Source organism: Staurois parvus, unplaced genomic scaffold, assembly GCF_062004578.1.
Source record: "Staurois parvus isolate SC_StPar_1 unplaced genomic scaffold, SC_StPar_1.0 ptg000769l, whole genome shotgun sequence".
NCBI lineage: Eukaryota > Metazoa > Chordata > Amphibia > Anura > Ranidae > Staurois > Staurois parvus.
In genome coordinates this window covers 971076-1043164 of record NW_028318565.1, presented here as the reverse complement: position 1 = coordinate 1043164, position 72089 = coordinate 971076, and the positions used below count along the sequence as shown (strand labels likewise).

Here is a 72089-nt window from a genome sequence, read left to right as displayed (position 1 = left end):
TTCTTCTTTTCATTCTTCTTCTTCTTTTCAATCTTCTTTTCATTCTTCTTCTTCTTCTTTTCATTCTTCTTTTCATTCTTCTCATTCTTCTTTTCATTCTTCTCATTCTTCTCATTCTTCTTCTCATTCTTCTTCTCATTCTTCTTCTCATTCTTCTTTTCATTCTACTCATTCTTCTTTTCATTCTTCTTCTCATTCTTCTTTTCATGAAGAAGAAAAGAAGAATGAGAAGAATGAAAAGAAGAATGAAAAGAAGAAGAAGAATGAAAAGAAGAATGAGAAGAAGAATGAAATGATGAATTAAAAGAAGAATGAGAAGAATGAAAAAAAGAATGAAAAGAAGAAGTATTCCAGTACAGCAAAAAGTGTATCTGCAGAGAGCTCCGCTATTTCTGACAGTTCTGACAGTTCCTTCACATTTACAGCGGTTGAAACATTGTATCTATTTCCGAATAAAAACATCTGTATCCTAAATGGAAATAAATAGATACAATGTTTCAACCGCTGTACATGTGAAGGAACTGTCAGAGAACTGTCAGAAATAGCGGAGCTCTCTGCAGGGACACTTTTGCCGGCTGATCGGGAAAAATCCGATTTGCGCACCCAAAGTATGCTAATATTCGGATTCGCCGCAAATCAAATTTTCCCTGAAATTCGAAACAAATTCCACTTCGCCTGGTTCGATTCGCTCATCTCTAATCACTGCGATTCTCAGCAAAATAGGAGAAAACAGCCAAATGCATCGAGTCTTGAAAGAAGAGACGGATAGAGAGGTAGGTGTAGGGAGGATGTGAAAGGTGCTCAGTGGGGATAGAAGCAAACCAACTCCACCACCTTTGCAACCACTGGGTCTGGGTGAGTGGATCCAGAGAAAGCCTCCATAGGAAAGTGTTGCGGGAGAAGCAGAATCTGCTGCTTGAAGCCAGGTTTCTGTAATTGCTTGTAGGTTAAGGGAGTGGGAGACTAAAAGGTCATGGACAGAGATGAGCTTATTACAGACAGAGCGGGCATTTCAGAGTGCACATGATAAAGAAAGGGTGGTTTTTAGGAGCACAGGGATAGAGATTAAATTGAGCGGATTGCAGCTATTCCTGGAGGAAGGAGGGTGCCTGGTGTGGGAGTGAGATACTGGAAGCCCATGGTTTGGGGAGATATCCCCAGAGGTTAGGAGAAGGAGGGTGAGGAAAGTAAGGTGGGAGAAGGATGTATATGAGTGCACATGCCTTCCTGTCCTGGTGTTTGGGTCAGCAGGAGAGTGAAGCATCAGCAGGAGGTGATGAGAGCAGTAGTAGGGAGATGGTAGGGGTGAGGGTGAGATGTATAAGCTTTGAGGTGGAGCAGAGGGGTAAATAAATGAGATTTTGAGAACACAGGATAGTAATATGAAAAGGAGGAGTAGAGGGGCATATTAAAAGGTACATGGAGTGGGACTAAGACTTGTAAGAGATGTTTCCCAAGGTGTTTGCTTGCAGTCTATCCAGTGTGCAGTAGAGTTCTTTGTTGTTTCTTCCTGCTGCTTGAGTTATACTGCTTTAGCTAAACTGCTGTGTTCAACTGCTGCTTCACACTCTAGCATAAAACGCACTGCTGTGTTCAACTGCTTCTTCACACTCCAGCATAAAACACACTCAGACAGAAACCTGCACCCCTGTCTGCAACTGTGCCCCCCATCTGTGACCTCCCCTATGAGCTGTTCTAAATTTATAGGGAGATGATCAAATTAGCATCTCTTCTGTGCCCCAATTTGGAACTGATAAGGATCACATTAAATGGGGGGAGGTGTTGGTCAAAGACAGACCAGCCACACAGACACAGGCCAAAGTCATAAAAGATGATTCATTCTCTGATCACAAAAGGTCAAAAGGAGGTAAGAATCAATCACCACAAACAGACCAAAAGATATAGAGTAATTGTCCTGCATTTTGCAAATAATCAATGCATTGCAGAAAGGCAGTTTAAGGTGGAGATGAGACAGAAGCATTTACTCCAGGTTAGCAGAAAATCAATGCATTGCAGAAAGGCAGTTTAAGGTGGAGATGGAGAGTTCCGGAGACTTGTTTGAGTCCGCTGTGTGGGTGCATGGGCAAAGGCAAGCAGGTGGTGAAAAGCCTGCCTACCAGGAAGGTACTTGCGTAACAAAAGTATAGTGCGCAGAGGAGGGGAAGAGGGAGAGGAGAAAAAAAAAAGAAAAGACAAAACACACACGCAAGGATAATTGGGGGGTAGAGAGACTAAAGGTGGGAATAGAAAATCGGTCATCCGGCAACCGAGAAACGTTTGTTCGTCGGTCGAAATCGTAGCCTACATTAACCAACCTAAAAAAAATTGCTAGTCAGACAATACGTAGTGTTGACGTCTTCCGTACAAGTGGAAGTGATGTGGTGTGCGTGTGACCTTGTAGCCACGCCCTTCCGGCCAGAACAAGCGATATACACAACAATGAGTATAATGCAGTTTATTACATGACCTATATACATAAATAGTGATACATAAAATATAATCTGCAGAATTCTGGTTTCATTATCTCATTAGGCCAATTGACTTTTAACATTTGGATTTTTCATTCGTGTTTACGAAGATTCCTTGGACATAAACATCCAGGTCATCTTCTGTTTCCACTCATGCGTGATAGCGCTTGATAGATTTTTTTTGTATGACCGTCATACCACCGCATAGAAAATCGGTAATTCGTATGCAAAACAACATTTTTTCACTGTTGTTCACCCAGATTTTTTCATTCACAATAACGTTATCGGTTGAAACATCCTGCTCATCAATGAAGAGAAAATAGTTTGATCAGTGCTTCCGCAAAATGTTTTGTACGATTTTCTTATTGTGTAGTACGGGGCATTAGGGGGGCAGGGAGGAGACATGGGAGCGTGCATACGGCAGCAGGGAACCAAAAGGGGCCGGATATAAGACACATCAAGTTGATGAGTAGGGGGATCCAAGGAAATATAGGCCCACCTGTCAGGGTGCTGATTGGATATTGATGTATGTAGGATAAGGATTGTCAGAGAATCACATAAACGCCAAGGCCTAGATTGGGAGGCTTACCCGCCTGAACCCCCGCTAAGCTACATACATATGGTTTGCAGAGTAGATACCATACCAGCTATACAACAAGCCCAACATATCATATTCAGCGACATAAACTGTACCACTGCAGGATCATTTTTAATTATTAATAATTTATAAAATAGAAATGAATAAAAAAATCTGTAGGAAAATAATTAAATGGAGAAAGAGAAAAAGGAGTTAATTAGGGCTGATTACAGTAAATTAAGGGTTAATAAGGGATTAAACAGAGGAACATTCAATTAAAAAAAAACATATGTGACAGGTTGCTTATAACTGACTTCATCTGCAGATTGAAGTTCATCCCTTTGATCTGTACATGAATAAACAGAAGGATACAAAATTAAACATTTATTTTTATCCTTCTGTTTTAGGGCTGAGCAATGCTGTGTATACATATTCTCAGGCTGCTTTTTTGTCAGCTCCAATTGCTGGGACATTTCTTTTGTTTACACTTTGGCTGTCAGCAGGGGAACCCTGGGGGAACCCTGCTGACAGCTGAATGAGTCATTAGTTGTTAAGACATGGTGGCCCAGCTCCTTAACAACCGGAAATTGCTGGATTTTTTGGTTTTGACAGCCTTTTTAAAATTTACATTTTAGCTGTCAGTGGAGAAATCCCACTGAAAGAACCGATCCTTGAAGGTATTGGTTTCAAATATTGGAGGATTTGCATGAGTACCGACACTCGTGCAAATGCTTAGTATCAGCATGGATACCCATATCTGTATCGGTGCAACCTTAGTTTATAAACATAAAGTTACAAAGTAAATAAATTAAAATAATTATCTCCTATCTCCACTCTTAACTAGAACAACACATTGACTCCTGTTAATTTTGGAACAAATAGTGTATATATATTTTTGTAAATGTTGACTAGCTCTCACCTCTAGCTGCACCCAGTTTATGACTGTAGTCTGTTGTCTGGTCTGTTTGAGAAACATCCCCCCCTATTCATGTGATCCTTATCAGTTTCTAATTGGGGCGGAGATAAGTGCTCATTTGACCATCTCCCTATAAATTTAGAACAGCTCATGGGGGGAGATCACTGATGGGGGGCACAGTCACTGATGGGGTGCTGCTTTAGTTAGAGTGCTGCGTTGATGGAGTGCTAAGAAGCAGTTAAACACAGCAGTTTAACTAAAGCAGGAGAACTCAAGCAGCAGGAAGATACAACAACAGCAAGAAACTCTACTGCACGCTGGACAGACTGCAAGCAAACAGCCTGGGAAACATCTCTTACAAGTCTGAGTCCCACTCCATGTACCTTTTAATATGTCCCCTCTGTAACAAGCGTACACACAGAGATGGATGCGGCCCTCCATTTTGTTAAGAATTCTCCATGTCTCCCCTCATTCTCCCCCTCCCTCTCTGAAAGCCACAGTGACATCTGGTCGGTGTGGGTGTTGGAAGTGTCACAGGCAGGCCAGAGCCCGGCAGGGTGCCCAAAGCTATACCACCTCTCTGAGCTGAGCACCTGGCTGTCTAAGAAAGCTGTGCAATCTAGCACATCGTAAAAGATAATGCAAGCCTTCCCAGGAGTTCAAAGACCTTCCAGAGGAGCACGAACCAGATAACACTTTTAAAATCCATTTTTCCCCTATGTCTCATATCTTGGAATATGAGAGACCTACATAAAAAACAGGCCTATCTTCGAGAAGTTGCCCACGAGAAGACAAACAGTTTGATAGGTCACACTCCCTGACTGGAATACCTAGGAAAGCAGAAAATTACATCTCTGGAACCCTTAAATATGTATTTCATATCTACCCGTTCCTCAGATGCGTCTGCATAGTAATCTACCTGCGGATGGAGTGTCACTTGTGCATAGGGAAAGTTATGAGCAAAAATATGAACTATAAGAGATTTTAGCTCTAGTTTAGGTCTACGCCGAGACCTTCCCTCCCTAAACGGGGTATTGGTCCTTGACTTCAAGGTCACCCCCTGCTATGGAACTACAAAATGGGCTGTCAGGCCTAAGAGAGTTAAGTTGAAGAATTCTCCCGTTTAACATCAGAACCAACTTGGGAGACAGCCCTTTCGCTCTGAAACTTGATCTGCAAACCTAATGATTGGCAAGTACTTTAACCCTTTAACCTCCTTTCTGTTACCTCTTTGCTGTGCTGTTGTTCTCTGTATATTTATATATATATTGGTTACATCTTTTTTCTGTAAATATTTTTATTGCACCCTTTTGACCTTTTAGTAATAAATCTTACTTCCTGAAAGTATTGAACTGTTTCTATAGTTCGTTAATGCAATTTACGAATTCCTGCCTCTGAAAGAGCGCTACTGTGCTTGTTTAACCCTCTGTATAACCGGTCTGCGGTGACAGTGTTATACAGACGATTATTTCAATCATCATAGTGTTATTGCTGATATCGCTAAGTTTCCTCTTTCTCTGTACAAAAAGGAGGTGGTGGCAGTGTGAAGGGTTAATTGCGTAATTAACCTGACCCAGTAACAAACGCTCCCAGGCTGCAGATACATCGATTGTGGTCCAATTAGCTGAAAAATCGTTGTGCAGGGTGCAGCTGGGTGTGGTATTGCTACGCACGTGACATCACGGTTTTCGATTGGCCAGTCCTTTGGTCACGAGTTTGTTGAGAAGGTCAGGGGTCTGACGCCGCGTTCGTCACACCCTCTACTCCTCCTTTTCATATTATTTTCCTGCATTCCCAAAATCTCACTTCTTTATCCCTCTGCTCCTCCCCAAAACGTGTACATCTCACCCTCACTGCTACCATCTCCCTACTACTGCTCTCATCACTTCCTGCTGATACTTCACTCTCCTGCTGACCCAAACACCAGGACTGGAAGGCATGTGCACTCGTGTACATCCCACTCCCATGTTACTTTCCTCACCCTCCTTCTACTCCTAACCTCTGGGGATATCTCCCCAAACCCTGGTCCTCCACTATCTCACCCCCACACCAGGAATCCTCTTTCTTCCAGGAATAGCCGAAATCTTCTCAATTTAATATTGGTCCCCGTGCTCCCAAAAACCACCCTTCCATTTTCATGTGCACTCTGGAATGCCCACTCTGTCTGTAATAAGCCCACCTCTGTCCAGTACCTTTTTTTTTTTTTTACATCCCTGTTGACAAAGTCCAGATGTGACGAAACGCGTCCTGGGCACGTGACGTGGTGACGTAGTGACGCTCTTCCGGAAGTGCGGTGGCGGCCATCTTTGATCCTGATACACGCGGTTGTGCCCTCCTGGAATCCTCATGGGGTTTTGAGGTATTGGAAACCTACTAGAGGCGATCTGTTCCCCCTCGGGAGTGGGATGGTGTGGATACCTACATACTTTTGAGGAGAGGCAGGATTGTGGATAAAGTGTCTTGGTGTGGAAGCTGATTTCATCTTATTTGAATGTAAGTTGCTATAATAAAGTGCTATGAGTTTTTATGACACATACTGATCCCTGGTCTGTTTATGAGGTCTGTGGGAAGTGGCTGGAAAGGCTGAAGGAATATAAAAGGTTGGAAATAAGTACTCAGATCCTTGATACTATTCTGAGGGTATATGAAGATTTGGTTTGAAGTATATCACAAAGATGTTTTGAAGATATGAAGAATTGATAAATTACAGATAAAGATTGTTTTTTATGAAGTAATAATTTTGGGGCTTTATTTTGGACTTTGGTTTTTTTGATTTTTTGATTTTTTTGGTTTTGGATTTTATTTGTATACACTAATATTTATTAGAGGGTAAATCAAGTTTACTGAAAAATGTATTTGGTAATAACATATAAAGCCATTTATAACTCTGCCCCAAATTACATCACCAATCTTGTCTCTAAATATCACCCAAACCATACTCTCCACTCCTCGCAAGACCTCCTACTCTCTAGCTCCCTTGTCTCCTCCTCCCATGCTCATCTCCAGGATTTCTCCAGAGCTTCCCCCATTCTCTGGAACTCTCTGTTTTCTTAGGCATGTTTCTTAGGGGTCAGCGCATGCTGAAGCGCACAGTACTCAGAAGTCGTCAACTGTCTGCAGAGTCATTAGCCAAAGACCTCCAAACTTTTTGTGGCCTTCAGATTAGCACAACAACTGTGCATAGAGAGCTTCATGGAATGGGTTTCCATGGCCGATAAAAGCTGCATCCAAGCCTTACATCACCAAGTGCAATGCAAAATGTCAGACAAAGTTGTGTAAAGCACGCCACCACTGGACTCTAGAGCAGTGGAGATGTGTTCTCTGGAGTGACCAATCATGCTTCTCTGTGTGGTAATCTGATAGACGTCTCTGGGTCTGGAAGTTGCCAGGAGAACGGTACTTTCCTGACTGCATTGTGACAAGTTTAATGTTGGTGGAGGGGGGATTATGGTGGGGGGTTGTTTTTCAGGGGTTGGGCGTGGCCCCCTAGTTCCAGTGAAGGGAACTTTTAAGACGTCAGCATACCAAGTCAGTTTGGACAATTTCATGAAGCTGCAGGCATCATCCTGGTATAACCAAAGTCTAATGATGTACCAGTACGTCGCTGGTCCAAGATTGTACAAATGTCTAAATAGTGGCACGTTTGAATACAAATTGTCCATTTATCAGTTGTTCCCCACATGGAAAAAGGATGACACCAAGTCCCAAACTATCTTGCCATTGCTCTCCATGTATCTGGGCATTGGGGGGGGGGGGGGTGCCCCGCGTGATCTTTCCCTCGTAAATCCAAAACTTATAGGTATAGAGGTATAGCCTGTTGCCCTCTCACAGGTCTTCTACATCTTGACCCCTTATCTGGCACGCTTGCTGGGGAGAAATTGTTTGAATGCAAGGCGGCCAGAAAAATTAATGAGGGACTCATCAATGCAGATGTTTTGCTGGGGAGTATAGACATCTGCAAATGTTTAGTTAAGGTGATTACTAGATATTTCTACTATAGGGTGGCGCAGATGCAGTTCAACATGTACAGTACAAAAATAAATAAATAAATAAATTTTGTCATAAATTTAGGTCAAAATGTATGCTGCAACATGTCTTTGTTAAAAAAAAAAATCCCAATACATGTAAATTAATTGTTTTACGTGAAAGAGGGGGGGGTGCTTCACTGTAAAAGCACACTTCTCTGGATGGCTCTGCTCAGCCATCCAGTGAAGTGTGCCCAAGCTGACAGGGAGGAGGGATGTTGGTAAACAAAGCAGCACTCCTCCCCATCGGTGATCCTCGGCAATCACCATGCACTGGAAGGTAATCACCGGCCGGGACCAGGTGATTGACACCCGGGGCTGCGATCTGCGGAGCGGGTAGGGCGGTCACACGCCTCATGCGCCCCCTCCCACCCAGAAATGCAAAAAAGTAAATATACATAATTTTCCGCACCTGTACCGCCATGTAGCAGTATATCTGTTATACGGCGGTGGGTATTAAAAGGTTTGTCAAAAACTGTTGTTTTGTGTTCAATTAAAGATGCTAATGAGCCTGTCTGCCAGCAAACCCCCATAACCACCAGGCCAGGGTTGTGTGGAAGAGGCCCTTGTTCCCCCCAAAGCTGATGGCACATGGCCTGGTAAGGTGCAGGGGAGGTCGCTCAATTCCACCCCCCCCTTTCCTGCCCTTCCAGACCTGTGCTCGGATCAAGGGTCCAGTTGGAATTTAGGAGGGAGTAGGGGTGGACTGACAACTCATGGGGCCTCCGGGCAATAGAGGATCATGGGGCCCCTGTGTCCTTGCCCAAGCTCAAAAAAGCCTATGAAAAAGATACCAGGGGCATCTCAAGGGGCCCCATACTGACCCCGGGCCCTCGGGCAGTGTCCGAGTTTCCAAATGGTCAGTCCGCCCCTGGGAGAGACTTCACACGTTTTCCCCCATTTGTTTTTTTTGGTTTTTTTTTCAGGAATAGTATTCTCCCCTCTGTCTTTGGCTGTGTCAAGCAACACCCTGCATAAGGCATAAATGTGATACAGATGAGAACTTACATATTCAGAAGACGTGAGTCTCCCAGGATTCTGGTGACAACCCAAAACTGGGCAAATTCCTTCACTTTCACTCTACCTGATAACAGTAAACAGGGAAAAAAGAGAAGGTGAATCTATCTAATGGGGCACAGGGAGCAGGAAAAACTGTTTACCCTTTCTCCTCTTAATCCATTATTGATTTTTATTTTTTTTACAATAGTTTGCCGATTGTTCCTATTATTCTGTTTATTTCTTACAAAGGCCGAGTGTGCAGAGGGAGGGGGGGGGGGGGGGTAGTGGGAAGGGGGGGGGGTAGAGGGAAAGGGGGGGGGGGTTGTCTTGGTGTCTGTGAGCTTATGAAAATGTAAAACTAGCTGAGGTACATCTTAAAAGATCTGGGAATGGGGAGTGGGGGAAAATATGCTGAAGCAATTTCCAGGTAAAGTTTTTGATGTATTCTTTATTTTCTCCAATCAGTTTATTCCTCGCAGTTATTACCTTTTGTCCCACCAGCCCCTCTGTACTAGATTGTAAGCTCCCTGGAGCAGGGCCTCCTAACCCTCTTGTATTGAATTGTATTGTTGCTGTATTGTCTCCATTTATATTTTTTACAGCACTGCACAAAGTGTTGGCGCTATATAAATCCTGAATAATAATAATAATAATAATAATGATCATCATCATCAGATAATATTAATAATACGATTCCCTTCTTGCTCTGAGCAAAAGGGGGAAACCCCGATCCACCACATGGTAGATAATAAAGGTCTCATCCTGAAATGATCTCTTGGGGAAGCGAATGTTGCTGGATTGCAACAATGTATCAAGAAGAGAAGAGAAACATTTTAAGCAACAACAAAATCCTTCCCGTCTATGTGTGTAAAATATAGTGACACCTAATGGGAGTGTTGAGCATTGCAGCCAATCCTCCCATCCCCCCAATGTGCAGGATAGTCCGTCAGGATAGAGAGGAGCCGTGCTTTGTGGATAGAGAGGAGCGGTGCTCTTGGGGGGAGAGAGGAGCGCTGCATGACAGCTGACATATTCATCAAAGGGGTGAAGTCTCCCAGGTGATGTATTTAACTCTTTATGGTCATATTCTGGTGACAACTCAACATTTGGCAATATTCCTTTACTTTCCCTCTACCTGATAACACTAAACAGGACAAAGACCGAAAATGGAGCGCAGAGAGCAGAAAAAACGCTGCAATCCTCATTGTCCAACATGGGAAACCTTTATTGTTTGTTTTGTGTTTTTTGTATTTATTTTTCTGTACTTTAAAAAGTGTGCATTTTCAATCTTGCCCTCAATGCCACATGAAAACAAACACAACAAAACAATCTTATAGGTATGTTTGGGGGTGGGAGGTGTGTGTGTATGGGGGGGGGGGTACATGTCTCCCTGTGACTTCTAGGGCACTAGGCCATGGCTTATCTGGGGAGGGAATTGTATCCGGATTAGAATCATTGTAACAAGTGAATCCTGTCGGCGATACTTTGTTGTTTTCAGGTCCATCGTTTGGTGTTTTCCCTTCTTGTCGGTGCAATTCTTTCTCCTTGGACTGAGGAGAAGGGAACACCCTGGAGGCTTTTACATGTTAGTACAAAGAAAAGAAGTGTCAGGGTCAGTAGACATGTGTTGGTCTTAGAGGAACCCCACCGCTCATTCCCCTCCAAATAGCCGACATTTCCTCTCCACATTCCCCACATGATAGACAAGAATGGGATTTGCAGCAAACTTCTTATTCCTGAAATGATCTCTCAGGGAATCCAAATGTGATGGACTGACTTCCATCACTGAAAGCATCAAATCCTATTGTAGATCCGAGGATTCCGAGCAAACCTCCCCCTGAGCAGTCTATGGAGCTGTGGAGTGAAATGCGGCAATCAAGTCATTGGCAGGATTTGGCTGTCTATGTCCATTTGTGATGATGAGCCAATAATGACCCCTAGGCCATGACATGTGACACCCTGTAATGGGCGGAGCCCTTTGTATCTGTCCCAATGTCTGCCATGACAGGACACAAGGATCTCCTGTGATCGGCCGATGTTTTTGTTCCCGGCTCCTTGTAGTCAGCTAGAGATGAGCCGAGTTGTGTATTAGAGGGAAATGTTTGGCGATCTCCCCTCTTCCCTCGTGTAATGTGAAGCGGATTGTAGTGGGGGATGGGAGCAGATTGTTTTGTGGGTAGAATGTGTCCCCCCAAGCAGGTAGAAGGCAGAATGGGCCCCCCACTCCGGAGGATGGTTGTGTTTGCAGCCTCTGTGTTCAGCCTCGTGAGCAGCTCCTGACAGCTGGAAGTGACCCCCGATAAGTGACAGTCCAGGGAGCAGATCGGCTCCCCGGTGCACATCGGACATCGTTCTGTTTCTGAATAAAATCGGTTTTATATCTACCGGGAAACACATGAAGGGAGAGAATATACTCCAACACTGGGATGACAGCCAGTGGGCGTGTCTGATGTGTAACCAATAGCAGTGCAGGCAGCTTGCTGTGTACCGACCAATAGCAGCGCAGGACGTTTAGCATATAACCTCCGGCCAGCACAGGATTTGTTCGATAGACTTTGTGGAGTCATGACGGAGACTGAGAGCGCCCCAGCCGCCGCTCCTCCAGCGGAGGCCGCCGCCAAGAAGAAGCCGGCTAAGAAGGCGTCAGCCGGAGGAGGAGCCAAGAAAGGCATCAAGAAGGCGTCCGGTCCCGGCGTGTCCGAGCTCCTCGTCCAAGCCGTGTCCGCTTCCAAGGAGCGCAGCGGGGTGTCCCTGGCCGCCCTGAAGAAGGTCCTGTCCGCTGGAGGATACGATGTGGACAAGAACAAGAGCCGCCTGAAGATCGCCCTCAAGGCGCTGGTGACTAAGGGGAGCCTCGTCCAGGTCAAAGGCCATGGGGCCTCCGGATCGTTCAAGATCAACAAGAAGCAGCCCGACGGCGCCAAGGCGAAGCCCAAGAAACCGGCCGCCAAGAAGAGCAACAAGAAGCCATCGGCTGCGTCCAAGCCCAAGAAACCGGCCGCCAAGTCCCCCAAGAAGAAGGCGGCCGGCAAAGCTCCCACCGCAGCCAAGAGCCCCAAGAAGAAGCCGGCCGCCAAGAGACCGGCAAAGGCTGCAGCCAAGAAGGTGACCAAGAGCCCCAAGAAGAGCAAAGCTGCAGCCAAGCCGAAAAAAGGCGCCAAGAGTCCCGCTAAGGCCAAGCCGGCAGCTAAGAAGGCGGCTAAGCCCAAGAAGGCCGCTCCGAAGAAGAAATAATGGGCGGCGACCTCCTTCATCTCCACCCCCCAAAGGCTCTTCTCAGAGCCCCCCACCTCCCCCCAACAGAGCTCTCCATACATACACCGACCACGAGCAGCATCCTCCAGTCTCCATCCTCCTCACATTGTACACTTGTCCCTTATAGGTCATCCAATGATTCCTCCAATCCTACAAATGATTCCTGGTTGGCCAACGGAGAGATCCCTCCCGATACATTTCACAGGCCTGACCCCCCTCCACACACACAGACATCGGTCTTGCGCATTGGAGATGTCATTTCCCGCACACTATCTGAGATGGGGGGAGGGGTAACAGTGAACATTTCCCGATCGTTCTACAAGGAATTCCCAGCCTTCATTATTATTGCGGCCATTGTGGAAGTTGTACGGAAACGCCATGTAATGATCGGGGACACATCATCCTCTGGACGGGATCTAATGATCGCACCGAGAACATCGTGTTGTGCGGACAATGGACTCCTTCCTATGGATGGATCGCCTCTACAACACAATACAACACGGGGAGCGGCTTCCAGGTGCCATTTGGAGGAAAACAACCGATCACCGGGCTCTGCGAGTCTCCGGGGAAGATCCGCTACAGTCTGCTATTGGCTGACAGATAAAACGTCGGATGTTCTGATTGGTGGAAAGGAACATTTCTAATGTCCCGCCAAAATGTCACCTGTTCTAGTTGTAGCAATGATTACCCCCCAGATGATCGATAGGGAATCGTGAGACAGAAAAGGTTTCAGGGAGTTTCCAGATTCTCCAGAATGATGAATTGTATTTTCCATAGAAAACCAGCCGGGGCGGCACACGGAGAGCAGAAGAATCCTCCCGGTGTGTCCGTGTGTGCCGCCCCGGCGGAGCGATGTGATCTGTGATGACCCCGATGTAGTATCGGAGGAGGTAATAGAGGACATGACTGACCCCCCCCCCCCCATAGTGACATCTCCGTGTGGAAGGGGCCCATTCGGATGGATCTCATTGTATGTCTCACATTCCATGTCTAGTTATGAGTTGTAGAAACGAATAAAACCAGTAAAGGAATGGCGGTCCCGGGGCGCCGAGAGGAGGAATTGCCTGATAACTTGTATTATAGATTCCTGTCTATCCTATTCATTGTAGTTCGGTAGTGTAGAGCTCTGTGTGGGGGGAGGTGGGGGCTCTGAGAAGAGCCGTTGGTTGGCGGGATGTGTGGAATGTCTGTTGCGGGGGGGTCTAGGCCCTCTCTCCGCGGATGCGGCGTGCCAGCTGGATGTCTTTGGGCATGATGGTGACCCTCTTGGCGTGGATGGCGCAGAGGTTGGTGTCCTCGAAGAGTCCGACGAGATAAGCCTCTGCGGCCTCCTGCAGAGCCATGACGGCGGAGCTCTGGAAGCGCAGGTCGGTCTTGAAGTCCTGGGCGATCTCTCGGACGAGGCGCTGGAAGGGCAGCTTGCGGATGAGCAGCTCGGTGGATTTCTGGTAGCGGCGGATCTCTCGGAGAGCCACGGTGCCGGGCCTGTAGCGGTGAGGCTTCTTCACTCCGCCGGTGGCCGGGGCGCTCTTGCGGGCGGCTTTGGTGGCCAGCTGCTTGCGGGGAGCTTTCCCTCCGGTGGACTTACGGGCGGTCTGCTTGGTACGAGCCATCTCTACTCCTCTCTTGCCGGGAACTGCGACTGTAATTCGCCTTCGCTCTGCAGAGCTTTTTATACACATCCCTGCCCTCTGATTGGACAGTGAACGCACACCTCTTCCTCCTCAATGGTTAACTTAAAAAGCGCCATTTTGAAATATCCCGCCTAGATCTGCTCGTTCCATTGTTAGAAGAGCCCGCGCATTGTTCTCACATGCACAGTGAAGTCTCCGCCCATCACACAATGCTCGGAGATCGCCGATGTCCTTCGATGGGGAGAAATCAGATGATACAGTGTGGGCGGGGCTTCCACACTGACCAGCTGTTGTCTGTTCTCCAAATAGACAGCCCGGCGATCAGTCTCAATGTGAGCCGCGCATGCTCACTTCCTATTGATCTCGGTATAGATCTGACTTATAAAGAACACTTTCTAGAAGCCCCGAATGTCATCATCTATATTGGGGATCGGGGGGATTGTGGGGGTCCTCCTAGTAATCAATGAATCCCTCACTGTTCTCTGTGGATGAAGGTCCCATCTCCATTATACAGCCCATAGGATCACTGCCACTGCAATCTTCTCCATGTTATGGGGACTCAATGACACCATACACGTGATTGAGGAAGTCTGGCAGGATGTGTTCTCCCACCTTCTACATCATGAATGAGGTGCTTGTGGCAGAACTAATAGAGGACATCGCTGTCTTAGTCTGCTACACCAATCATTCTAAATCAGGGTGCCCCGGCATCCTGGGGTGCCTTGAGGCTTCTTCACGGGTGACTTGGCAAAATGTCTGCAAATGATCAAAAACTTGTATACAAGCCAGCGGGTGGAACTAGCCTGCCTTTTAGTTACAGAAATCCGCAGATTTTCATTGTGCTCCATTATGGCCTTGCAGTCCGGACAACCAATAACATCAATTTTTTTTTTATAACATCATTGATTGATAAGGAGGATGTCAGCTGCCTGCACATCATCCTAGTTTGACCCTCCCCCGCCTCTCTCCATCAGTGCTGGGGTCACATTAGCTCAGTGATGGCGAAAAACTGAGGGAGAAGAGAAACATTGGAATACTAGTCGGTACCAGTGTGCACAAGTGTATTTGCTTTGGAAGAATAAATCACCTCTAAGGTGTGGGTGTTGCTGTGTTATATAAAACTGATTGAATAGTTTTTCACATTTTAGAATGGGGTGCCTCGGGACTGTCCATAATTTTGAAGGGGTCTTTGACTGAAAAAGGTTGAGAAACATTGTGCTAGACATAAAGGGATCCGGCAGTTCTGTGTACAATCAGTGAATTTATATGTCATACCAGGGGCGGACTGACAACTCATAGGGCCCCCGGGCAATGAGAGATCATGGGGCAACTGTGTCCTCGCCAACACCCAAAAAAGCCTATGAAAAAGCCAATGAAAGGTACCAGGGGCATCTCATGGGGCCCCCTACTGACCCCGGGCCCTCGGGCAGTGCCTGGATGTTCGGATGGTCAGTCCGTCCCTTTGTCATACACAATTGGTCACAAACTGCAGAGATCTTCTACCTGTGATAGGAATGGGAGGATGGATGGGGGGGGGGTGTCTTAGAAGAGCCTGTAGGAGAATACTGTATATTAGGATGGAGAGGCTGTCAGGGTTACTTGGGTACCCCAGCAGTCACCTCCTCAGTGGGCCGGGATCTGATGGTTTTGTGTAGAGATGAGCGAAGTATTCAAAAATTCGATTCGACTGATTCGGCGAATTCGTGGAAAAATTTCGATTCGAGTCGAAAATATTCGCTGTGAATTTAACTTAAAAAAGGGTGTTTCTAGGCTTCAGAGAGACTTAATATTAGTGCAGAACACTGTACCTTTAATTTAAATGCCCTTGGAGTCTGCTGGGGAAGAGAAATAATACTGTCAGTCAGTATGACATGCAGATGAGTGCCGTCGATCTTAGAATCACCGCACACTTCACTCATTTGGGCAGTCACGGGGCCAAAACCAGAGTGTGGAGCCACAGTGTGGCGGTGGAGGCAGCAGCAATGGGAGGCCATACAGCACCCTATGACAAAAATGGAAACCACCAGCAGTGTGAGGAGACCTGAAAGTGGCACATGGCAGAGTGTGGCGATAGAGACAGCAGCAATGGGAGGCCGTACAGGGACCCATGACACACTCTGGACCTGGCAGCAGCATGAGGAGGCGGTACAGGGGCCCATGGCAGATTACGGGCCTGGCAGCAGCATGAGGAATCGGTACGGGGGCCCATGGCAGATTACGGGCCTGGCAGCAGCAATGGGAGGCCCATAATCTGCCAGCACCCTATGACAAAAAATGTAACACACCAGCAGTGTGAGGAGACCTGAAAGTGGCACATGTTTGGGGCATGATTCATGGCGGATTTAGTCAGTTGTGTCAGGAACTGGTGGTTTGAAATCCAGACTAATCCACGCCTGATTCATTTTCACAAACGTGAGTCTCTCCACACTTTGGGTGGACAGTCGTGTCCTCCGCGGAGTTACAATACCTCCTGCCGCACTAAACACGCGCTCCGATGCCACGCTACTGGCCGGGCATGACAGCCTTTCAAGGGCAAATTCAGCTAGTTGGGGCCAAAGGTCAAGTTTCGTTGCCCAGTAGTCAAGGGGATTGTCTACCTCGGTTGGCAGGGTGCTGTCCAAGTAGGCCTAAGCCTGTTGTTTGAGGTCCTGCTCCAGGTCCACCTGATGCTGCTGCTGCTGCTGCTGCTGCTGCGGCTGGTTAGTAGTTTCCTCACTGCGCTGGTGAAGAAAGCTACTCATCATCGACTGCAGACTGAGGCAGCCGCTGCTGGTGGAGCTGCCACTGCTCCTACCACCCCACCCCTCCCCTGCTGCCATGGCAGCGGAACGCGAGCGCACAGGGCCCACAGTGTCTGAGGATGGACGTTGGCGCAGACAGGCAGAGACCAGCTGACTACATAGGTGGTTTTTATAGTACGTTATTTTGGCCTCCCTCTCAGCAGGTGTGAAAAAGGCCACCATTTTTGAACGGTAGCGAGGGTCCAACAAGGTGGACAGCCAAAAGTCATCCCTCTGTCTGATGGTTATTATTCGGCTGTCGCTACGCAAGCAAGCGAGCATGCTATGGGCCATTTGTGCCAAGGAATGCGAGGGACTCCCTGCCTCCATCTCCACAGCATACTGCCACGGTGCGTCTGGGTCCTCTGTCTCCTCCTCCTCCTCTACCAGATGCTCCTGCTCCTCCACTCCTGTCCGCTGAGTGGAAAAACCACCCATTTCACTCAATAATTCCTGAGCACCAATGTCCTCCTCTACCTCCTCCTCTTCTTCCTGTCCTGCCCCCACAGGGGTCATGTGGCGTTGAGATCTGTGCGCCACGTCTACCGCACCCTGACCAGCCATTGTTAACAGCATTTGTTCCAGGACGTGCAACAGAGGAATGACGTCGTTCATCCCATAGTCCTGGCGACTCACGAATAGCGTGGCCTCCTCAAAGGGCCTGAGCAAGCGCAGGTGTCACGCATGAGCTGCCAATGGCTGACATCTAAGTTACACAGGGAGTACCTTTATCCGCTTTTAACATCAGGAAATCTGTGATGGCCTTTCGCTGTTCGTAAAGGCGGTCTAACATATGTAGGGTTGAATTCCACCTTGTTGCAACGTCACAGCATGAGGAGTCGGTACGGGGGCCCATGGCAGATTACGTGCCTGGCAGCAGCAATGGGAGGCTCGTAATCTGCCAGCACCCTATGTCAAAAAATTCAACACACCAGCAGTGTGAGGAGACCTGAAAGTGGCACATGGCAGAGTGTGGCGATGGAGACAGCAGCAATGGGAGGCCGTACAGGGACCCATGAGAGACTCTGGACTTGGCAGCAGCATGAGGAGGCGGTATAGGGGCCCATGGCAGATTAGGGGCCTGGCAGCAGCAATGGGAGGCCCGTAATCTGCCAGCACCCTATGTCAAAAAATTCTACACACCAGCAGTGTGTGAGGAGACCTGAAAGTGGCACATGGCAGAGTGTGGCGATGGAGACAGCAGCAATGGGAGGCCGTACAGGGACCCATGAGAGACTCTGGACCTGGCAGCAGCATGAGGAGGCGGTATATAGGGGCCTATGGCAGATTAGGGGCCTGGCAGCAGCTATAGGAGGCCCATAATCTGCCAGCACCCTATGTCAAAAAATTCAACACACCAGCAGTGTGAGGAGACCTGAAAGTGGCACATGGCATGAGACACTGTGGACCTGGCAGCAGCATGAGGAGGCGGTATATAGGGGCCTATGGCAGATTAGGGGCCTGGCAGCAGCTATAGGAGGCCCATAATCTGCCAGCACCCTATGTCAAAAAATTCAATACACCAGCAGTGTGAGGAGACCTGAAAGTGGCACATGGCAGAGTGTGGCGATGGAGACAGCAGCAATGGGAGGCCGTACAGGGACCCATGAGAGACTCTGGACCTGGCAGCAGCATGAGGAGGCGGTATATAGGGGCCTATGGCAGATTAGGGGCCTGGCAGCAGCTATGGGAGGCCCGTAATCTGCCAGCACCCTATGTCAAAAAATTCTACACACCAGCAGTGTGTGAGGAGACCTGAAAGTGGCACATGGCAGAGTGTGGCGATGGAGACAGCAGCAATGGGAGGCCGTACAGGGACCCATGAGAGACTCTGGACCTGGCAGCAGCATGAGGAGGCGGTATATAGGGGCCTATGGCAGATTAGGGGCCTGGCAGCAGCTATGGGAGGCCCGTAATCTGCCAGCACCCTATGTCAAAAAATTCTACACACCAGCAGTGTGTGAGGAGACCTGAAAGTGGCACATGGCAGAGTGTGGCGATGGAGACAGCAGCAATGGGAGGCCGTACAGGGACCCATGAGAGACTCTGGACCTGGCAGCAGCATGAGGAGGCGGTATATAGGGGCCTATGGCAGATTAGGGGCCTGGCAGCAGCTATGGGAGGCCCGTAATCTGCCAGCACCCTATGTCAAAAAATTCTACACACCAGCAGTGTGTGAGGAGACCTGAAAGTGGCACATGGCAGAGTGTGGCGATGGAGACAGCAGCAATGGGAGGCCGTACAGGGACCCATGAGAGACTCTGGACTTGGCAGCAGCATGAGGAGGCGGTATAGGGGCCCATGGCAGATTAGGGGCCTGGCAGCAGCAATGGGAGGCCCGTAATCTGCCAGCACCCTATGTCAAAAAATTCTACACACCAGCAGTGTGTGAGGAGACCTGAAAGTGGCACATGGCAGAGTGTGGCGATGGAGACAGCAGCAATGGGAGGCCGTACAGGGACCCATGAGAGACTCTGGACCTGGCAGCAGCATGAGGAGGCGGTATATAGGGGCCTATGGCAGATTAGGGGCCTGGCAGCAGCTATGGGAGGCCCGTAATCTGCCAGCACCCTATGTCAAAAAATTCTACACACCAGCAGTGTGTGAGGAGACCTGAAAGTGGCACATGGCAGAGTGTGGCGATGGAGACAGCAGCAATGGGAGGCCGTACAGGGACCCATGAGAGACTCTGGACTTGGCAGCAGCATGAGGAGGCGGTATATAGGGGCCCATGGCAGATTAGGGGCCTGGCAGCAGCTATGGGAGGCCCGTAATCTGCCAGCACCCTATGTCAAAAAATTCTACACACCAGCAGTGTGTGAGGAGACCTGAAAGTGGCACATGGCAGAGTGTGGCGATGGAGACAGCAGCAATGGGAGGCCGTACAGGGACCCATGAGAGACTCTGGACTTGGCAGCAGCATGAGGAGGCGGTATAGGGGCCCATGGCAGATTAGGGGCCTGGCAGCAGCAATGGGAGGCCCGTAATCTGCCAGCACCCTATGTCAAAAAATTCTACACACCAGCAGTGTGTGAGGAGACCTGAAAGTGGCACATGGCAGAGTGTGGCGATGGAGACAGCAGCAATGGGAGGCCGTACAGGGACCCATGAGAGACTCTGGACCTGGCAGCAGCATGAGGAGGCGGTATATAGGGGCCTATGGCAGATTAGGGGCCTGGCAGCAGCTATGGGAGGCCCGTAATCTGCCAGCACCCTATGTCAAAAAATTCTACACACCAGCAGTGTGTGAGGAGACCTGAAAGTGGCACATGGCAGAGTGTGGCGATGGAGACAGCAGCAATGGGAGGCCGTACAGGGACCCATGAGAGACTCTGGACTTGGCAGCAGCATGAGGAGGCGGTATATAGGGGCCCATGGCAGATTAGGGGCCTGGCAGCAGCTATGGGAGGCCCGTAATCTGCCGGCACCCTATGTCAAAAAATTCTACACACCAGCAGTGTGTGAGGAGACCTGAAAGTGGCACATGGCAGAGTGTGGCGATGGAGACAGCAGCAATGGGAGGCCGTACAGGGACCCATGAGAGACTCTGGACTTGGCAGCAGCATGAGGAGGCGGTATAGGGGCCCATGGCAGATTAGGGGCCTGGCAGCAGCAATGGGAGGCCCGTAATCTGCCAGCACCCTATGTCAAAAAATTCTACACACCAGCAGTGTGTGAGGAGACCTGAAAGTGGCACATGGCAGAGTGTGGCGATGGAGACAGCAGCAATGGGAGGCCGTACAGGGACCCATGAGAGACTCTGGACTTGGCAGCAGCATGAGGAGGCGGTATATAGGGGCCCATGGCAGATTAGGGGCCTGGCAGCAGCTATGGGAGGCCCGTAATCTGCCAGCACCCAATGTCAAAAAATTCTACACACCAGCAGTGTGTGAGGAGACCTGAAAGTGGCACATGGCAGAGTGTGGCGATGGAGACAGCAGCAATGGGAGGCCGTACAGGGACCCATGAGAGACTCTGGACCTGGCAGCAGCATGAGGAGGCGGTATATAGGGGCCTATGGCAGATTAGGGGCCTGGCAGCAGCTATGGGAGGCCCGTAATCTGCCAGCACCCTATGTCAAAAAATTCTACACACCAGCAGTGTGTGAGGAGACCTGAAAGTGGCACATGGCAGAGTGTGGCGATGGAGACAGCAGCAATGGGAGGCCGTACAGGGACCCATGAGAGACTCTGGACTTGGCAGCAGCATGAGGAGGCGGTATATAGGGGCCCATGGCAGATTAGGGGCCTGGCAGCAGCTATGGGAGGCCCGTAATCTGCCAGCACCCTATGTCAAAAAATTCTACACACCAGCAGTGTGTGAGGAGACTTGAAAGTGGCACATGGCAGAGTGTGGCGATGGAGACAGCAGCAATGGGAGGCCGTACAGGGACCCATGAGAGACTCTGGACCTGGCAGCAGCATGAGGAGGCGGTATATAGGGGCCTATGGCAGATTAGGGGCCTGGCAGCAGCTATAGGAGGCCCATAATCTGCCAGCACCCTATGTCAAAAAATTCAACACACCAGCAGTGTGAGGAGACCTGAAAGTGGCACATGGCATGAATACGCTGTAGTCCCAACATGGGCCCCCTGGCCACGCTTGACTTTCTGGCCACATAGTCGACATACGGCTACGTTTACTTCCTCGGGCGGCTTGACGAAAAATTGCCACACCACCGAGTAGGAAACTTTGCCCCCGATACTCCTCACTGGCTGACTGCTGCTTCCTCCGTGCACACCGGCACCACTACTGGCCGTGGTGGTAGGCTGCAGTGGAGCTGGTGCTCTACTCCGTGGCCGTTTGGCTCCACTGACACTGCTTCCACTGACACTGCTGCGACCCTGCTGCTGTCTCCTGGGCAACCCACCGACTGTTTCGCTCACTGCCAAGCTGCCACCCTCTTCTCCTGATGATGCGGAAGAAATTGCCTGATGACGACGAGGCTGCCAAGTGCGATCAACCTCCTCATCATCAAGTAGGGTCTCCGCCTCACTACTAGCCCCCTCGGCTGCGTCTGGGTCAGGAGACAGACCTGTCTCTAGACCGGCTACCGGGCCACTCTCCTCGCCACTACTTCTTCGCCTGGCTGCTGAAAAGGCGGATGTCTCCCCCCGTTCCTGACCGCCCTCTGTTAGCTCTTCCTCACTGTACAGTGGGGCTGAGCCCACAGCATGCGATACTTCGCTTGGTGAGGGAACACCAAAGGACAGGGGCAGGTAGAGGACACGTGATTTCAGTGGGCTTGGTCCCGGGCCATGCCAACTAACGGTTGTGTCTGACGTACCCACCGACCGTTGGCTGTAGGTGTCAGAGGTGACCTGGGAAGAGGAAGACGACCGAGCCAACCAATCGATGACGGCAGGGTTGTCGGTGGAGACACGACCGCTGGATGACACCGGGAGCACTGGCCTCTGGCTGCGAATAGTGCTGCCTCGACCCCTTCCTCTGCTGCCACGTCTGCTCGCTCCTAAAACATTGCCTCCTCTGCCACTCCTCTGCATGTTGTCTGACATACTCTTTAATTAAACGATTCTGTGTCCCTGAGTAACAATTCTGTGTCCCTGAGTAACAATTCTGTGTCTGTGCGAGTAACAATTCTATGGCCCTAAGTAACAGTTCTGTGGCCCTCAGTAACAATTCTGTGTCCCTGATTAACGTTTCTGTGGCCCCAAGTAACAGTTCTGTGGCCCTCAGTAACAATTCTGTGTCTGTGCGAGTAACAATTCTGTGTCTGTGCGAGTAACAATTCTGTGGCCCTAAGTAACAGTTCTGTGGCCCTCAGTAACAATTCTGTGTTCCTGATTAACGTTTCTGTGGCCCCAAGTAACAGTTCTGTGGCCCTCAGTAACAATTCTGTGTCTGTGCGAGTAAGAATTCTGTGTCTGTGCGAGTAACAATTATGTGGCCCTAAGTAACAGTTCTGTGGCCCTCAGTAACAGTTCTGTGTCCCTGAGTAACAATTCTGTGTCTGTGCGAGTAAGAATTCTGTGTCTGTGCGAGTAACAATTCTGTGGCCCTAAGTAACAGTTCTGTGGCCCTCAGTAACAGTTCTGTGTCCCTGAGTAACAATTCTGTGTCCGTTCGAGTAACAATTCTGTGTCTGTGCGAGTAACAATTCTGTGTCTGTGCGAGTAACAATTCTGTGGCCCTAAGTAACGGTTCTGTGGCCCTCAGTAACAGTTCTGTGTCCCTGTGTAACAATTCTGTGTCTGTGCGAGTAACAATTCTGTGGCCCTAAGTAACAGTTCTGTGGCCCTCAGTAACAATTCTGTGTCCCTGATTAACGTTTCTGTGGCCCCAAGTAACAGTTCTGTGGCCCTCAGTAACAATTATGTGTCTGTGCGAGTAACAATTCTGTGTCTGTGCGAGTAACAATTCTGTGGCCCTAAGTAACGGTTCTGTGGCCCTCAGTAACAGTTCTGTGTCCCTGTGTAACAATTCTGTGTCTGTGCGAGTAACAATTCTGTTGCCCTAAGTAACAGTTCTGTGGCCCTCAGTAACAATTCTGTGTCTGTGCGAGTAACAATTCTGTGTCTGTGCGAGTAACAATTATGTGGCCCTAAGTAACAGTTCTGTGGCCCTCAGTAACAATTCTGTGTCTGTCCCTGAGTAACAATTCTGTGGCCCTAACTAAAGATTCTGTGGCCCTAAGTAACAATTCTCTGGCACACAGTAACAATTCTGTCTGTCCCTGAGTAACAATTCTGTGGCCCTAATAACGTTTCTGTGGCCCTAAGTAACAATTATCTGGCACTCAGTAACAATTCTGTCTGTCCCTGAGTAACAATTCTGTGGCCCTAATAACGTTTCTGTGGCCCTAAGTAACAGTTCTGTGGCCCTCAGTAACAGTTCTGTGTCCCTGAGTAACAATTCTGTGTCTGTGCGAGTAACAATTCTGTGGCCCTAAGTAACAGTTCTGTGGCCCTCAGTAACAATTCTGTGTCCCTGATTAACGTTTCTGTGGCCCCAAGTAACAGTTCTGTGGCCCTGAGTAACAATTATGTGTCTGTGCGAGTAACAATTCTGTGGCCCTAAGTAACAGTTCTGTAGCCCTCAGTAACAATTCTGTGTCCCTGATTAACGTTTCTGTGGCCCCAAGTAACAGTTCTGTGGCCCTCAGTAACAATTCTGTGTCTGTGCGAGTAACAATTCTGTGTCTGTGCGAGTAACAATTCTGTGGCCCTAAGTAACGGTTCTGTGGCCCTCAGTAACAGTTCTGTGGCCCTGTGTAACAATTCTGTGTCTGTGCGAGTAACAATTCTGTGGCCCTAAGTAACAGTTCTGTGGCCCTCAGTAACAATTTTGTGTCCCTGATTAACGTTTCTGTGGCCCCAAGTAACAGTTCTGTGGCCCTGAGTAACAATTCTGTGTCTGTGCGAGTAACAATTCTGTGTCTGTGCGAGTAACAATTCTGTGGCCCTAAGTAACGGTTCTGTGGCCCTCAGTAACAGTTCTGTGTCCCTGTGTAACAATTCTGTGTCTGTGCGAGTAACAATTCTGTTGCCCTAAGTAACAGTTCTGTGGCCCTCAGTAACAATTCTGTGTCTGTGCGAGTAACAATTCTGTGTCTGTGCGAGTAACAATTATGTGGCCCTAAGTAACAGTTCTGTGGCCCTCAGTAACAATTCTGTGTCTGTCCCTGAGTAACAATTCTGTGGCCCTAACTAAAGATTCTGTGGCCCTAAGTAACAATTCTCTGGCACACAGTAACAATTCTGTCTGTCCCTGAGTAACAATTCTGTGGCCCTAATAACGTTTCTGTGGCCCTAAGTAACAATTATCTGGCACTCAGTAACAATTCTGTCTGTCCCTGAGTAACAATTCTGTGGCCCTAATAACGTTTCTGTGGCCCTAAGTAACAATTCTCTGGCACTCAGTAACAATTCTGTCTGTCCCTGAGTATGAATTCTGTGGCCCTAACTAGCGTTTCTTTGTCCCTAAGTAACGATTCTGTGGCCCTAATTAACAATTCTGTGTCCCTGAGTAATAGTTCTCTGTCCCTAAGTATCGTTTCTCTGTCCCCAAGTATCGTTTCTGTGGCCCTAACTCTGTCCCTAATACAGAGCGGTCTGCCTCTGTTCAATGACTGCAGGCAAATGAAGAATTCCAAAATGGCCGCTATTTATAGCTCGACCATTACACAGTGCTAGCTGGCTGGCTGCTGATTGGCTGATGCGATCACATGTCGTTGAGGAATGCATTATGGGTCAGCGCGCCTTGTCTGCGCGCCTTCCCAGACATTCCCGCTCCGTCGCCGCACATGTCAGCCGCCATTTTCGGAAAAATTTCGATTCGCGCGTCCGAATTAGGCTATTTTTCGGATTCGGCGCGAATCAAAATTTTTCCGATATTCGACTCGAATTCCACTTCGGCTACTTCGATTCGCTCATCTCTAGTTTTGTGTGTTCAGGGTTCCTTACGTTGGGTGTTTGATTGTTCCCATCTGCTCCTGGAAGAAGTTTCTTTCCACAATATAATGCACGGAGATTCCAGTGACCAGGATGAATATTTATCTTACTCCAGCCAATGTCTGGGAGGAGGCGCCCAGCCCCCACATCTCCATACACAGAGCCTGACATACATTGTTGGGGGGAGGATTGTATGTTATCATTTATTGATGTGACTTTATCTCCTAGATTGTAAGCTCCAAAGAGCAGGGCCCTAGAGCCCCTCATGTATTGTATTGTTACTGTATTGTCTCATGTTCTGTCCCCCACTATACTGTACAGCGCTGAGCAAACCTTTTGGCGCTATATAAATACTGTATAATAATAATAGAACAATGTGACCTGATGACAGGGAGGGATCTTCATTGTCCTCCATCCTTTACTTCTGATACATTTCTTCTGGAGATCAATATATACCAAACAATCATCTTCCCGACTCTCGGAGGAACGCGGATCTCATCATCACCTTCTTCAGTCATCAGAAGAAATCAGAAATGTTACAATTTGAAGGAATCTCCCGGATCTGTGATTGGCTCAACATTCAAATTCCTGAATTCAAATTTCCCGCCGGAATTCTATGAAATCTTCTCCGATCCTCCGACCCGACATTGAAAATACCGACATTAACCCCCCTTCTTCCGGAGAACATCGATCATCGGCCCCTTCATCTCGGGCAGTTTAATGGACCAAGAATAGGAAATCCGTTGGACATCTTCATGTCAGATCGGTTCCGGCTTCGATTTGTAATTCAGAATACAGAATCCGCCCCGCTATAGAGATCAATGGAGAGTCTACGGAACAAATATTTTCTGGGCTGAAGACGGAGACAGATCTCAGGATACATTTATTTGGACTACAAATCAGGTTGTTATTATTGGCTGGTGAAGGGAACGCCCACAACTGTGATTGGCTCAGATTTCAAATATCTGCTTTCAAATTTGCCCGCCAGAATGGTGTAGATCGTTACAGTTAAACGTTCATAATTATTATACCGCCAAATCCGACCCGGAGAACAAAGGAGATCATCAGATGAGACGTTTCTGCGAGAAATATCAACACTTTAATTCCAAGCAGATTCATCGATCATTCCGGAATGACTACGAATGGATTCTGATGATTACTGAATCATGTAAACACTTCTGTAGGTTCTATTTATTCCAAGTCCTCAAGTCCAGGATCCCCACTGCTATATATAGAACATGATAGGGAGATGATTTATATTGTAGATCTCCTCCTCTCTATATGATGGGAAATAAAGTATTGTACATTTCATGATCAGATCTGTACATGTTCATGTCACTGGCCGATAGTAATCCTGACACTGCCAGATAAATACAATACATTCATACAGCAAATATTTCATGTCTGGACAATAATAGAGATAGATAAAGCAAATAAACAGTCCTTTTACCTCTTTGTATCTGGAAATCAACAAAATGTTTACAAGGTTCAAAGTCAAGGAAATTCTCTGCAGAATATTAAATTGCTGTGACCCGCCCCGTTCTGCTAGGACTTATAAACAGGAAAATAGGATATCGTTTTTTTCTCCTTTTCACAGAACTATTTAAAAAACATGAAATTAATAAACACAGTAATTAGTGATTGTAGTCTCAGTTATGAAATGTGAAAGATGAATGTTTTCGGTGTCATTTTCGAGGACTAAATAGAAGACCATTGAGAAGGAGGAATAGAATTGCTTTCTAGAGATGTATTGTTTTTGACTCAAAGTTTCTGACACCATATACACGAAGAACATTGTATTGTGTGTAAAGAATGGGTGTGACTCCGCCTCTTCCCAGGAAGGTTCCCATCAGGTCCGCTCATACTCTATAAAAAGAAGGCGGGCCCAGCCCAGAGCTCAGTCGGTGTTTGCAGCAGAGAAGAATCGTCATGTCTGGTCGCGGTAAAGGAGGGAAGGGTCTGGGGAAAGGCGGCGCCAAGCGCCACAGGAAGGTGCTCCGGGACAACATCCAGGGCATCACCAAACCCGCCATCCGACGTTTGGCCCGCAGAGGGGGAGTCAAGCGCATCTCCGGCCTCATCTATGAGGAGACCCGCGGAGTGCTGAAAGTCTTCCTGGAGAATGTCATCCGCGATGCCGTCACCTACACAGAGCACGCCAAGAGGAAGACCGTCACCGCCATGGATGTCGTCTATGCTCTCAAACGGCAGGGACGCACTCTACGGATTCGGAGGATAAATCCTCACAACCCCCCCCCCCCCTTCATCGTCACAAAGGCCCTTCTCAGGGCCGCCCACCTTCTCGTACAAAGGGCTATCGATAGAAACATCGAGATCATCAATCTCTCGGGGAATATTTAGAAGCTCAAACATTCTTTTCATTGTACATATTTATTTGGCAGTGTTAGGAGTTATTTCTACCAATCATTTCATCAATATTCTAGATGTGAGATCTGTAATAGCTGCAAGTCTTTAATAGATCTGATATTGAAAGGATTCAGTAACCAGAATCCAGTTGTAGACTTTCATTCCAAGCAGGTTTATCGATTAGTCAGGAAAGTGGTTGTTGATTGTTCGCTGATAAATGTCTCATAGTTCTCCGGCGCGGATTTGGCGGTATAATCGGGCTTAATATTTCTCTAACGATTTACACAATTCCGGCGGCATAATTTGAAATCTGAGCCAATCACAGATGTGGGCGTTTTCTCCGTCGGCCAGTAATGCTTTTCTGACGAGTAAAAAAAAATATCTTGCAGGGAATTCACCAAAATCAGTAAACTAAGAACTCCATCTTGTCGGGTTTTGAGTACAAATAAGACATTTCAAATGAATATCTGCAATGCTCGGAATGAATGGAAGGATTGATCGATCTTCCCAGATACAATCTGCATCCATTGACCGTTTTAACGGCCCATAGAACTCCGGCGGGAAAGTGGAATTTAGACAATTGAAGCAATGAAAGGTTATTCATTCAGATAAGACAGAAAAACATTGGTAGGAAACTATTTGATCGGAAATTTTTAGAAAAAAAGTTTTGAAAACCGGTTATCAGCTACAAATAACCCGCCCAATCCCGGGGCGCCGAGAGATCACTTTCTCCCCAGAAAGTTCAACATAGAAATCCTTCCCGGCGTCCAAACCTCTTCCTATGGAGAAGCAGAGATGACACCCGGATGTAGAGGAGACTTACTGTCCGGACGGCGGGAAGGATTTCCACCGTTTAGAATTGTCATTACAAACACGTGACAGCTTCCATCCCAGAACGTCCTTTACTAATCCGAGATCTACAGAGCAGGACGGAGGGAAGAAGCCGCCGACTTTCCTCCTCCTCCCCCCATCACAACTAAAGGAAGGCGGATAAGATCAGTCCCTGGAATAAGATGTCATTTCCCCAGAGTCTCACACTGAAAGCATTTTCTATTACTCTTTAGAATTATAAAATCAATTACTTTACATCTTGCGTCATTGTAAGTAAAAGGATCTCCGACTTCTCCTCCCCGAGACTCCATCCCATAGAAGCGGGAGATAGAGAGGAGTGTGGGATTGGTGTCCATAGAAGCCGTATGTCCGCCCTTTGTATGGAGATGTGGGGGGCTCTGAGAAGAGCCGTTGTGTTGGCGGATAGAAGGGAATCCTGTGGGGGGATTACTTGCTCTTGGCGGCCTTGTGGCTCTCGGTCTTCTTGGGCAGCAGCACGGCCTGGATGTTGGGCAGGACTCCTCCCTGGGCGATGGTGACGCCGCCCAGCAGCTTGTTGAGCTCCTCGTCGTTGCGGACAGCCAGCTGGAGGTGTCGGGGGATGATGCGGGTCTTCTTGTTGTCTCGGGCGGCGTTGCCGGCCAGCTCCAGGATCTCAGCCGTCAGATACTCCAGGACGGCGGCCAGATAGACGGGAGCTCCGGCCCCGACCCGCTCGGCATAGTTGCCCTTCCGGAGCAGACGGTGAACACGACCGACGGGGAACTGCAGACCGGCCCGGGACGATCGGGTCTTGGCCTTAGCCCGAGTCTTGCCTCCTTGTTTGCCGCGACCAGACATGATTGGATGACTGACGAATCACACACAGATAGGCCCAGCAGCCGCTTCCTCTCCTTTATACACTCCATGCTCTGACGTCACACGCTGGGATTGGTTGCATTTCAGTACAGCCAATAGCGGTCAGACTTGTTTCTACACCAATCTGGGCTAGAGGAAAGAAAGTATGACGTCTCTTTCCATCACATGACTGAGTCCTCCAATAGAAGAGTGAGGAGGGATGAGGCTCCTTTGCATAGGCCGCCTATAAAAGCAGCACATGAGGGCGGCTCCAGCACACTTTCCCCGCAGCCAGCCAAGCAGTGGTGAACCCTGATCATGCCTGAACCAGCCAAGTCTGCGCCGGCGCCCAAGAAGGGCTCCAAGAAAGCCGTGACTAAGACCCAGAAGAAGGACGGCAAGAAGCGGAGGAAGACTAGGAAGGAGAGTTATGCCATCTACGTGTACAAGGTGCTCAAGCAGGTCCACCCCGACACCGGCATCTCGTCCAAGGCCATGAGCATCATGAACTCCTTCGTCAATGATATCTTCGAGCGCATCGCCGGCGAAGCTTCCCGCCTGGCTCATTACAACAAGCGCTCCACCATCACCTCCCGGGAGATCCAGACCGCCGTCCGCCTCCTCCTGCCCGGAGAGCTGGCCAAGCACGCCGTCTCCGAGGGCACCAAGGCCGTCACCAAGTACACCAGCGCCAAGTAATCCCCCCGCCGGGGCCCCATCATCCCAACAAGGACACAAAGGCTCTTCTAAGAGCCGCCCACCATTCCAATCACTGAGCTGTCATCACATTGTATTGCCGCTAGAGGTCCCACACACGTCACTTACACGGGGTTTCTAGATTTCTTCTCGCTGTCAGAATACCAGCCAGCCTTCCAGATCCCATTTGGAGGATTTCATTTGTACAGAATATTGTCTTCTAGTGGATCCGAAAACAACCCGCATTGTAGATCTTCCCCGATCCCCGGACAGAAGGCAGAGATTTGTCCCCATTAGCTATCAGCGTTCCGTTCTTTCACAAATGTTCGTGAAGCGGTCTGCATGCCTCGGGGCTTGATGGGAACACCTGAACCCAATGATATGGAGGGCCGGCCCAATACTACTGGTAATATAGTGTGTAGCTATATGTATCTATATTTCTTTTTCATTGGAGTATTAGATGAATTTCAGATGCATCAGATTAATACACAGATTGGAGAATCACAAATTGTAATACGGATATCATAAGGGGAGGGGAGGTGTAATTGGGCCGATTAATCCCCCCCCCCTTTCTTTGTCATCAAATTTACTGAATTATGGACAGAAATAGTTCTCTCTCGGAGATTGCAATTCTTACATTGAGAAGAAATTCGAATCTTGAATTGTAAACATCTTTCTTAATGTTTTCTCATCTGGCAGTAAGGAGAGCTCCCAGAGAGATCGGGATATTCTACTAACAGAGATCTTGGCGGGAATTTACAAACAATATTCCGATCAGATGAAAATATAAGAGATATCAATACAATGTTTGTTACAAATAAACTCGTAAATGTAAAATGAATGGGATGAATTGCTGCAGACTAGATGTCCGCCTCCTCACATCCTCAGCGATAGATTGTCATTGTGCCATCAAAGTCCACACTGTCACTGTTCTAGTAGGTTGGGGTAAATGCTGCTGTCTCATCTACACCTTAAGCTGTCTCCCTGCAATGCATCGACTTTCTGCAAATCTCAGGATAATAACACTGTTCAACAGGTAAAAAGTTTTGGGCATAAAATTAGCTAATCTTACATAATTTTGGGGTGCTGAAAACGAAAATGACCCTAAAAAATGTTGATTGGCTCTAGTTTCCATAATATATTCACCCATCTAATGACGTAAGCCATTCAAAATTATGATGCAACTTCAGCTGCATATTGCGCAATTGATACTGGTGACCAATAGAAAATTGCATGTATACTGAGATGATGCAATATTAGCCTTTAATTGCATCACTTCACTGCATAAAAGCTGCAGTATCTGTAGCTGATTGTAGTTCGACAGCGTCTTTACATTTCGTTTTATGCTTATATAGGCTACTCAGTAATGCCTCGAACTTGTGTGAATAAAGCAGATAATTTCTGCTATATCTGCTGTGAAATAACTTTTATCTCACAAAAAAGGAGGATAACAGGAATGATTAAGAAAGCCTACAACTTGTATTTTGGCTGCAAGATAGGAGACCAGGACAAGAGCTGGGCACCACATATATGCTGCAATTCTTGTGGGACGGCACTGGAGCAATGGTTGAATGGAAAAAAGGCATCTATGCCTTTCGCTGTGCCAATGATTTGGAGAGAGCCAACAGATCATGTTAGTAATTGTTACTTTTGTATGGTGCCTCCAATTGTAAAAGGGCTAAATAAGAAGAAAAAGTTATCTGTGCACTATCCAAATATTCCATCGGCAATACGTCCAGTTCCTCATGGAGAGGGGCTACCAATTCCTAAAGCACCAGAATCCTTCGTGGTTGAGTCAAGTGAGGAAGAACCTAAAGCGTGTAGTCACGTGCAGTTGTAAGAGATAGCCCTTTCCTCGAATACAAGAGAAAAGCCAAGAGAAGCAAAACCGATACAAACTGAAGACAAAACTAGTGAGAATCCTAAGTATTAAAATGATTCAACTTAGCTTATGGCTATAATTTTTCTTGGTAATCCTATGCAATATATTATGCCATTTAGGCTTTGTTATGTAGTCAATATCACTTGCTTTATATTTGTGGAAAGACATCTATCTATATAATTATTGTGCATTATGTAGTCTTTACGCCTATAGTAGAAAACTTTCCGTTTACAGAAAAACTAGAGCCAATTGACAAATTTCATTGTTATATTTGAACTCAGAATGTGAAATTCATTAAGAAATGGATCCTTTTGTTTCCAAAACTGGCAAAAAATAAAAATTTGTTGAACAGTGTAATTAGTCTATATCTATTTGTGGTGATTGATTCTCACCACCTTGTGCCTTTCTGTGATCAGAGAATCCATCATAGTTTGACTTTGGCCTGTTTGGTTTATATAAGCCCCTCCCAAAAAAATTAATGTGATCCTTATTAATTCCTAATTGGGGCGGGGAAGAGTTGTTCCCTCCCTCCTAGATTGTAAACTCGAAAGAGCAGGGCCCTCGATCCCCTCATGTTTTGCATTGTATTGGTATTGTTCTGTCACATGTTCTGTCCCCCTTTGTAATGTAAAGCGCTGAGCGAACTATTGGCGCTTTATAAATACTGGATAATAATAATTTGATCATCTCCCTATAAATGTAGACCAGTTTATGGGGGAAGTCACAGATGGCTCTGTCCTGTGAGGGCATTTTCGGTTGAACACAACAGGATAATTAAAGCAGCAGGAAGAACTCTACTGCACACTGGATGGGCTGCAGGCATACACCCTGAGAAACGTCTACAAGTCTGATTCCCACTCCATGTACCTGTTTAATATGCCACCTCTTCTCATATTACTATCCTTTGCTCTCAAAATCTCCTTTTTTTCCCCCTCTGCTCCACTTCAATTTATACATCTCACTGCTACCATCTCCCTACTCCTGCTAATCAGCTCCTGATACTTTACTCACCAGCTGACCCAGGACAGGAAGGCATGTGCACTCATACATCCTGCTCCCAACTTACTTTCCTCACCCTGCTTCTCCTAACTTCTGAGGATATCTCCCCAAACCCTGGTCCTCCAGTATCTCACCCCCAACACCAGGCACCCTCCTTCCTCCAGGAATAGCTGCAATCCACTCAATTTAATCTCAATCCCCATGCTCCTAGAAACCACCCTATTTCCATGTGCACTCTGGAATGCCCGCTCTGTCTGTAATAAGCTCACCTCTGTCCATGACCTTTGTGTCTCCCACTCACTTAACCTACTAGCAATTACAGAAACCTGACTTCAAGCAGAAGATTCTGCTTCTCCAGCGGCACTTTCCTATGGAGACCTTCTCTGGACCCACTCACCCAGACCCAGTGGTAGGAAAGGAGGTGGAGATGGTTTGCTTCTATCCCCACTGAGCACCTTTCAAGTCCTCCCTATCCCTCCCCCTCTATCCTCTTTCGAGACTCACTGCTTTTGGCTGTTTTCTCCCATTTCTCTGAGGATTGCAGCGATCCATCGGCCTCCAAAATTGGTGTTCCGCTTTCTTGATGACTTCTCTGCCTGGTTAGTTTCTCCCCTCTGAAATACCCACTATCATTCTTAGGGATTTTAACATCCTCATTAATGTGAACAACCCGGCTACATCCCAACCTCATCTTTTACCTTAACACAATGGACACAGTCCTCCACTCACTCTGATGGGAATACATTAGACCGTTTTCTCCCATCTTTGCACTCCCTACAACCTCACAAACACCCCCTTTCCTCTCTCTGATCACAATCTCATCACCTTCCGTGTCCTCATCTTCAAACACCTATCCCTCTGAACAGCAAACAATTACCCGCAGAAACCTTCACAACTTAAACCCTTCTCTTTTCCACTCTGCAACTTACTGCCTCTGACAATTTCTCTCCCGTCCTGCCCTGACCTGGCCACGGCTGTCTTCAACAGTTCGCTTTCATCTGCACTAGACTCACTTGTTCCTCTAACAACACAAAGTATCAGGACCCAACCATTACAACCTTGGCAGACTGACCACACCAGAAATCTTAAGCGACATAGTTGAGCACTGGAGCGATTGTGGTGTAAAACCAAATCCTAGAAAGCATTCACCCTATATAAATCTGCTTTAACATACAATTCATCCCTCCATGCTGCCAATCAAACCTACTTTGTCACTCTTATTAATACCTTGTCCATCCAGTCCTCGTCTCTTCTCTACTTTTAACTCTCTACTTTCTCCACCCAGTACCTCACTCACTGCTTACAAGATTGCAAATCATTTCAAAAACAAGAATGATGCAATTTGTAGGGGCATCTCCACTACACAGACATCCATCCCACTTAGTATACCGTATACTAAACTTCCCTCAACACTTTCCTCTAGTGACCTCTTCAGTAGTAGCCAGGTCAAAAAGTTTTTCTCAGAAGCCCTTCTTACCACCTGCCCTCAGGATCCTGTCCCTTCACAACTGCTACGTTCACCCTCTTCCATGCTATGCTCTCTCACATCTTCAATCTCTATTCCTAACCAATGGTGCCTTCCCCTCCCCTCTAAAGCATGCACACATCACTCCCATATTTAAAAAGTCCTCCCTGGACCCCACCAACCTGAATAACTTAAGACCCATCTCCCTGCTGCCATTTACCCCTAAACTCTTATAACACTTAGTGTGAGGTAGGAGCTCAGGCAATTGTACACTGACATCAACCTTCTTGACCCTTTAGTCTGGCTTTCACTCACTACACTCCACTGAAACTGCCCTACTAAAACTCACTACTACTAAAACTAACTGCTAAAACCAATGGCCACTACTCCGTACTCTTACTACTTAAAATCTCTGCGGCCTTTGATACTGTTGACCATCTCCTCCTCCTCCTCAAAAAACTGCACTCTCTTGGCCTCTGAGACTCTGCTCTCTCCTGGTTCTCCTCCTACCTATTGCAGCGCTCCTTCAGCGTTACCTATAACTCTGGCTCCTCCATTCCCTCAAGCAGGGGCGGACTGGCAATTCATGGGGCCCCCGGGCAATAGGGGATCATGGGGGCCATGTGTCCTTGCCCAAACTCAAAAAGCCTATGAAAAAGGTACCAGGGGCATCTCACGGGGCCCTCTACTGACCCTGGGCCCTCAGGCAGTGCCTGAGTTTCCAAATGGTCAGTCCGCCCCTGCCTTCAAGATGCTGTCCTTGGACCCTTTCTCTTCTCCATCTACACCTCCTCCCTTGGTCACTTGATAAACTCCCATGGCTTTAAGTACCATCTCTATGCTGATGACACACAAATCTATCTTTCCACCCCTCACCCCTTCAGTCTCCTCTGGCATTACTATCATACTTAGTGACATATCGGCATGGATGTCACTCCACTTTCTCAAACTCAATCTTTATTTCTATCAAATCTTCTATATCGGGGAAAGATGACATGCGGAGCAGTGTGCGCACCCAGCAATGCCGGTGTATGTATGGAGAGCTCTGTTGGGGGGAGGTGGGGGGCTCTGAGAAGAGCCTTTGGGGGGTGGAGATGAAGGAGGTCGCCGCCCATTATTTCTTCTTCGGAGCGGCCTTCTTGGGCTTAGCCGCCTTCTTAGCTGCCGGCTTGGCCTTAGCGGGACTCTTGGCGGCTTTTTTCGGCTTGGCTGCAGTTTTGCTCTTCTTGGGGCTCTTGGTCACCTTCTTGGCTGCAGCCTTTGCTGGTCTCTTGGCGGCCGGCTTCTTGGGGCTCTTGGCTGCGGTGGATGATTTGCTGGCCGCCTTCTTCTTGGGAGACTTGGCGACCTTCTTGGGGCTCTTGGTTGCGGTGGTTGTTTTTCTGGTCGCCTTCTTTTTGGGGGACTTTGCAGCCTTATTAGCAGCCAGTTTCTTGGGCTTGGCCTTGTCTTTGGGGCCCTCGGGCTGCTTCTTGTTGATCTTGAACGATCCGGAGGCCCCATGGCCTTTGACCTGGACGAGGCTCCCCTTAGTCACCAGCGCCTTGAGGGCGATCTTCAGGCGGCTCTTTTTCTTGTCCACATCGTATCCACCGGCAGACAGGATCTTCTTCAGGGCGGCCAGGGACACCCCGCTGCGCTCCTTGGAAGCGGACACGGCTTGGAGGAGGAGCTCGGACACAGCGGGACCGGACGCCTTCTTGCTGCCTTGCTTGGCTCCTCCTCCGGCTGCCGCCTTCTTAGCCGGCTTCTTCTTGGCAGCGGTCTCCGCTGGAGGAGCGGCGGCTGGGGCGCTCTCAGTCTCCGTCATGACTAGGGAAATGTTTCCACAATAGTTCATTACAAATCACAGGGCGCTCCGCCTTATATACAGACGTTCTAACACTGTGATTGGTTAACACAAAACTCGACTCTGTCCTGCTATTGGTTACACAGCGGACACGCCCACTGGCTTTCATTTCAGTGTTGGAGAATCTTCATTCTCTCATTGTGTTTCCCGGGCTGAGAGAAAAATTATTTTATTCCGAAATAGAACGATGTCCGATGTGCACCGGGGAGCCGATCTGCTCCCTGGACTGTCACTTATCGGGCGTCACTTCAAATTGTCAGGAGCTGCTCAGGAGGCTGAACACAGAGGCTGCAAACACAACCATCCTCCGGAGTGGGGGGCCCATTCTTCCTTCTACCTGCTTGGGGACACACCTACCCACAAAACAATCTTCTCCCATCCCCCACTACAATCCGCTTCATATTACAGGAGGGAAGAACCCTTGTCCCTCCCTCCCTTCCTAGCCCTTCCAGGCCTGTGCTCGGATCAAGGGTCTGGTAAGAACTTTGGGGAGACCCCACATTTTCGTCACCCATTTTTTGAGAAGAGGGGTTCCACTTAAAAGTCCTTTTAGGCCTAGTAGGGCTCTTAGGGGGAACCCCACACACTTTTTTATTTCTTACTTTGGGGTGCCTACTAACCTTCCTACCAGACCTAGAGGGGACCCCATGCTGTTAATTTTTTTAATGTAATTTAAAAAAAAAAAGTCAGTCCTTCTGCAGCTGGTTCTATTTATTGCACAGATGTGTAGCTTGCATGTAGTTTAAAGGGACCCCCCAGACATGATATTTAAAGGAATTATTGTTTACAATTTTCACTGATTCATGTCTCCATACCCCTTTTATGGCCAAAAACTTGCATATAAGCCTTCAAAATGGGCATGTTTGAATTTACAAATGAGTCCCATAGACTTTCATTGAGCTTGAAGTTCGTCGTCGAACATCTATTAGGTTCGAAAGTTCGACCGCAAACCAAACACAGGGGTGTTCGGCCCATCACAATTAACTTCTATTACCCAACACAACAGTTCTTCTCAGAACCACCCACATCTCCATACACAATTCTATAAACCTCTTTATCAACCAATTCTGTCTCAGGGAGGAAAATCAGGAGATAGGAAAAAGGAGGAAAGCAGTAACTGACCATTGTAGATGTATGGCGTGGCGCCTCCCCCAAGTCCATTATCCTCAAGTTATGTTGATGCAAAATCTAAAATAACTAACTTTTTGTATGTGTTATAATTTAAATAAAATGGTATAAATCTTGAGTAATAATATATTATACATGTTAATTATGACAATTATACATTCATAGAAAATGCTTTCAGTGTGAGACTCTGGGGAAATGACATCTTATTCCAGGGACTGATCTTATCCGCCTTCCTTTAGTTGTGATGAGTTTCTCCTGAAGATCAGAGATCGTTCAATATATACCGAATAACGATCCTCCCGACTGAGGGAACAGATCTCATCACCTCCTTCACACTCCACGTAGAAAAAAAAGATGTTTTACTATCTGAAGAAAACGTCTATAACTGTCATTGGATCAACTTTCTAATTGCTTCATTCAAATCTCCCGCCGGAATTCTATGTGACGTCACAGACAATCCGCCCTCTTCCCGCCAAATCCGATACGGAGAACCGACCGCATCCATTTACCGGTTTATCTGGGAAGATCGATCAACCCTTCCATTCATTCCAGGCTCTGCGATCAGCTAAACATCATTATAAGGACATTGCAAATATTCATATGAAATGTTTTATTTTCCCTCCAATCCTTCATAATACAAAACCCGACAAGATCTAGTTATTAGTTTATTGATTTGTAGAGAAGAGATCAATCAAAAGTCTACAGAACAAGGTGCCTGGAGTTTGCATGTTCTCCCTGTGCCTGCGTGGGTTTCCTCTGGGTGTTCCGATTTCCTCCCACACTCCAAAGACATGCTGGTAGGTGAATTGGCTCCTGTCTAAATTGGCCCTAATATGTGTATATATGAATGTGAGTTAGGGGCCTTAGATTGTACGCCCCTTGAGGGTTAGGGACTGATGTGATGTACAATATATATGTAAAGTTCGCAATAAATTGACGGCGCTATATAAGTACCTGAAATAAATAACAGCTTTGCTAACATTGTGATCACATGATCACCGGGTCCTGATTACCCTGATTGCACAGCGGGAGGATGAGAAGTGCTTAAAGGTGTGAAAATAATAAAACAAAAAATATATATTTTTTAATTAATACAGTAATTTATAAAATAGAAAAAAATCAGGAAGATACTTAAATGGAGAAAGATAAAAGGAGTTAATATGACCGATTACAGTAGTTTAAGGTTAATAAGGGGTTAAACAAAGGAACATTTAATAAAAATAAATAAATAAACACATATTTGACAGATTGTTTTTAACTGACTTCAACTATAGTTTGAAGTTCATCCCTTTGATCTGTAGATGAATAAACAGAAAGATACAATATTAGCAATGTTTCTTCTTATCCTTCTGTTTTAGGGCTGAGCAATGCTGTTTATAAACATCGTTAGGCAGTTTAATTTTTTTTATTGAGCTGAAGGATTAACGTTTTGGGAGGTAGAAAACTAATATAATGATTTATCAAAAAACTTCCTGATCAGATAATTTCCTCCAAAACTATTTATTTTGTTTTTTTTTTATATGAAACAACTGTCAATGCCGAGGGCTGAATATTTGTCTGGAACGATCTACACCAGCGGTTCTCAACCTGGGGGTCGCGACCCCTTTGGGGGTTGAACGACGCTTCCACAGGGGTCGCCTAAGACCATCGGAAAACACATATTTCCGATGGTCTTAGGAACCGAGACACCGCTCCTCGCCGCCTCCGCCGCCGCCACCGCCGTCTCCAGGTGTGGGCGGGATGACATGCCGCCCCTGTCATCTGGACACACCTCGAGATCAATCCTCGCCTGTGATTGGCCGCCGGCACTGTAGCTCAGGAGAGGCACACAGGCGGCCAATCACCGGCAAGGAGGTGGAGCTTGGAGAGGAGGAGCCGAGCGGCACCGCGAAGATCGAGCGAGTGAAGAGGAGGAGAGCGGCCGGAGAAGGAAGACATCTGACAGGTAAGTGTCGGTACCATGGGAGAGGGAGGGAGCGAGCGAGCCCAGGCTGGAGCAGGGGTCTGCAAGGCAAGTATCATTGGTGTCAGTGGGAATAGTGCCCCATCATTGGTGTCACTAATACCAATGATGAGGCACTATTCCTCCCACTGACACCAACGATGGGACACTATTCCTCCCACTGACACCAATGATGGGGCACTATTCCTCCCCCACTGACAGCAAGGATGGGGCACTATTCCTCCCCCCACTGACACCAACGATGGGGCACAATTCCTCCCCCCACTGACACCAAGGATGGGGCACTATTCCTCCCCCCACTGACACCAAGGATGGGGCACTATTCCTCCCCCCACTGACACCAAGGATGGGGCACTATTCCTCCCCCCACTGACACCAAGGATGGGGCACTATTCCTCCCCCTACTGACACCTATGATGGGGCAATATTCCTCCCCCCACTGACACCTATGATGGGGCACTATTCCTCCCCCCACTGACACCTATGATGGGGCACTATTCCCCCCACTGACACCTATGATGGGGCACTATTCCCCCCACTGACACCTATGATGGGGCACTATTCCCCCCACTGACACCTATGATGGGGCACTATTCCCCCCACTGACACCTATGATGGGGCACTATTCCCCCCACTGACACCTATGATGGGGCACTATTCCTCCCCCCACTGACACCAATGATGGGGCACTATTCCTCCTCCCACTGACACCAATGATGGGGCACTATTCCTCCTCCCACTGACAGCAATGATGGGGCACTATTCCTCCCACTGATACCAATGATGGGGGACTATTCCTCCCACTGACACCAATGATGGGGCACTATTCCTCCCACTGACACCAATGACGGGGCACTATTCCTCCCACTGACACCAATGACAGGGCACTATTCCTCCCACTGACACCAATGAAGGGGGCACTATTCCTCCCACTGACACCAAGGAAGGGGGCACTATTCCTCCCACTGACACCAATGAAGGGGGCACTATTCCTCCCACTGATACCAATGACGGGGCACTATTCCTCCCTCTGATACCAATGATGGGGCACTATTCCTCCCAATGACATCATTGATGGGGCACTATTCCTCCCAATGACGTGGCACTATTCCTCCTACTGCAAAATTACAGTTATGAAGTAGCAACGAAAATAATTTTATGGTTGGGGGTCACCACAACATGAGGAACTGTATTAAGGGGTCGCGGCGCTAGAAAGGTTGAGAACCACTGATCTACACAATCCCGGCGGGCAGAATGTGATGACAGCGATTTGAAATCTGAGCCAATCACAGTTGTGGGCGTTGTCTCCATCAGCCAGTAATGTTTGTCTTACAAGAACTCCATAGAAATGTATCCGGAGATCTCGGTGTCGATGTTTCTAGTGCAGGAAGTGTTTTCTTGTTCTGTAGACTTTTCATTGATCTCTTCTCTACAACTAAATCAACAAACTAATAACTAGATCTTGTCGGGTTTTGTATTCTGAGGGATTGGAGGGAAAACATAAATCTTAATAAACGATCTTTATATGAATATTTGCAATGTCCTTATAATGATGTTTGGCTGATCGCAGAGCCTGGAATGAATGGAAGGGTTGATCGATCTTCCCAGATAAAACGGTAAATGGATGCGGTCGGTTCTCCGTATCGGTTTTGGCGGGAAGAGGGCGGATTGTCTGTGACGTCACATAGAATTCCGGCGGGAGATTTGAATGAAGCAATTAGAAAGTTGATCCAATAACAGTTATAGACGTTTCCTTCAGATAGTAAAACATCTTTTTTTTCTACGTGGAGTGTGAAGGAGGTGATGAGATCTGTTCCCTCAGTCGGGAGGATCGTTGTTCGGTATATATTGAACGATCTCTGATCTTCAGGAGAAACTCATCACAACTAAAGGAAGGCGGATAAGATCAGTCCCTGGAATAAGATGTCATTTCCCCAGAGTCTCACACTGAAAGCATTTTCTATTATTAATGTATAATTGTCATCATAATTAACATGTATAATATATTATTATAAAATAATTATAACATTTTATCATTTAAATGATAACAAATACAAAACTGTTAGTTATTTTAGATTTTGCAGCAAGGTAGCTTGATAATCGACTCGGGGGAGGAGCCACGCCATATATCTACAAATCCTAGATTGTAAGCTCCCAGGATCAGGCCCCCCTATCCCTCTTGTATTGAACTGTATTGTTGCTGTATTGTCTCCCGTTATATTGTAAAGTGCTAAGCAAAGTGTTGGCTCCATAAATCCTGTATAATCACCACAATCACCAGCCGCAACCTCTGCAACCTGGACCCGGCCCCTCTCCACTCTGCAGCTGATCGTCTCTACGACAGCATCCTTCCACTGTCATGCCCTGACCTGGCCACTACTGCGTATAACAACCTGCTATCAGCTGCCTTAGACTCGTTGGCACCCCCAACCACACGCTGCACCAGACCCCGAACGCTCCAACCCTGGCAGAATGACCACACAAAAGATCTTAAACAACGTAGTAGCGCACTGGAGCGCCTTTGGCGCAAAACTATATCTCCCCAAGCTTTCTCCCTCTACAAATCCGTCTTTCTCACCTACACCTCCTCCCTCCACGCAGCCAAACAAGCCTACTTCGTAACCCTCAATAACACCCTCTCCTCCAATCCCCGTCGGCTCTTCTCCACCTTCAAATCCCTACTCTCCCCCCCCCCACCCCCACCCAGTACCTCACTCACCGCCCACAAGATTGCCGAACACTTCCAGAATAAAATCGATGCAATCCGTAAGGACATCACCAATGCTCAACCCACCTCCCCACCTGGCCTCCCTCCCACCATAGCCCCATCAACTCTCCCCTCTTCTGACCTCGCTCCCACCCACCACACCGAACATCCCGCACAGCTTCACCTCTCCTACACACCACTCCTTCAGCCCTTCTACCTTTGAGGAGGTCACTAAGGTCTTCTCAAAAGCCTTTCTCACCACTTGCCCCCTTGACCCTGTCCCCTCGCAACTCCTCCGGTCACCCTCCTCCTCTATCCTACGCTCCCTCACCCACATCTTTAATCTCTCCCTCTCTACTGGCACATTCCCCTTCCCCCTAAAGCACACGCACATCAACCCCATACTCAAAAAACCCTTCTTGGACCCCACTGACCTGAACAACGTCAGACCCATCTCACTGCTGCCATTCACTTACAAGTTCCTTGAGCACTTAGTTTACAATCGCCTAAGCGCCCACCTCACCGACAACAACCTCCTCGATCCACTACAATCCGGCTTCCGCCCCCTACACTCCATCGAAACCGCCCTACTCAAAATCACTAACGACCTGCTATCCGCCAAAGCTAATGGACACTACTCTGTCCTCCTACTCCTCGACCTCTCCGCAGCCTTTGACACAGTTGACCACCCCCTCCTCCTTAACAAATTACACTTCCTTGGCATCAGAGACTCCGCTCTCTCCTGGCTCTCCTCCTATCTCTCCAAACGCTCTTTCAGTGTTACCTATAACGCTGCCACCTCCCCCTCTCTCCCCCTCTCTGTTGGGGTCCCCCAAGGTTCTGTCCTCGGGCCCCTTCTCTTCTCCATCTACACCTCCTCCCTTAGCAAACTGATACACTCCCATGGCTTCAACTATCACCTCTACGCCGATGAAACGCAAATTTACCTCTCCACCCCTCACCTCACCCCTTCATTCTCCGCCCGTATCACCCACCTACTGAACAACATATTGGACTGGATGTCGCTCCACTTCCTCAAACTGAACCTTTCCAAAACTGAAATCTTAATTTTCCCCCCAGCCCGCACCCCCCCTCCCTTCCCACCCTCTCCAACACGACCAACAATGCTACCATCAGTCCCACCAGGCAAACCAAGGTCCTAGGTGTCATCCTAGACTCTAACCTGTCCTTCCAACCCCATGCCCAATCGCTGACTACCGCATGCAGGTTCCACCTCCGCAACATCTCCAAAATACGCTTGTTCCTAACCCCAGATACTACTAAACAACTCGTTCACTCCCTTATTATCTCACTCCTGGACTACTGCAACTCCCTTCTCACCGGCCTACCCCAACACAGGCTATCCCCGCTTCAGTCTATACTCAGCGGCCAGACTCATGCACCTTACCAGCCGCTCCACTTCTGCCACCCCCCTCTGTTATTCCCTCCACTGGCTCCCGATTGCCCAATGCATAAAATTCAAACTACTAACACTGACATACAAGGCCATTCATGGCGCTGCCCCAGGCTACCTCACCAACCTGATACCCAGTGTCATGGAAATTTTGTATTATTGGTCGAACTTTAAATGTGTCATATATTCGTGTTATTCATATGTCTCTCGTGTGGCTTAATTAAAGCTCTGAAGGCTGCAATTGGGCCATGCGCATGTACAATGTATGTATTACAGTACTCAGCTTGGTAATGGATGAGATGGCAGATCTGCGCTTATAGACCGGCGTGTATACCACCACGGCATTCCATGCGAATGCTGCTGTCAGTAGACCGTGGGCCTGTATCCACATATCAGCAGCATGGTACCACGTGGGCTTCATAACGCAATGCGCAAGCGGTGTGAACTCCGTGTGTAGGCTTATGCATATCTTACAACCCATTACTAATCTGAACTGTATCTCGGATGGATGTGTTTTAATAAAGATCGTATCGGGCCCATCCAGGTACAGACTGGTATTTTTAGGGAGTGCTTGTGCAGAGAATTTTACATACCAATAGAAGCTAGTAGGACAGGAAATATGACCTCAGATGGCTCATAGGGGGGAAGGGGAGGAAGTCTGCTGACCTCAGAAGACTCATGGGGGAGGACCAGTGATAGATAATAGTAAAGGCTATGCTCCAATTGGAATGTACATCCTGTGTATAGGCATTCCCCATTGCATTGTTCGGTGGGAGGGGATTGACTTTATTCATGTGGGGGGCATGTGTGTATTTTTAATAAAACAGAGAGCTGGGTCTAAAATCAGCCCTTATGTGGATTGCAACCAGCCTTAGAGTGTCGTGTGATCATTCTAGGGTAACAGAGCTCCAATCACCTACATTTCAACAGAACCAAAGTATTTGGATGGGCAGGAATCGTGTAGTTTAGCTGCAGTCGTGGTAAGCGAGATTCGCACAGCTTTATGGGGGATTTCTGCGCATCCAACTGCGAGTACTCACGGTAAGGAGAAATTCGTTAAAGCGAATTTCCAAGACAGTTTGGCGAGCCTGGTGGATACTAACGCGTATTCTTGCGTAGCTAACCAAGAACGAGGGGGGGAATGAACTATCATGAACTAGCAAAAAGTATGCCGGCACATTTCAGGTCTCTCTGCCATTAAGAGGATCGCTTTTTGCGTGTTTGTGTGGCTGATTTCGCTCTCTGTTAGCTAACAAGAAATACCGCTTGGCAAGGACCTCATTTTTTGTCCTAAACTCTTGATTTGTGGGTGAAAGACGAGGGTTTGTCTCTGCTGAGAGCAGCAGGGGGGTGGGTTTGGTTGGCTGGATTTGGTCAAGTTTAAAAATCTTCCAACCAAAAATTAAACGGGTATATGTTTTAGTGGGTAAAAGTTGTTGCATAGTGTTAGGTAAGTATTTGTGGGCTGTAGGTACTGTGGTAATTGCTCTACCCCCCTCCACGTGAGGTAATTATTACAGTGCTGAAAGGCTTAGGTTAATTGTTAACTGTTGTAAGATCTGTGTTATGTGGTCTGTACAATGTTTTGTGGTACTACTGCTCCCAGCAAGCATGCAGCAGGGGGTCCTTTCTGTTTGGTACTACTGCTCCCAGCAAGCATGCAGCAGGGGGTCCTTTCTGTTACATGTGCATGTTAGTGTGATATGTTGGTGTTTTATGTCCGTTCTGTGATTGTGCCCAAATTGTGTTGTATGTGTACTTCATATTGTTGTGTAATTGTCCAGTGTATGTTCTGTCTAAAAGTCTGTTTTATGTAAGAGGCAATTTTGAGGCTAGAGTCTGCCGTGTGTTTCCCTGTGGGGGGCCATTCTAGTGTTACCATGTGCTTCCCTGTGGGGGGTCATTCTAGTATCTACCATGTGCTTCCCTGTGGGGGGTCATTTTCTTGACTAAACCACATGGACTCCTTTTGTTTGGTGGCCATTTTGTTGACTACCATATGTGCAGTAATCTCTATGCAATGTGCATGAAGTTTCCTATATGCATTTGACCCATATTGTGTTTTTAATCCAAATTTTTTACAGTTTCATTTGTTTGCTTTTAGCTTTAAATTTGCGTATTGCCAGCCAATTTAAAGTGTATTAAGCGAGTTTTCCCTTCACGTGTTCCACATTTAATGAGCGCGGTGTAGTCTGGGTTTTTGCACATAGATTTCTTGTATAGTGATTATGTTTTTTTTGTGTTTTTCCTGTTAAAAGTAGTTCCTTATTGTAAAGCGGGTTTGTTTTAAGCTGCTGTGTCGCGTGTTTCACGTCCAGCAGACTTTTTGTGTAAACGGTTCTAGGTGGTTGCAGTAAAGATTGCGTGTATAACGTGGATCGTTTAGCGGTGCTGATAGGAGTGATTTTTGCGTCAGCAACAAGGTTACTTTTGGCGCAGTTTTTCGGTTTACCTCTGTGTAATTGTTTTACTGTGAAACGTCCCGTGTTTTTCATAAGGATCCACTTTGTCCTTTTTAACAGTTTTTCAGGTTGAAAAAGGGTTTTTCTGTGTGTATTAGGAAAGTTTTTTTCTTTACACAAATTTCCTAAAGGTCAGTTAGCAGGTTTCTGCCCAACCAGTGACCCCTAAGTAACATCCAAGAACCCCTCTTTTTGTTTTGACTTGTGTTAGCTACTGTGTGCAGGGAGAGAAAAGCCACTTTCATCATTGTGCGGTGTGGCCTGCCAAACACAGTGGGTGATGAGAGCCACATAAATTACGCTGTGTGAGTGGGCGGTCCAGGTAAGTATAACACTTAGCCTGGTTACCACAAACACTTCGGGTGGTCCGGATCACATAAATTGCGCTGTGGGAGTGGGAGGTGTGCTCTCAGTCTGACCGCCACTTGATGCGCTTCGGGTGATCGATAAGTATCACATAAATTACGCTGTGCTGGGAAAGTGGTGGAATCAGGCCTCTTGGTAGGATCCCACCGAGTGCTCCAGGGGGTAAACAGGTACCCGGACGCGGGATATATACCAGTGACTAGTCACGATGGGCAGTAGTCAGTCCATGAAGAGAGAGGGGGAACCAGCCCTCTTCAGGGTAAGGACAGCTGCACAACTGATGAAGGTGAGTTTGGGGGGGAAGTCTACAGAACCCCTCAAAAGGTGGAATAAATGGTCGAAGGGTACCAGATGGGAAATTCCCCGGGAAGGTACATTTGACGCATGGAGGTGGGAAAAATTCATCTCTGAATTTGAACCACGGATGCAGGCGTCAGAACTAGAGATCGCACAGCTATGGCTTCACAGGTCAATCCGATTAGGGAAGCAGGGCATACATAAACTGGTGTCTGTCCGGAAGAACCAGGTGATGTATACCTGGCCTCCAGAGGGAATAAAACAGGAAGATCCGGTGTCAGAGGTGGAGGAAGCTCTTTCAGGGCTGACTCTACTAAGGCAGGCAGGATCAGGGTCTGCTGGGGTTCCCCAACAACCAACAGTGGCTGAGATAAGTATAACTGCACCTGTCTCTTCTGTTAGTGACGTCACTCTTGACATACCTTCTGTGTCTTCTGTCTCTATGCCTCAGCCTCTGCCTCTACCTCTCCCTTCTCCCTGCTTCACCCCAGCTCCTTCTGTTTCCAACTATGAAGCCTACTCAACAACCGATTTGCAGACTATCTGTGAATCAAGGGGAATAGACACCCAGTTAAAAAACAGGGCGGATTGCATCAAAGCGCTACGAACCACTGATCAGACCCCTGCCCCCCAGCTATACCCTGATCTGAGGGACCTCAAACCTGAAGGTGCAGTAAGCGAGGTGGTTAATCTAAGCCCACCGATGATGCTGGGTCAGCCCTTGCACTCTTCCCGGACCGAGGCCTATCCAGTCAGGGTGCAGCAATTTGAAGGTCCTCCCAATGCACGGGGGGAACGGACTTTTAGGGGAACGGGTAGTTTGGCATGTCCCCTTCACCCCGGCAGAGATCCGCACTATTCTGGCTGAGCTCCCGGACTATCGAGTCAATCCGAGAGGATTTGCTCGAATGTTTGGACAAAACCAGTTCAGCTATGGTATGAGCGGGTCAGATTGTGCACAGATCCTACGGGCAAAGGTGGGCATGGAAGTGGCCAGTACAGTGATTGCAGGGTGCTCTATAACCACGCATGAGGAGATGACTTCAGGGGGCAAAGAGTTCTGTACACAGCTAAAGGCAAAGCTTCCAGAAATGTATGGTGCTACCTCTACTATGGACATGATGAAGCTCACCCAGGGTCCTAATGAGGAAAGCGCCTGCTTCTGGCGCCGTCTCAAGCAGACGGCACTGGATGCGGATCTGGAAGTTGGACCTGATGCTCCAACTGAAGGGGTAAAGGTGACCGCGACGCACATTCTGTTGCGGGCCAAATTTTTGGAAGGCATCAATATTAAAATTCGGGAAAGGCTGGTTCTGGCCCGACCCGAATATAATGAGATGTCTATCCCTGCTATCCTTTCCACTCTTGCGGCAATAGAGAGGGAAATGGATAGAAGAAAACAAGACAAGGCCAAAGTTCTTATGTCCCAGACCCCACACGAAAAACCAAGGGATCTGGGTCACAGGAAGGATAGGCCCCCACCCAGGTGCTTCCAGTGCCACCAAACGGGGCACATGAGGAGGAGCTGTCCCCAATTACCTAAAGGTCGGTGGCAGTTCATTCCTGATGAGTCCTCCGCCCCTATGACCACCATGGTAAGTAACTCCTATGAATTCTCATAGGAAGTTGACAAATCGGTGTCGGCCCAGATCCATCTTTTTCTAGAGGAATTAAAATATCCCCTCCCTTGCCTCACTGACACCGGTGCAGCAAGAACGGTCCTGCGAAAACAGGACATCCAAGGCAAGGTACCCCTCTCAGGGGAAAACCCTCCTAACCCCTACTAACCTCACTATCAAACGATGCACTATTCTTAACCCAGCTTCTCTTCTTCCTGTGTCGGAAGATGAGAAGGGGGGGGAGGACAACAATGACAGTGCTGAATTTTGCAACACGACTAACAATACTAACACCTCTTCTGCTAACATGTCTTCTTTGTCCACTACTAATCTCTCTTCCAAAGGACACGACTACATCTCTTTGGTGGAACTGGAGTCAGCGGCGACACACCCCATATCACCCCGAGAGTAGCGGTAAGGTTGAACGTCTTCCGATACCCAAAAACCTTGGCCTGAGTGTCTCCCCATTGCCCCCTATTCCATCCGGAATGCCCCTCGGCAACCACATGGGCTGTCACCCTACGAGGTGTTGTTTGGGGGACCTCCCAAAACAGGGTTGTACTTTCCTCAACAGTTGTCATCTTTGCATTCACAGCTTACAGGTTATGTGCAATCTCTGCAACGGGAGCTGCAGAAGATACACCATCGGGTTCGCGAATCGCTCCCCGATCCAAATACAATAACAGGTGTTCTTTCTATTGAGCCAGGTGATTGGGTCGTCCTAAAGAAACATCAAAGAACCGGACTCGAGCCACGGTTCACCGGACCATACCAAGTCCAGCTGACGACACCTACCTCACTCAAAATCGAGGGACGAGACAACTGGGTGCACGCAAGCCACTGCAAGAAGCTTTTCAGCTACACCAGAGAATGAGGGGTGTCATTTTCCTTTTTCTTTTTGTTTGTATGTCATACATGTGTGTGAACGGAGGAAAAGACGGCAGATACCCCAACCTTTTATTTAAAATGCACCTGCGTTTAGCCAGAACCGCCAACAAAACCAACTGTTGGGTATGCTCTAAGCCCCCACCCAGTCATCACATGTCCGCAATGGCCGCTGTTCATGCCCTATATGACATCCGCGTCGGCATGAAAAAGCAAGGGACCCCTGGTCAGCCCCCACGTAGACATTTGTCGGTAGAACTTAATGATACATTTTTAGCAGGTAACATCAGTTTTAGCACCAATATTAGCTCTAGCTCCTGTAGGGCCCTCACCAGTCCATTATGGGTAACTGGGCAGCTAGGCAGCCCTCAGGTGTGCTTTAACATCAGCTTTGGCACGGGTAACAAGTTTGTTGGGACTACCACCTGCGAGGGAGGTATAACTGTCAATCTGACTAACCAGACTTCCTTTCTGAGTAACCACACTGACCGACCAGACCACGTGTGTTGGAAGGACGGATGTGATGTGCAGACTGAGGGAGCAATCCCCCAGTCTGTGCAACTGTTGCTCAGTGCCAGAGGCCGAACGAGGAACTCCTCCTGTTCTGCTCTGACAGGTCCATACTATTTTCTGTGTGGTTCGGCAGCCTATAGAACATTTCCCCAGAACGCGAAAGGTTCGTGTGCCCTCATAAAGCTAGTCCCCGCATCCTATGTAGTGATGGATCATGAAGAGTTGATGGTCCACAAGAAGGTAAGGATGGCAGGGAGAGTTCGCAGGGAGCTGTTCTCTGAGGGCGACCAGGCATGGGCTTGGTTCCCCTCATGGACAGGATGGGGAATAGAAGTTATGAAGCGCCTGAACAATTTTTCTGTGATCGTGGATAGTATGTTTAACGAGACCGTAGAGGCTGTCAGAGAAATTGCCCAAGAACAACGGCAGATGGGAAATTTAGTGCTTCAGGAGAAGATGGCCCTTGATTATCTTTTAGCCGCCAAAGGGGGGTTCTGTGAGTTCATCGGAGAGGATTGTTGTACTTGGATAGAAGACACCGATGACAAGGTCCAGGCCCATATGGACAAAGTTAGTGAACTACAGGGAAAAGCTAGAGCTATAGCTAGTGAGGGTTGGAATCCGTTCAAGGGTTTGGGAGGATTGGGAGATTTCCTGTTCTCCATCGGATCTTGGTTGAAGGAAGTGGGAGTGTATATCCTGATGCTTCTCTTTTTCATCTGCCTTTTATATGCCGCGGTGAGATGTTCCTGTTGCCTCATCGACCGTGTAAGCCAAGCTCGGGCAGACGACCACATCTCCATGCCCGCTCCGGGGATCCCACTCCAACCACTGATCGGGGGAAGACCTCACCAACCAACCACCTTCTCTACAGATTACGTCCTGGCTTCCCTCTAATTTATCTCTCTGAAGACCACATTCTCCAAGACCTTCAAGCAAGCTTCAAGCCTCATCATTGTTTGTGTCTGCGATTTGGAAAACTGTCTGGGTCGAGACCAGCCTTGTGTGGCCCCGTCTGCAGGGGCAATTTGAGAATCTGTTGCTGGATCTCCCCAGACCACCGTGGGATCACAAGCTTTATTCATACCACAAGTCTGTTTGTGGTTTTTGAAAGAGCCTTCCTGTAGTGAAGGTTCCAACGCTCTTGAGGATCATCGCTTCAATCAAGCCTGTTTGCGTCGAGTCTGCGTCGGGTCTTGTTGTTTCAGGTACCCCGTGGAGCTTTATTCTCAGGGACAACTACAGGAACTCTTTGAAGTTTGAGACTACACCCATCAAGCTGAAGAAGATCAAGAAGGGACACGAGGAGAATATGATAAAACAGGAGGGAATGTCATGGAAATTTTGTATTATTGGTCGAACTTTAAATGTGTCATATATTCGTGTTATTCATATGTCTCTCGTGTGGCTTAATTAAAGCTCTGAAGGCTGCAATTGGGCCATGCGCATGTACAATGTATGTATTACAGTACTCAGCTTGGTAATGGATGAGATGGCAGATCTGCGCTTATAGACCGGCGTGTATACCACCACGGCATTCCATGCGAATGCTGCTGTCAGTAGACCGTGGGCCTGTATCCACATATCAGCAGCATGGTACCACGTGGGCTTCATAACGCAATGCGCAAGCGGTGTGAACTCCGTGTGTAGGCTTATGCATATCTTACAACCCATTACTAATCTGAACTGTATCTCGGATGGATGTGTTTTAATAAAGATCGTATCGGGCCCATCCAGGTACAGACTGGTATTTTTAGGGAGTGCTTGTGCAGAGAATTTTACATACCAATAGAAGCTAGTAGGACAGGAAATATGACCTCAGATGGCTCATAGGGGGGAAGGGGAGGAAGTCTGCTGACCTCAGAAGACTCATGGGGGAGGACCAGTGATAGATAATAGTAAAGGCTATGCTCCAATTGGAATGTACATCCTGTGTATAGGCATTCCCCATTGCATTGTTCGGTGGGAGGGGATTGACTTTATTCATGTGGGGGGCATGTGTGTATTTTTAATAAAACAGAGAGCTGGGTCTAAAATCAGCCCTTATGTGGATTGCAACCAGCCTTAGAGTGTCGTGTGATCATTCTAGGGTAACGGAGCTCCAATCACCTACATTTCAACAGAACCAAACTATTTGGATGGGCAGGAATCGTGTAGTTTAGCTGCAGTCGTGGTAAGCGAGATTCGCACAGCTTTATGGGGGATTTCTGCGCATCCAACTGCGAGTACTCACGGTAAGGAGAAATTCGTTAAAGCGAATTTCCAAGACACCAGATACCACCCAACCCGTAATCTTTGCTCCTCGCAAGACCTCCTACTCTCTAGCTCCCTGGTCTCCACCTCCCACGCCCAATTGCAGGGCTTCTCCAGAGCTTCCCCCTTCCTCTGGAACTCACTTCCCCAATCCATCAGATTGTCCCCTACCCTCCTCACCTTTAGGTGCACCCTGAAAACCCATCTCTTCAGGGAAGCATACCCCACCCTCACCTAACAGCCGATCCCCTCCACTCCTCACTCCATTCCATCCCCCACAGCCATCTCCTCCTGTATCACCATCTCCTCCCTCCTAGACTGTAAGCTCGAAAGGGCAGGGCCCTCTAACCCTCGTGTATTGTTTTGCTACTGTATTGTCTCATGTTCTGTCCCCCATTCTAATGTACAGCGCTGAGCAAACCCTTTGGCGCTATACAAATACTCTATAATAATAATATAATAATATAAGAATAATAATGATCAGTTACTGCTTTCCTCCTTTTTCCTATCTCCTGATTTTCCTCCCTGAGACTGAATCGGTTGATAAAGAGGTGGTTTATAGAATCGTGTATGGAGATGTGGGTGGCTCTGAGAAGAGCCATTGTGTTGGGTAGTAGAAGTGAATTGTGAAGGGCTGAACTCCCCTGTGTTCGGTTTGCGGTCGAACGTTCAAACCCAATACATATTCAACGAACTTCAAGCTCAATGCAAGTCTATGAAACTCACTTGTAAATTCAAACATGACCATTTTGAAGGCTTGCTTGCACGTTTTTGGCCTTAAAAAGGGGTATGGAGACATGAATCAGTGAAAACAGTTTTTTCAAAAAGTACAGTTTTAAAGGGGCAGTCATTTGTCATTGTTTAAAGTAAACAAATAAACAATAATTCCTTTAAATATCATGTCTGGAAGGGCGCATGCGCAGCCGGCACCCGAATGGACGCTTAGAGCAGAGCTCTCTGTCCAGCCGCCAGTGACACGAGCGGCTCACTCAGCCACCAGGGAATTCCAGGCACACCAGACCCTTTATAAGAGGTGCCCGCACCTCCCCAGGCATGCCAAGAAGCAGAAAAACCCCGGGACAGCCCGGAAAACTCCCAAATCTTCCCTGTCATATCGACAGGAATCCAAGATGGTGCCAGCGGTGGACACACAGGGGACTGCAGGCAGGAAAATAAAGCACAGAGCCAAATGACAGATCCCAGGCTGCAGCATCCACTATACCCAGGGGATCCTGGTGAGTTGTCTCCCCTATGTCCCCCACCACAAGTAGCCCGGCCAAATCAAGACCTAGACTGAACTTAGAACACCAAAGACCAGACCACCAGGCCCCTATTCACCCATTTCCTCAAATTAATGCAGACCTCCCAGCAATAGAGGCATTCCCAGCGGCAGAGCAAACACTGACGGAAATATCTATGAAAAATATGCTCTTATCGTTAAGACAGACCCTACATAATGACATATCATCATCACTATTACAACTCAATACCGCGATCCAACACCAAGAACACAGAATACAACATACTGAATCCAAAATGAGTGACATCGTTACAGCGCACAACGACCTAATTGACGCACATACTGAACATACGTCCGACATCGACCAAATCAATTTACAACTTACTGATTTAGAGGATCGATCAAGACGAAATAATATTAAATTCAGGGGCATCCCGGAAAGTGTCACTAACGAAGCACTGCTTCCCCACATCCAACAATACATGAAACTCCTCATTCCATCTCTCTCTGACCTCGAATTGGCTATCGATCGAGCCCACCGCTTACCCAAACCCGCGTTCCTGTCAGCATCCATCCCAAGAGATGTCCTGGCTCAAATTCATTTCTATCATATCAAGGACAAAATTATTCTAGCAGCCAGGAACACAACTACACTCCCACCGTCCCATGCCAATATCCAGCTGTTCGCAGATCTCTCAAAGGCCACGCTACTTAATCGCAAGAAAATGATAACTATTACTAAAGCCTTAAGAAACCACGGCATAGCCTACCAATGGGGATTCCCCACAAAATTAACCATCAGACAGCAGGGCTGAATTTTTACTGTCAAAAACCTTGAAGAGGGCTTAGACCTCCTTAAAGCCTGGAATATTATCCCTGGAGAAACGCAACAATCCACACCTACTACGCTCCAAAATATGGAAGATGAATAATCCAACCGCAACCAACTCTTAACATCTCACCATTCTTATACCTCAAGTTGCTATACCACCTTATTATTCTCTGGCGGTCGGCCATGTTTATAAAATTTATATGTTCTCAAGTTTTAGTTGACATGACCTACGTTATGGTCAAAGCCTAATCAAACCCCCCATATCTGTAGTAGCACAATCAGCTACTCAGACCACTTGCATTATCTGCAAGTATTTTTTTTACCCTCTACCACCCTCATCTCCCCTTTCCTCCTCAGTACCACCAGTCGTTTCCTATAGATCTACTGATCACCAGTTTCCGCTGCACTCTTGTGAAGTTCTCATCTTAAATACGAGTCTTAAGTTAAACAGCTCCAACCAAACTGATGAAACACCTTTTTCCGAACCGATAACCACAAAACCTCTTACTCCCTCAAGACTCCAATGCAATTCTCAACTCAGCTCTCAAACAATACAATATGATTAATTTCACTTCTCTTAACGTTTGTGGTTTAAATTCACCATTCAAAAGGTTGATGCTCCAAAAAGAAATGAGAAAATCTCAGGCCAACATCATCTTTGTACAGGAATCCCACTTTGCTACAAACAGAACTCCCAAACTCCACCTCAACCGATTTACGCATCTCTTTTTGGCTACTAATCCCAAGAAAAAAAATGGCGTCATAACCGCCATAAAAGACTCTATCCAGTTCAGCTTCATATCCGAAACCACCGACTCTCAAGGCCGCTATCATATCCTAATTTGCCGATTAAATGACATCCTCTATACATTAGTGAACGTTTATGGTCCCAACAAACACCAGATCAAATTCTACAACAAGCTCTACAAAACCGTTACTTCTTTAAAACAAGTCAGACTTATAATTGGAGGAGATTTCAATATTATTGGTGATTCACAAATGGATTCATCCTTCCTCAGAAGAGCACCTAAACAATCCTTCAATCAATTTCTACACATCCACGACCTTTACGACATTTGGAGATGCCAACACGGCACTGAAAGAGATTTCACCTATTATTCTCCTGCACACCTTGCATACTCCAGAATTTACTTTTTCTTGACGGACAAATGGACACTGCAACATATAACTCCGTCCTCCATCGGCACGATCACCTGGTCAGACCATGCTCCAATCAACGTTTCGATAGACGACAATCAACGCGCAACACTCCTGCCCATTTGGAGATTAAATTCCATAATATTGAAAGACATAGATAACCAGAAACATCTATTAGATGCTCACAACTTATTCTTTGACACCAACTCTACTCCCGAAATATCCATTACAACACTATGGCTCACTTATAAAGCATATATGAGAGGCATTCTCATACAACTAAATTCCCATATCAAGAAACAACGATCCCACCAAATTGACCAATTACTAACCACCATCAAACTTAACAAAGAGCCCAACAAAAATAACCCAAACCCCCTCACGGCCGCAACCTTGACCTCATATAGAAATAAATTATGACTCCTTCTACTACACAAATACGATCTCAACCTCCAGAGAACTAAATCCAAGTTTTATGCACTAGGCAATAAAGCGAGCTCCCTCTTATAGAAACCAGTTAAACAAAAACGACTTAAATCAAAAATTGCAAATGTCCATCACCCAACCACACAAACACTACTTACTAACCCACAAGATATATCCAATGCTTTTGCAACATACTACCGACAATTGTACAACATCAATAATGACCCTGACACATGCCAATCCACAACTGAAACAATTCAAAATGTTCTAGACAATACTAATCTACCGCGTCTTACACCATCTCAGCTTACATCCTTATCGCTACCAATTTCTCCCACAGAGATACAACAAAGCATTTCAACACTACCTCTTAACAAATCTCCAGGCAATGATGGCTTTACAAATGAATTCTACAAAACGTTTGCACCCAACCTTATACCACATTTTTCTTCATTATTCAACCATAGTGCCACCACAGGTACTTTCCCCACTGAAATGCTACAATCCATCATCACCACAATACCCAAACCAAATAAAGACACAAAATTGGTTCAAAACTATAGACCAATTTCCCTTTTAAATACGGACATAAAATTATACGCCAAACTTCTTGCACAACGGTTGCTCCCATACCTTCCCACACTAATTCACCCAGACCAAGTAGGCTTTATCCCTGGCCGACAAGCACCTGACGCAACTAGAATAATTATATCCCTAATACACAACCTAGAGACCACTAAACAACCTTCATTACTCTTGTCTCTGGATGCAGAAAAAGCATTTGACCGAATCAACTGGCTGTTCATGAAACTCACCCTACAAAAATTTGGGATTATAGATTGGTTGTTATCAGCAATACTCTCCCTATACTCCAACCCTTCCGCCAAAGTTTTAACCGATGGTACTCTCTCACAAACCTTCCAGATCTCCATTGGCACTAGACAGGGATGCCCACTATCACCCATAATATTTACATTACTGATTGAACCCTTAGCATCCAAACTCAGAGATGACCCTTCCTTCACGGGTATTACTCATCTTGAAACAGAACATAAAATTAGACTCTTTGCCGATGATATTATCCTCATGATCACTAACCCTTACAAATCACTCCAAACGATACGCACTCATCTCCACAATTACTCAGACATCTCTTAATATAAACTTAAAGAAAAAAAATCCTCCATTTTGAATTTATACACTCCGCCTAAAATCCAAAATTTGATCTGTAATCAATTCCCTTTTACGTGGGAACAATATAGCATCCCTTATCTGGGAATTAAACTTACTAATACAACAAACCAACTATATAATGCTAACCACAAGCCATTACTCGACTCTATTCCGCGAGAACTCAAGCAGCTACGTACATCTACCCTTTCAACACTGGGCAGAATTGTCACATTAAAAATGTGCATATTGCCGAAAATACTCTACATTTTCCAAACTCTACCGATCCCAGTTCCCAATTCCTTCTTCTCCAAACTCCAGACGATCCTCAACAAATTCACGTGGAACCCAAAAAAACCTAGGTACTCGACAAATTTATTATTACGACCTCCTTCTAATGGAGGGGCGGGACTCCCACATTTAAAATCGTATTACAACGCCACGCTCCTAGATCAACTATTCTTTTGGTGGCACCCCACTAAAGACAAGACATGGTCCAACATGGAAAACCTTCCTCCCCTAAGATATACACTTGATAAATTACTGTTCCTACCAAAAAATTCTCTAGCACTCCTGTTAATCAAACACCCCTGTATGAAGGCCACCATACAAGCCTGGTTTGAATTCCTATCATCAAACCACCCCGATTCTCAATTGAAAAGTATCTACGCACCTATCTCTACTCTACATCTCCTCATCCCTTTTTTAAACCTGTCACAATGGGAAATCAGCGGTACGTCACATATACGAGATATATACACCAACCACAAACTAAACTCATTCACTACTCTCCAAACAAAATTCCACTTACCTAAGGATGAAAATTTTAACTATCTAAGAATATCTCACTCCCTACAGTCAATGGCCATACCTTCAGAGCTATCAATCCCCGCCACGGCCTACTTTTTTTTTTCACAAAACACAATATCTAAAAAAGGAATTTCAACATTTTATAAACTACTAACCAATGCCCAATATTCTATAAAAACACCTGTCTCACTAACTGGGAAAGCAACGTACACCAACCAATTTCCCCACACATATGGGCTAAAACGTTCAACATTACATACAAAGCTTCCAAATGTAGCTCCCACTGGGAATCATACCTAAAAACCTTACATCAATGGTACCTAACACCAACTAAACTCGCTCTTTTTTACCCCCAACACTCACCTAAATGTTGGAGACAATGTGGAGAATTGGGTTCGATCACCCACATATTATGGCAATGTAAATCTATTACATCATTTTGGAATAAAGTGTTTCAACTAATTTCTACAATCGCAGGATTCCGTATTCCCCCAAATCCAGCCCTAGCCCTTTTGAATATAGGAATAGACAAATTTCCCCCAAACTCACAAACTATCATAATCCACAAACTAGCAGCGGCAAAAACTAACATTACCAGACTGTGGAAATCCACCAAAATACCTGCCATTTCAACACTTATATCTGACCTAAATTTTCAATGTGAAATGGAAAAGAGAACAGCATCCCGAAACCTCACATACCATAAATTCCGATTTCAATGGTCTTGTTGGCTACAAAACCCTAACTGCTCTATTAAATGACATCCACTTAATAACATTACTATTACTTAACCAACCCTTGACTGGTACACTCCCCCCCCCTTCCTCCATCCCCCTCCGATCCCATTCCTAATATAATCCGAAACCACTAGGTTCACATCAGTATATACTTGTCTTGCAATGATATGAAAACATGCCCACATCGTCCCGATCCAACTGGTGGGGAAACATATACTCAGATTATGTATACCTCTACTTACCACCTCATTCTAATGTGAACTACAATGTTTTTTTTACGTTGAACTTTATTGTATTTGTTTAAAATCCTTTCAAGGGGGGGCGCATGAGCGGCCGGCACGGGATGGACGCGCTTTAGGTACAGCTCCGTCCACCCGCCAGCAGAGAAGCGGCACACTACGGCTCCAGGGAAAACAAACGATAACATCCACTCACCGGAAGGTCCCTGCAGTCCACTAGACATGCCCCGCAGGAAAAAAAGCCCGGGGCAACCAGGGAAACTTACAAAGTTCTTCCCGGCCGTTGTGCCGGGAATCCAAGATGGCGGCCGCCATGCAGGCATACAGGGGGAAAGCAGAGGCCAGGAGGAGGACTACAGGTCCCAGCCTGTCGATCCCAGGCTGCAGCATCAGCTCTATCCAGGGGACCCTGGTGAGTTTTCACCCCCACTCTCACCCACGATCTGCAGCCCAGTTAAATCGAGGCCACGCTTAGATAGTGACCCTGATGACACCTGCCAGGGCCTGCATTTTTCACCTCAGCCACCACATGCCACCTTGACCGGTATTGACGCTTTTCCAGCCTCTGACCAACCACTGACATAAATCTGCATGAAAAATATGCTAACATCACTGCGCCAAACTCTGCATAACGATATATCGGCGCCACTAACCCAAATTACTACCCTGGTGCAAAAACAGGAACGCAGAATCCGCCATATTGAAAACAACATAGCAGACATAGTAGAAGCGCACAATGATTTGATTGATGCTCATACAGACCATGCATCAGATATCAAACAACTCAACCTAAAATTGGCCGACATGGAGGATCGTTCGCGCCGCAATAATATTAAATTTAGGGGGATCCTAGAAACGGTCTCCAATGACGCATTAGTGCCGTATTTGCATCATTTCCTCAAACTTCTAATCCAAACACTCTCTGAGGTAGAGGCCATAATCGATCGAGCCCACCGACTCCCTAAGCCTTCATTCCTAGCAGCATCCGTCCCTAGAGACGTGCTCGTTCGAATACACTTCTACCATATTAAAGAGAAAATTATGTTGGCGGCTAGAAATCCACCTCCACTTCCATCCTCGCACGCGAATCTCCGTCTCTATGCCGATTTATCCAAGGCAACACTTTCCAATCGGAAAAAAATGATACCAATCACGAAAGCGCTCAGAAATCACAACATGGCTTATCAATGGGGATTCCCCACGAAATTAATAGTACGGCACCAAGGCAAGGTCTATACTATTAAAAACCTGGAGGCTGGTTTGGACTTCCTTAAGGCCTGGAGTATTTTGCCTGCAGACCCGCAGAAGAACAACCCTGGATCCGTCCAAAACATGGAAGCAACTTGAAGGGCTGTGCGGCACACGCTGCGTTTATACTACTTAATTGTTTTCCCTGGTGGCGTTCTCTGACCACCCCTATCTCTGGCGATCGGCCTACACCCAAGGACTATCACTTTTACAGTTTTGTGTAGGTGTGACCCTCTCAGAGGTCACGACCGATTTGACTCCCCCATTTTTGAAGTAGCATTTCTGGCTACATTGCTTACTTGCATTATGAGCAAGTGTTTTTTTAATGTTTTTGCTTCCCGTTACACCTGTTCCTTCCCCTGGCACATCAAATATATATTCCTGGCACAAGACCTCAACCTCGTGACCCTGACTACCACCAACAAAACTTCCCACATATGTTTCTATTCAGAAAACTTGCCTACAAATGATTACCATCACTTCTCTTAATGTGCGAGGCCTCAATTCTCCTTTCAAGAGATCGATGCTTTCAAAAGAAATTAGAAAGACTCAAACAGATCTTATCTTCATACAAGAATCCCACTTTGCCACAGAAAAGACCCCTAAACTTTATCTGCACAGATTCTCACAGCTATTCTTGGCAACGAACACGAAAAAGAAAAACGGGGTAATTATTGCCGTTAATGACGCTCTCTCTTTCCAACCTACTTCCACTGTAATCGACCCACAAGGTCGATACATTATCTTGATATGCCAAATCAATGAGATCACTTACACTTTGGTGAACGTTTACGGTCCAAACAGCAAGCAAATAAGATTCTATCATAAACTCTACACCCTTATCTCCCAACACAAACAAGGCAGACTTATCATTGGCGGAGACTTCAATGTTCTCAGCGATTCACTCTTAGATTCCTCTTCTAATAAGAAATCCACTAATCTTGACCTCAACCGCTTCCTACACGACCATGATCTATATGACATCTGGAGATGCCAACATGGTACAGAAAGAGACTACACCTACTTTTCACCTCCACATCTCTCATACTCTAGAATTGACATGTTTCTCACCGACAAATGGACGTTGCAACACGTTTTATCATCCAACATTGGCACTATAACATGGTCTGACCATGCACCAATCACCATATCCTTGGACGATAACCGACGATCAGCGATTCCACCTATCTGGAGACTGAATTCTACACTTTTAAATCATCCGGAAAACCAGAAATTTATTCTGGATGCCCATCACCTCTTTTTTTAAACCAACACCACCCCGGACATTTCTATTACCACACTTTGGTTAACATATAAAGCTTATATGAGAGGTATCCTCATTCAATTAAATTCTCGCCTTAGAAAACAACGATCCCAGCAAATTGACCAACTCTTAACTTCCATACGCCAGAACGCGGATTCTAATAAACAAAACCCGAACCCCACTACAACCGCGGCTTTAAACCGAGATAGGAATACACTACGCTCCATTCTATTACACACTTATGATATGAACCTCCAAAAAACAAAATCTCAATTCTATGCGCTAGGTAACAAAACAAACTCTCTCCTTGCCAAAACCATTAAACAAAAACGGCTTAAAAACAAAATTGCGAAGGTTCAACACCCAATTTTAAGTGTTTCGTTGTCCAATCCACAAGATATTTCTAACGCATTTGCGTGCTACTACCAATCTCTATACAATATTAAGGATGACGCAAACACGACCCAGCCAACAAACAAGTCGATCGAACATTTCCTATGTCATACCGATCTCCCCCATCTTACGCCTTCCCAATTAGCCTCTATCTCTGTGCCAATTTCTCCCACAGAAATCGAGAACACCATTAAGAAACTTCTCATGAATAAATCACCGGGTAACGACGGCTTTACTAATGAATTTTATAAAACGTTCACGTCCAACCTCAAAACACACCTATCTGATCTCTATAATTATGTCGCTTCTAAAGGGGAATTTCCCCCTGACATGCTACAATCAATAATCTCCACTATCCCTAAACCGGGCAAAGACCCTCAATTAGTTCAGAATTATAGACCAATTTCACTGCTAAACACAGACCTAAAAATTTATGCCAAGATAATAGCTCAACGACTGCTCCCATACCTTCCCACGCTAATCCATTCTGACCAAGTGGGATTCATACCAGGTAGAAAAGCTCCTGACGCGACTCGACAAATTATATCACTATTACACCATCTTGAATCAAACAACCAACCCTCACTCCTCCTTTCACTTGACGCAGAAAAAGCATTTGACCGCATTCACTGGCAATTCATGACACTAACTCTCCAAAAATTCGGAATCACGGACTGGATGCTATCAGCAATTTTATCCTTATACTCCAAACCCTCTGCTAGAGTCCTCACCAATGGCACGCTCTCGCAACCATTCCAAATCTCTAACGGCACTAGACAAGGTTGCCCTCTTTCCTCCATAATCTTTGCTTTATTCATCGAACCACTAGCATCCAACCTTAGGAATGACCCCAATTTCTCGGGAATTAAATTTCTCAAGCATGAATACAAAATCAGTCTTTTTGCAGATGACATTATATTAATGATTACAAACCCCTATAAATCGCTTATTTCGATACGCTCACACATACATGCCTATGCAGATGTTTCATATTATAAACTTAACGAACCCAAGTCCTCTATCTTAAACCTTTACACCCCTGCTCCGACCCAAACCCTGCTTACAAAACGATTCCCTTTTAAATGGGAACCACATAATATACCCTATCTGGGAATTAAACTAACGCCTAAAACCAACCAACTCTACGCAGCCAATTTTAAACCGTTACTTGACACAATTCCGCGGGAGATTAAGAGCTTACGTACAACCACTTTATCAATGTTAGGCAGAATAGCTACTATCAAAATGTGCATATTACCTAAAATATTATATATCTTCCGTACACTACCTATTCCTATACCCTCCTCCTTCTTCTCTACACTGCAAAAAATTCTAAATAAATTCCTATGGAACTCCAAACGGGCTAGATGCTCCACAAACCTACTTCTACAAATCCTTCCAGAGGAGGAGCCGGCCTCCCACATTTAAAATCCTATTACCAAGCGGTCTTATTGGACCAGCTCTTCTACTGGTGGCACCCTACCCATGACAAAACGTGGACAGTCATGGAAGCTTCCTTGTACCCGTTAGGTGCCCTGTCAGATCTATTATTTACGCCACGTACAACGCAAACTGGACCTCTACACACACACCCTTGTATCCAGGCCTCACTAATAGCTTGGCATGATTTCCTAACGTATACTCATTCACACGAGTCTCACATACGAATGCCTACCCCAATATCTTCTCTGCAGCTCCTATCCCCCCATTTGAACCTCACATCTTGGAGAGCATTTGGCATACAGTATATCCAAGATACCTACAACATTCATACACCAGAATCTTTCCAAACTCTTCAGAAGAAATTTCATCTTCCTGATACGGAACTATTTACTTTTATGAGATTATCCCATTTACTCCATAGAATAAACATACCACTTGAAATTAACATCCCTGCTACTGCGCACCATTTCTTCCACAAGACTATTTACCCAAAGAAAGGAATTTCTACCTTCTATACATTACTAACCGAAGCACTTTTTATAACCCATACATCATCCTTGACTAACTGGGAGAAGACTCTGACCCTCCCAACAACTCCGCAATCTTGGCAAACAACCTTTACCATCACATACAAAGCCTCGAAATGTAGTTCCCACTGGGAATCATATTTGAAAATTCTCCACCAATGCTATTTAACCCCTACTAAATTATGTTTATACTATCCACATCAATCACAAACCTGTTGGAGACATTGTGGCGAAAGTGTCTCGCTCTTTCATCTGCTCTGGTCATGTAAATCCCTCAAGTCGTATTGGAATAAAGTGTTCCAAATAATCTCGTCGGTCTCAAGTTTACCAACATCCCCAAATCCAGCTATAGCCCTCCTTCATTTAACCATAGAAAAATTTCCCGTACGTTCACGCATCATTATAATACACATCCTAGTAGCAGCAAAGACCAACATTACAAAATTATGGCGATCCACGTCACCTCCCCTACTATCCCGTCTAGTTGCTGATCTCAACTTACAATGTGAGATGGAACGCAGAACGGCCCTCAGAAACTCTTCCTACCATAAATTCATACTACACTGGTCTCGATGGTTAAAACACCCCAATTGCTCAATTACCTGATTACTAACCATAACTCTTATAGGATACTATAATTGTAGCTCATCGGTGCCCTCTTATCCCCCTCTCCTTCTTTCCTTGTTCCCTCTCTCTATCACTACCTAGTCCCTTATGTTTCACGTTTTTTTTTTTAGTACGGTTCACAAACCAACGAGCATACCTCTCATGTAAACATGATTACGGAAAATCAAGCTCCCTACCGACCGTTGGAGGTCGGTTACATCTTTTTTTATTACATATGCTGTTAATCTCCTATTGTGAACCTTGTACTCGACTTTTTCTATACAATGTTATGTTTGTCATGATATTTGGAAAATTTCAATAAAAATTATTTGAACATAAAATCCTTTCAATAAAAATCTATTTGAAAAAAACAAAAACAAAACATAAATATCATGTCTGGGGGGTCCCTTAAAACTACCCACAAAGCTGCACTGTATAGAACCTGCTGAAACAGGACTGACATTTTGTTTTGTTAATTATATTTTTATTAAAAATAAATAAATAAAAAGTGTGAGGTCCCACCCTAATTCTTACCAGACCCTTTAGGTCTGGTAGGAAGGTTAGGAGGGACCCCACAGTAAGAAATAATAAAAAAAAGTGTGTGGGGTTCCCCCTAAAAGTCCTACCAGACCTAAAAGACCTTTAGGCCTGATAGAACTTTTAAGTGGAACCCCTCCCGTCAAAAAATGGGTGAAGAAAATGTGGGGTCCCCCCTAAGTTCTTACCAGACCTTTGATCCAAGCACAGGCCTGGCAGGGCTAGGAAGGGAGGGAGGGACAAGGGCCTTCCCCAAAACGCTGGTCCGGTTAATGTGGGGGTCTGCGGGAAAAGGGAGCTTGTTATCATCAGGGTACCCATTTAAATAAGGGGTCACCCTGATTACTTGTGAATGAGTAAGGGGTTCTTGTACACCTACCCATTCATTAAAGGGTTAAATGCAGTATTTCAAAAGAAAAAAAAAAGAGACCAATCTTTTGAAAAATTCCTCTAAGTGAAAACAAAACAAAACAGATTTTGACAAGTCCTTTAATAATAATTTAAAACAAAAATAAAATGGTTCCATCATTGTAATTTATTGTTAATCACGGGGTCCAGCGTTGTCACAAGGCTCACCAAAATTAAAACAAACCTAAAATAAAAGAAGTAGTTATCAGTGACGTCCCCACCTGCTCTTCCCAATTGTTTACATCTGACTGACAACTGTCAGGCCTGTCTTATTGGAAAGAGTGCTGGGTGGGAGCAGACGGGTGGGCGGGCGTAGTTTTCTTTTTTTAATTTTGGCAAGTCGGAATCATCAGGACAACACCGGACAACATGACTGATGATTGATTACATCGATGGAACCATTTTTTTATCATCCTGAGGATTTACCCCCCTTCCTGACCAGGCCTCTTTTTGCTATTCGGCGCTGCACTATTTTCTCATTTCTATAAAAAAAAATATCCAAAAAAAACAAATTTTGTCATAAATTTAGGCCAAAATGTATTCTGCTACATGTTTTTGGTTAAACAAATCCCACTAAGTGTATATTGATTGTTTGGGGGAAAGTCATAGCATCTACAAACTATGGTATAGTTAATGGAATTTACACAGCTTTTACTTTCTGATTGCCTATCACATTTCTTGAGGTGCTAAAATACCAGGACAGTACAAACACCCCCAAAGTAGTCACTCTAAGCTATCTGCTGAGAGGCATATTGAGTCCATGGAAGATTTCTTTTTTTTCAACAAGTTTTTGGAAAATGACAACTTTTTTTTCTTTTTCTTGTTCAAACAATTTTATTGTTAACAATAAAGCAGAGTGGAACAAACAAGGAGACATTGTTAAAGTACAATGGACATGGAAGTGGCAATAGGATATTTAAAAAAAAATGAATGAAATTTACAGTACAAATGTCTATATGCTACTAGCAGAAACAGGTAGATAAAGGTTGACAATAACAGACAATATTGTTCCAGCCAATCAAGGTAATGTCTCCCGAGTGCATTAAAGAAATAGGAGGAAATTAGAAGGAGGGGTCAAACCGGGGTGGAAGGGGGGAGAGGGAAAGTGGAACAACAACCATGACTCCATGAACGTTCAACAAGTTTACAACCGCCCCTGCGTACTGCGTACAAAGGGCTATTGAGTATATCCAAAGTGCATAGTATACAAACCAGGGGAGAAGGAGTGATTCATCAAAGTTAGGGGGGAGGAAGCGCTCTACCCAGGGGCTCCATATGCGCAAGAATTTAGGAATCGTGTCAAGAATTGTGGCTTCCACCTTTGCATGTATCATGGCTTGTGTTATTCTAGTTTTGACGGCCGCGATACTCAGGGTGGGGGATTTCCAGGATTTTGCTATGACCTGCTCAGCCGCCATTGTAACTTGCATTATGAGCCTAAATTGTGAGTTGGAGATGCCAGGGGGGCATTGATTAAGTAGGGCTATTGATGGGTCGGGTTGTAGGGAGGTAGTGCTAAGTGTAGATATCATGGTGAAGATTTCACCCCAAAAGGTTCGGGCTATTGGACAGTCCCACCACATATGGTAATGCGTTCCTGGGTCCGTACAGCCTCTAAAACAGTTGGGCGAGTAATTAGGGGTAAATTTTGCTATTCTCGCCGGGACTAAGTACCAGCGGGTTAAGACTTTAAAATTTGCTTCCAATGCTACAATGTTCTGTGAGGATGATTTTGTGTTGGCCCAAATGCGGTCCCATTCAGACGGGTCGAATGTCTTTCCCATATCCGCTTCCCACTTATGGGTATACAAAGGGGGGGACGTGGTAATCGAAGTAGTGAAGAGTGAATATAGGCAGGAGATAAGCCCACGTCTATGGGGGTCTTTGTAGCATGCTCGTTCAAAGAAAGACATGGTGTCTGGCCGATTGGTTATTGTGGTATAGGGAGCGTAAAAGTGTTGTAGCTGCAAATATCGGAATATCTCGGAGGCTGGGAGGCTATGCGTTTCCCGCAGGGAGGCAAGGATTTAAACTTATTCCTCTGTAGGAAATGATGTGCACGGATTAAATTAGCAGAGGACCAGGCTTTAAATAAAAGGGGTGTCTGCCAAGCTGGGGGGAAAGCTGGGTTTCGCAGGAACGAGAGCATAGGATTATGTGGTGATTGGAGAAGATAACGGGTTTTCAGCTTGTCCCATAAGGATAGAAAGTGAGAAGTGATGGGGTTGGTTATAGAGCGGTGGTCCATCGGGCTCAACCAGAGTAAGTTTGCAGTAGATAAGGGGTCACATACTATCGATTCAAGCGCAACCCATTGAGGGATTTCAAAAGTTGCATGGTATTTAGGCAACTGGGCTAAATGCGCTGCCTGGGCGCGCATGCGCGGCCTACTCTGATGGTGGACGCGCCTTGAAAGCAGTGCCGTCCACCCGCCAGTATACGAGCGGCTCACACCGGCCCTGGGACTCCACACAGGCTCCGCTGCACTGATATACAGTGCCCGCACCTCCCCAACTATGCCGCGGAGGAAAATAACCTCCGCTCAGCCCGGGAAACTCTCCCAATTCTTCCCGGCCGTCGGGCCGAAAATCCAAGATGGCGCCCGCGGCTGCAAGCAGGGGGACATCAGCAACGCCCAGCAGGAGGACTACATGGCCCAGCAAAACGATTCCAGGCTGCAACACTCGCTCTACCCTGGGGACCCTGGTGAGTTGTCACCCCCACTGTCCCCTACATCACTCAGCCCAGCTAAATCTAGGCCACGGCTAGATCAGGACCCCAGTACAGCATATCAGGCCTCAAATCCTATATTACAACCTTCTCATACAACCATGCCTGACATAGATGCATTCCCTGCGTCTGACATACCCTTGACGGAAATATGCATGAAAAGTATGCTTACATCTCTGCGCCAATCTTTACACAACGATATTTTTACGTCACTCAACCAGCTATCAACTATAGTACAAAAGCAAGAACACAGAATAAGCCACATTGAAAATAACATGGGAGACATAATCACGGCGCACAGCAACTTGATTGACGCACATACAGAACACTCAACCGATATTGAGCAAATCAACCAAAAATTAGCCGACTTGGAGGACAGATCACGCCGCAACAACATTAAGTTCAGAGGCATCCCTGAATCTATTACCGATGGCGACCTACTACCATACATACAGCACTACATCAAAATTCTCCTTCCGTCAATCTCTGACATAGAGATCGCAATTGACCGTGCGCACCGCCTACCAAAACCCTCCTTCCTACCAGCAACCATCCCTAGAGATGTATTAGCCCGCATCCATTTCTACCATGTAAAAGACAAAATTATGTCGGCGGCCCGAAATCCACCGCCACTCCCGCCATCTCATGCAAATCTCCGCCTATATGCTGATTTATCTAAAGCTACCCTCCTCAACAGAAAAAGAATGGTGTCCATCACCAAGGCCCTCAGGAATCACGGTATAGCCTACAAATGGGGGTTTCCCACCAAATTAACGGTGCGGCAACAGGGTAGGATTTTTATTATTAAAACACTAGAGGCAGGCCTGGATTTGCTAAAAACCTGGAATATCCTCCCTGCAGAATCACAAGAACCCGCGCATAGTTCTATGGAAGCAACATAGTCTTTACAAGACGTATCTTCTATTGAAACATGCTCACACTTTTTCCCAAGAGCCACTTCTTAATTCGATATCTCTGGCGTTCGGCCCAGACCCTTTGAAGTTCGTACTACGTGTTTACAATTGGCTTGACTCCCTCAGGCGGTCAAGCCCATTCGCATCCCCCAATTTTAAAGTAGCAATGTTGGCTACTCAACATATTTGCATTTTTTGCAAGTGTTTTTTTTACTGTTCTCTCTATCCTTCCATTTCCCTCCCCTTGGCACCACTGGACTCCTACTCAAGACCCAAGTGTTATTCACCTCGACTCCTCATGGAATACTTCCCTCAACGCTCCGATCGATCGTCCATCCTATCACCCCCACCTGAATACCTATTTTCTTGGAAAACACAATACCTTATGCTTCTCTCAAATAACACACCAGATTACGGAAAAGCTGGAAACCATGCTTCCCAATGATTAATATTACATCTTTAAATGTACGTGGCCTAAATTCACCATATAAACGATGACTACTATCCAAAGAAGCAAGGAAGTTGCGAGCGGACATACTCTTCATACAGGAAACACACTTCGCTACCCAAAAGACACCCAAACTGTACCTTCATCGTTTTTCTCAGCTGTTCATGGCAACTAACCCCAAAAAGAAAAATGGAGTGATTACGGCCATTAATGACTCTCTCTCATTCAGTATCCTATCACAGTCGGCAGACCCACAAGGCCGCTACCATATATTGGTGTGTAAAATAAACGACAAGACTCATACTTTAGTGAATGTCTATGGCCCGAACTGCAAACAACTACGTTTCTACCGTAAACTCTACAAAGTCATCTCTCCACTTAAACAAGGGAAACTCATCATGGGTGGAGACTTCAACATTGTAGGTAACTCGGACATAGACTCGTCTTCCACCTCGAAATCCACAAAACCGACTCTTAACCAATTTCTTCATGACAATGACTTATATGATATCTGGAGATGTCAACACGGATCTGAAAGAGACTATACCTACTACTCTTCCCCACATCTCTCGTACTCACGAATAGACATGTTTATAACGGACAAATGGACATTACAACATGTGATGTCATCCAAAATAGAGACTATAACCTGGTCCGACCATGCCCCAATCCAAATATCACTAGATGATGATCAAAATATGGCGATACCACCTATCTGGAGACTCAACTCCTCACTCCTGACGTCACCGGAGAATCAGAAGCATATTCATGACGCTCACAAACTCTTTTTTGATACCAATGTCACCCCTGATATATCCATCACCACACTCTGGCCGGCTTACAAGGCCTACATGAGAGGTATCCTCATACAATTAAACTCCCGCATTAAGAGACAACGATCTCAACAAGTCGACCAACTCATGACCTCCATTCGTCTAAACGAACAACTCAATAAACAACATCCTACTCCCTCCACAACCGCGACACTAAACTCCGATAGAAATAAATTATGCACCATTTTACTACATACATATGACGCCAACCTGCAAAGATCGAAAGCCAAATTCTATGCACTCGGTAACAAAGCAAACTCGCTTCTTAGCAAGATCATTAAACAAAAACGACTTAAAACCAAAATACCTATCATTCGACACCCTATTTCGCACGTCACCTTGACAAACCCCCGAGATATAGCCAATGCCTTTGCGGCCTACTATCAGACACTATATAACTTAAAAGATGACACTAATACAACCCAGCCAACAACGCATTTATTAGAACAATTTTTACATAACACTAATCTCCCACGCATAACTCCCTCTCAACTTGAATCTATATCCGTACCTATTTCTCCTGATGAGGTTGGGAGAATCATTCGTACCCTCCCTTTAAACAAATCACCAGGGAATGATGGTTTCACAAATGAATACTACAAAACATTTGCCCTCAATCTTTACTCGCATTTATCTGTCCTATATAACCATGTCGCCTCCTCCTGGGGAATTCCCCCAAGAAATGCTACAGTCAATAATTACTACTATACCGAAACCTGGCAAAGACCCCCAACTAGTACAAAATTACAGACCAATCTCGCTTCTTAACACGGATATAAAAATATACGCTAAGATAATCGCCCTCAGACTACTCCCCCACCTACCGACCCTAATTCACCCAGACCAAGTGGGATTTATTCCTGGTAGACAGGCGCCTGACGCCACTAGACGTATCATATCCCTAATACACCACCTTGAATCAGATACCCAACCTTCGCTTCTACTATCGCTTGATGCAGAAAAAGCATTTGACCGAATCCATTGGCAGTTTATGTCGCATACACTCCAAAAATTTGGAATATCTGATTGGATGTTATCAGCTATTCTGTCCCTTTACTCTAAACCTTCAGCCAGAGTTCTAACCAATGGCACACTATCTCAACCCTTCTACATCTCCAACGGAACTAGGCAAGGATGCCCATTGTCCCCTATAATTTTCACCCTACTCATTGAACCACTAGCAACCAACCTCAGAAATGACCCTAATTTCACGGGAATCAAATTCCTAAATTCCGAACACAAAATCAGCCTATTTGCAGATGACATTATCCTAATGGTCACTAATCCATACAATTCCCTCAAATCGATACGAATGCATATTCAAAATTACACATCCGTATCTTACTACAAGCTCAATGAGCCTAAATCATCTATATTGAACTTACACACGCCTGAAATCACCCAAAGTCTACTCTCTAAACACTTCCGTTTTACTTGGGAAAAACTTAGCATCCCATATTTGGGAATTAAACTTACTGCAAGGACAAACCAACTCTATAATGCTAATTTTAAACCACTACTTGAATCTGTTACGCAAGAGATTAAAGGATTATGCACCACTACCCTCTCGACATTAGGTAGAATGGCGACAGTTAAAATGTCTATACTACCCAAGATACTCTACATCTTTCGCACTCTCCCTATCCCAGCCCCTCACACTTTCTTCACGAAACTCCAGGCAATATTGAACAAATTCCTTTGGAACTCGAAAAAGCCCAGGTGTGCCACAAACCTTCTAATTCGTCCACCCTCCAGAGGCGGAGCGGGTCTCCCACATGTGAAATCATACTACCATGCCGCTCTACTTGATCAGCTCTTCTTTTGGAGGCAGCCCACAATAAGCAAAACCTGGACTATGATGGAAACTTCTCTATTCCTACCGCACACCTTGTCAGATTTATTATTTGTACCCCGTGGAGCACACCCTACAAATCTACACGACCACCCTTGCATACAAGCTTCCTTAATAGCTTGGTATGACTTTATTGCCCATAATCAATTACGCAAAGATAACCTTCAAATTCCCACTCCGCTTTCATCCCTACATTTCCTTTCCCCCCACTTAAACCTAACTTTATGGATAAACCATGGAATACTGAATATACAAGACTTACTACTTACTACACTAAAAATACATTAGATTCCTTTCAGACTATTCGAGGAAAATACCAAATCCCGGCCACTGAACATTTCACCTATATACGTATAACCCATATCTTGTACAAGGTACATGTACCACTCCACATAAAAATCCCAGCAACAGCACAGCAATTCTTCCAAAGGACAATTTACCCAAAAAAAGGTATATCAACTTTTTACACAGCTCTAGTTGAAGCACAATTTACTACATACACATCCTCCCTTGCGAACTGGGAAAAGGTAATCTCCCAGCCCATATCTCCCAATACGTGGGAGAAAACTTTCACCATCACGTTCAAAGCCTCAAAATGCAGCTCCCATTGGGAAGCATATTTGAAAATAATTCACCAATGGTACTTAACTCCCGTTAAACTGTCCTTATTCTACCCT

General features: G+C 46.3%; 5 protein-coding genes and 1 pseudogene across 5 annotated transcripts; 3 read left to right on the top strand and 3 right to left on the bottom strand.

The window, feature by feature from the left end:
* The first annotated feature begins 11539 nt into the window (after positions 1–11539).
* On the top strand, positions 11540–12274 carry LOC149444888 (uncharacterized). The gene has a single exon (XM_089654444.1). It carries the CDS (start codon positions 11551–11553, stop codon positions 12217–12219), a length of 669 nt encoding a protein of 222 aa, XP_089510570.1. The 5' UTR covers positions 11540–11550; the 3' UTR covers positions 12220–12274.
* Positions 12275–13426: 1152 nt separating this feature from the next.
* On the bottom strand, positions 13427–13868 carry LOC149444887 (histone H3). The gene has a single exon (XM_089654443.1). The coding sequence runs from the start codon at positions 13851–13853 to the stop codon at positions 13443–13445; it is 411 nt and encodes a 136-aa protein (XP_089510569.1). The 5' UTR covers positions 13854–13868; the 3' UTR covers positions 13427–13442.
* Positions 13869–26977: 13109 nt separating this feature from the next.
* On the top strand, positions 26978–27303 carry LOC149444886 (histone H4-like; annotated as a pseudogene).
* A 708-nt stretch (positions 27304–28011) lies between these two features.
* On the bottom strand, positions 28012–29125 carry LOC149444885 (histone H2A type 1). Its single transcript, XM_089654494.1, has one exon. The coding sequence runs from the start codon at positions 29100–29102 to the stop codon at positions 28710–28712; it is 393 nt and encodes a 130-aa protein (XP_089510620.1). The 5' UTR covers positions 29103–29125; the 3' UTR covers positions 28012–28709.
* A 241-nt stretch (positions 29126–29366) lies between these two features.
* On the top strand, positions 29367–29859 carry LOC149444884 (histone H2B 1.1). Its single transcript, XM_089654442.1, has one exon. It carries the CDS (start codon positions 29418–29420, stop codon positions 29796–29798), a length of 381 nt encoding a protein of 126 aa, XP_089510568.1. The 5' UTR covers positions 29367–29417; the 3' UTR covers positions 29799–29859.
* A 5341-nt stretch (positions 29860–35200) lies between these two features.
* Positions 35201–35951, bottom strand: LOC149444883 (histone H1A-like). The gene has a single exon (XM_089654483.1). The coding sequence runs from the start codon at positions 35949–35951 to the stop codon at positions 35256–35258; it is 696 nt and encodes a 231-aa protein (XP_089510609.1). The 3' UTR covers positions 35201–35255.
* Between the last annotated feature and the right edge of the window lie 36138 nt (positions 35952–72089).

Bases quoted from the DNA above. Each gene is read 5' to 3' on its own strand.
- LOC149444883 (XM_089654483.1), bottom strand. From the start codon at position 35,951: ATGACGGAGACTGAGAGCGCCCCAGCCGCCGCTCCTCCAGCGGAGACC.
- LOC149444884 (XM_089654442.1), top strand. From the start codon at position 29,418: ATGCCTGAACCAGCCAAGTCTGCGCCGGCGCCCAAGAAGGGCTCCAAG.
- LOC149444887 (XM_089654443.1), bottom strand. From the start codon at position 13,853: ATGGCTCGTACCAAGCAGACCGCCCGTAAGTCCACCGGAGGGAAAGCT.
- LOC149444888 (XM_089654444.1), top strand. From the start codon at position 11,551: ATGACGGAGACTGAGAGCGCCCCAGCCGCCGCTCCTCCAGCGGAGGCC.
- LOC149444885 (XM_089654494.1), bottom strand. From the start codon at position 29,102: ATGTCTGGTCGCGGCAAACAAGGAGGCAAGACTCGGGCTAAGGCCAAG.